This window comes from Primulina huaijiensis, chromosome 12, assembly GCF_012295235.1.
Source record: "Primulina huaijiensis isolate GDHJ02 chromosome 12, ASM1229523v2, whole genome shotgun sequence".
In the NCBI taxonomy this organism is placed as follows: domain Eukaryota; kingdom Viridiplantae; phylum Streptophyta; class Magnoliopsida; order Lamiales; family Gesneriaceae; genus Primulina; species Primulina huaijiensis.
Genome location: NC_133317.1, coordinates 9,060,890 through 9,132,978, shown reverse-complemented (window position 1 = coordinate 9,132,978; position 72,089 = coordinate 9,060,890). Strand labels below are relative to the sequence as shown.

At 36.7% G+C, this 72,089-nt stretch overlaps 4 protein-coding genes across 10 annotated transcripts; 2 read left to right on the top strand and 2 right to left on the bottom strand.

The window, feature by feature from the left end:
* Window positions 1-9,390: 9,390 nt before the first annotated feature.
* On the bottom strand, window positions 9,391-10,827 carry LOC140989389 (uncharacterized). The gene has a single exon (XM_073458595.1). The coding sequence runs from the start codon at window positions 10,825-10,827 to the stop codon at window positions 9,391-9,393; it is 1,437 nt and encodes a 478-aa protein (XP_073314696.1).
* A 2,681-nt stretch (window positions 10,828-13,508) lies between these two features.
* Window positions 13,509-20,289, top strand: LOC140990598 (cyclin-J18). Of its 7 annotated transcripts, none has more exons than XM_073460362.1 (9): window positions 13,509-13,651; window positions 13,755-13,831; window positions 14,188-14,287; window positions 14,358-14,456; window positions 14,533-14,550; window positions 14,651-14,721; window positions 14,815-14,941; window positions 15,033-15,093; window positions 19,687-20,286. In XM_073460362.1, the coding sequence occupies exons 1-9, from the start codon at window positions 13,607-13,609 to the stop codon at window positions 19,794-19,796; spliced, it is 708 nt and encodes a 235-aa protein (XP_073316463.1). In that variant the 5' UTR covers window positions 13,509-13,606; the 3' UTR covers window positions 19,797-20,286. The 7 variants fall into 7 exon arrangements, 6 of the variants coding, with proteins under 6 accessions (XP_073316463.1, XP_073316461.1, XP_073316462.1 ...); XM_073460360.1 differs by having other exon boundaries at window positions 13,510-13,831; window positions 19,687-19,805; window positions 19,886-20,289; XM_073460361.1 differs by having other exon boundaries at window positions 13,510-13,831; window positions 19,687-19,797; window positions 19,886-20,288.
* A 14,311-nt stretch (window positions 20,290-34,600) lies between these two features.
* Window positions 34,601-42,120, top strand: LOC140990059 (IAA-alanine resistance protein 1). The gene is made up of 11 exons (XM_073459644.1): window positions 34,601-35,245; window positions 36,338-36,421; window positions 36,521-36,570; window positions 37,384-37,435; window positions 38,725-38,835; window positions 39,258-39,529; window positions 40,470-40,622; window positions 40,786-40,893; window positions 41,419-41,520; window positions 41,618-41,662; window positions 41,770-42,120. Exons 1-11 carry the CDS (start codon window positions 34,930-34,932, stop codon window positions 41,923-41,925), a joined length of 1,449 nt encoding a protein of 482 aa, XP_073315745.1. The 5' UTR covers window positions 34,601-34,929; the 3' UTR covers window positions 41,926-42,120.
* Window positions 42,121-43,408: 1,288 nt separating this feature from the next.
* Window positions 43,409-50,077, bottom strand: LOC140990531 (uncharacterized). Its single transcript, XM_073460257.1, has 11 exons — window positions 49,899-50,077; window positions 48,624-48,757; window positions 47,592-47,673; window positions 46,587-46,657; window positions 45,991-46,092; window positions 45,789-45,878; window positions 44,935-45,009; window positions 44,814-44,846; window positions 44,644-44,724; window positions 43,849-43,908; window positions 43,409-43,771 (listed from the first exon to the last, which is right to left on the bottom strand). Exons 1-11 carry the CDS (start codon window positions 49,951-49,953, stop codon window positions 43,601-43,603), a joined length of 954 nt encoding a protein of 317 aa, XP_073316358.1. The 5' UTR covers window positions 49,954-50,077; the 3' UTR covers window positions 43,409-43,600.
* Window positions 50,078-72,089: the final 22,012 nt, after the last annotated feature.

The window sequence follows — 72,089 nt, the reverse complement described above, 5'->3', positions numbered from 1 at the left end:
ATGTTTTTAAAATGAATTGTTTTAAAAATAGGATAAACGAAGCATGATACAAAAATAATAATATATATTATATATAAAGTAAGAGCATCATACAATAATTATATTTTTTCTCACACACACGCACACTCCCACGTTACCATTATTTTTTGAATAAAATAGAATATAATTCAATAAAATAAAACCTCAAATATTAACTTTAAAAATTTCTTTATCCATATTATATTTCACACAAAAATTTATATTATATAAAAATCAAATTTAATTTTGTGCACGGATTGTATGCAGAAGTTTGCTAGTAATCGTTATAGTTTAGTTAGTGTTGAGCCCAAATTCAACAAAGCTCACTAGCAATGGAAGTCCATTAAATGTGAAAACCCTATTTCACAAGTCCGTAAAGAAGCTAATTGGTGAAGACGATGGGAGAAGTTGATCAATGACCCATTATGGATGATCGTGGAAGGTGACTGGAACTGATATGTTGAGTTTAACAAAAACAGAAGGAAAAAAAAATCAGAAGGAGACTCTTGAAAAAATTCATCAAAAAACTACATCAAATTTTCTGCAAAATATTTTAATATTTCGTTCGCTTATTTTTAATTTCTAGCACTCTATTTTCTTTAATTTTTGACATATTCTTTTATCTTTCTTATAAAAATTTTGCTCGGGTTCATAACGTCATAATTAAATTTGATATGGTTCAAGGATTTCTTCTGTAATTTTCATTATATTTCTCAATCAAATTCTTAGTTTTGAAGTCATAACGAGATAATTATAACAAACGGTCGAATCAGGACACATATCGTTGATAATAAAAGTAAGATTATTTCATATTTGGCACGATTACGTGTCGTGGTAAACAAATTGGCATGCCTAGTGGGAAAACAATGCCTCCAAATCGCACTGAGAAACATGAAGGAATTCCTCCTTCACAAGGGAAAGACCATCGTTCACAAAAAAAAAAAAGAAACTGATGTTGATTGAATATCAGTCGAACAACCGGTACACAAGTTCGAAGAAGAGACTATAAACGAAGGAATTGCATTTTTTGGTGCCGATGGAGTTTTAACAAAGATTATGTTTTCCATGGAGAAAAATATCCGTGGTGATCTCAAATAAATGACCGAAGCTTTTACTATTGTCATGATGGACTTTATAACAGAAATAAGATAGTGGAGGAAATCTTCGAATGAGGAGAATAAGTCACGAGAAGATGGTAAACCTAAAAAGACTAAAACAAAGATGTGTGAGGACCAAGGCTAGGGTCAGGAAGTTCTCAAGAGGTGAAACCCGTCGTTGGAGGAATCACCGATTTTGTAGTCTGTTAGGGAAATAAAATATACTCCTCCGCACAGGAGAGGTGATGAATTGGGACTGAGGCACCAAAACTACAATAATCGTAAACAAGTGGTCAGTAATATGTTTGATGAGACTTCTCCTAACATGAATCCATGATGCATGGTAATGAGGAAGTACATGGATATTCAATGTCAAATTCATGGAATAACACTCGGGGGCAATTTACTCCCCACACCCATTACGATTTACGACATGCTCCAGTCTTAGACTTTGAGACTGTACGTAATGTTATTCAAGAGTTGTATGGCCCAGGGATGAGGCCAATCAACCGACCATAGTTTCACAAGCCATACTCTGATGTTGTTGATCGTTATAATCCTTATCCACGAGGATACTGCATTCCATAATTCACTTTATACTCAGGGGAAGATGGTCAGTCTAGCGTGGAACTTGTAGCAACGTTTACAATACAATGCTATGAATTAGCAATTTTGGATATTTTTTTCTAACTAGAACCTACGGTTGTTCTCCAATTTATTGACTAGCACTGCTTTCACTTGGTACGCAACACTGCCTCAAAATTATATATGATTTGGCATGACATGGAACACAAGTTTCATACACAATTTTTTAGAAACAGTACCTGAGATTAGTATAGTAGAATTATCAAGCGTGGTCCAAAATCCAGGAAAATCTGTTAATGATTTCATATGTAAAATCAAGAGAGTGAGAAGCAAGTGCATAGTGTTCTTTCTAAATAAGAATATGTGAAGATGACTCAATGAGGACTTGATTTTTACCTTAGAAAAAATTCCAAGGGATGGAATTCCACGATTTTTATGAGCTTGCTGCCAAAGTATCATAGTATGAAGAATTATTGCCTGAAGAAAGTCATAAAAAAAAAAATCCATTGTAGGCACTTACTTCCAAGAAGTTGAGAAAATCACCTTGGCAGAAGTGATGAATTCCGGATCACGCACAGTCCTGTTATTAAAGTGCAAGATTGAAGAATTTTCTAGGAAGAACTTTTTTCCAGTTCAAACGCCATATAATTTTGATGCGTCAAAGATGGAAGAAATTTTTAATCACTTGATAAAGGAAAAGTTTATAACTTTCCCCCCAAATAATAAGTTACCAACCAGAGAGTAGATGAAAGAAATGGACTGATGTATGTATCATAATTCCTTCAACCATAATACTTAAGCTTGTTGGGCTTTTAAAAATATCCTACAAGAAAGAATCAATAAGGGAATCATGAAGTTTCTCGAGGAAAAAAAAGAAGCAATGATAGTGAATGAAGACTTTTTCCCCCCTGGTAGCCAACGTGAAAATGTGAATAATTCTGACTTGCGGTCTCTAATCAATGAGAGGAGGAGAGGTGTAGCTGAAAGTAGATCTATCACGCCGAGAGTTATTATAAGTAAATGCTTGATACCTAGTAAGATGATATTTGATGTTAAGGACAAAAAGACTAACAATTTTCCTGAAAAAGATCATCATTACAGTAGGAGGAATGTGTCTTACAGAAGGAAGGATGTTAGGTATGATGAGGGATCTATGATCAAAAAGCCGGTGAACCAATACCTCGAAAGAAGCTCATTTATTAAGGTCGTGAACGATGAAAGAAGAGATGACCAACAATAATTCCAAAAGATACTTCAGAGGTCACCATTCCTGGATAGTCATCAAAAATATGAAAAGAAGCCATATTTTGTTGTTCCTCTCATGGCAACCCCAGAGGGCAATGGAGATGTGTGGAACATCCAATGTTTTCAAAACCCCTTTATCGAACCCAAAAACGATGGTTGCTAAGGGAAAGGCTGCGGATCGCAGGTTGAAGGTGGAAGAGTCATTGAAAATAAGAAGAAGTTTGAGAGGATGGCTACTAATGATAATAAGGAAGAAGGTGATGACTTGTTATCAGAAAAAGACTATAATGTAGTCAAGAAAGCTACCTTCAATGTGGGGCAGATTCTTGTTTCATTTGAGTGCATCAATGCCTGTTGATGTTACCAGATGAGTTCAAACGCAAAAAGAAGTTTGAATATGATGTCTCCATGGGAAATAAAATTATTATAGATTCCAGTAAAAATAGTATTTTGAAAGATTGTGCTGGAGTTCTTGTTGATGAAGAGAAAAGAGTGGTTATGAAGAAAGCTAGCAATGAGATGACTAAACATATCAAATTACTTTATATCACAACACTTGATAATGGAAAGCGGGTGTCTAAATTATTGATAGATAATAGATTTGCTGTCAATATTCTAATCTACAAAGTTCTTCGGAAGTTGGGGAAGAGTGTGGAAGACTTGATTCCTTTGGAACTCTCTGTGACAACTTTTACTGGAGAATCTACAAAACTTTGGGAGTTTTACCAGCAAATATCATTGTAGGGTCTCAATCCTCTCTATCAGCTTTCTTCGTGGTCAATTCCAGTGTTGGCTTCCATGTTTTGTTAAGGAGGGATTGGATTCATACCAATCCTTGTGTTTCGTCATCCATGCACCGGTTACTGTTAATGTGGAAAGATGGTGATATAGAGTTGGTACATGCTGATTCGCAGTCGTATCAATCTAATTTTAATGTTGTATAAGCTAGATATTATGATGGATCTTTTATCCTATTAAGTTTTGTAACTACAAGGTGAATGGACAACAGGAGGCAGCATACATGGATAATCAAAAAGTTAAAAAAGCAGTTGAGAATATTCTCAAACCCACACCATTGTCTCTCCTAGACTCATGGTCCGACCTATTATTGAGGAGGTCGATGATTAAGTTCATTAAAAAAAAGATGGAAGTGGTTGCAACTTCCGAGTGAAAGCCACATTGCAACATTTGGTGAATGAAGTGCAATATCAAGAGTTGTGGGATATTGATGGAACTAAAATAATATTTGAGGAGGAATGTGGAGGTAATGAAAAAATAGAGTTACAACTCAAAGATCCAATCTTCGCTCCGGCTCAGATGGAAGATCGACAGCCGGAGACCCAAGATCCCTTGGAAGAAGTGAACTTGGGGACTACAGAATGCCCTAAAACCACTTATATCAGTATGTTGTTAGAGGAGGATGTGATGAAAGAAGTAGTAGAACTTTTGGAAGAGTTCAAAGATTGTTTCAATTATTAAGAGAAAATGAGATGTTTTATGTTTGGTCAATATTGTATGAAATAGGTTGTACAACCACTTTAATTAGTTTTGTTCTCTTTTATTTTTAAAGTTGATGGTATATGAAAAAAGTTTGTAAGGATGTTGAGAATAAGCTTGTAAGACATTTTATACAAAACTTACTTGTAAATAATGGTGGAGAACTTGTGGATAAATAAAATTGTTGCTCATAGAGTTTTTGGTGTTGTTGTGGTTTTAAGGAAGGTCATTGGTGGATTTATCTCGTTTTAGTAGCAAAGTTAAATGTGAAATACCAATAAATATTGTCATTTAATTTTAGGTGGTTGATGGTGGACAATGAAATTACGCGATTTGTTTCATAACGGTGTTATGTTTATGTCAATGATTACGATAGATGTGCTAAAATTTAATGATCCATTCAAAAGTCAACCAAAACAGGCCAACTCTCTCGTCAATTATTTAAAAAAAAATTCTTCTAATTTTTTTATTATTTTTTTGTATCAAAACACTTACTTTAACTTCATACATTTTGGGAATTTTTAGATTAGCGTTTGATGTGTTTTGAAGGGTTTTTTTTTAAAAATAATTTAAATTTAAAAAATTATTTCAAAATTAATTTTAAAAAAAAAGTTGGACGGAAATACCTCAATCCGTGCTTTGTAAATGCGGATGATGCTAACGTGGAACAGCGTCCGTGCTTACAGAGCACGGCGCGGACGCTCCTACGTGGACCAGCGTCCGCGCTTGCAAAGCGCGGACGCTGGTCCATGTATGCAGAGCACGGACCCTGTATATTGTAATTTTTTTTGAGATTATCACCTTCCACATGGCGCTGCTCCATTCGACCGCCTCTTATCTGTTGGATTCCTTCTTCTTTCCTTCTCTTTTCTTTCCCGTCTCATTTTTGCATTTTCAGATTCTCCTTTACGCTCTAAAAAATTTTTGAGAAGAAGTTGAGAAAATCTACAACATATTTCATAATGGCAGATAATCGAAATCCAGAAGATCCCAGTGTCCTCTATTTACAAGCGACACATATGTCATCAAAAGTTTCTTCGTTGACCGTCGATGATATTGTGAAAGTGAAGAGGTCAGACAATTTGATTTGGAAGTTATATACTGATAATTACTTACACAATCGTGTACTGGTATATTTAAATCATATGGGTTTTTATGGAGTTTTAGAACGTGGCTCTCAAGTGTATGATAATCATTTGATTACTGCTCTTGTTGAACGTTGGCGACGCGAAACACACACGTTTCATTTTACATGTGGTGAAGCAACAATCACGTTACAAGATGTTTCAATAATTTGGGGGCTAACAATTGATGGAGAAGCAGTAATTGGAGTAGATGTGTCACATAAAGTTGAGGAATGACAACACATATGTTTGGATATGTTGGGATTTTTGCCAGCATCAAAACATTTGAAAGGTGGTCCTCTTTCCATGACTGCACTATACGATTATTGTATGTCTAACCTTGTTAATGATGATACTTCAGAAGTAGATGTTGTGAAATTTACTCGTTGTGTAGCGCTAATGATTATTGGAGGAATAATGTTCTCTGACTGTCAAGGAGGGTCTGCTAGGCTAATATTTTTTCAACTGCTACGAGATTTTGATAACGTGAAGTCTTATAGTTGGGGTAGTGTGGTTTTAGCATTTCAATACCGTTAATTGTGTAACGCGTCACTTATAGAGAAGACTACAATTGCCGGACCTTTATATATCCTGCAGGTATCTTTAATGTGATGTGATTAACACAATTTTTTTGTTAAATTTGTTGAACTATTTTTATTATTATAAGCAGCTATGGGCATGGAGCAGGATTAAATGTGTTAACCCCGATCGAGATGGGTTAACATTAGTTATACCTCCTGTTGATTCGGATGCTATTATTCCAGTTTTTCCATATGGTGCACGGTAATTTTTAATAATTATTGTGATAATATCATAAATATCTTGTATATTATATTGATATGTAATTTTTTTTATAAATGTAGGTGGAATGTTGGATTTAATTACACACATGCGCCAACACATTTTGTAAGAATTATAAGAGATTCTCTAGATCGTATGAAAAATAATGAGGTATTATAGAATTTCAATATTTTATAGTGATTAAATTCATACTATTTTGATTTGAATAAATGAATAATTATTTTTAACTTTTTTTACAGTTTAATTGGATCGTTTAAAAGAAGAATGACATAGATGTGAAGACTATTATTGATTCATACGACAACAAAATATGGCGATGTGTTTGTCCCCTTATATGCTTTGACATCGTGGAGATGCATCGTCCTAATCGGGTCATGCGACAATTTCGAAGACGACAATCAATTCCAGGGTCTGCTGTCGACAATGACGATATGCATAATATCACGAGAATAGGACATCGAAACACCGATTGGAGAGATTATCATAGAAATTCAATTGAGCTGTGGAATAAAAGGCTGAGATATGTTTCTAAAGGGGTGCGACACGGGCGATCGATGCAAACTGACGAAGACTACTTCCAATGGTATAATCAAATCACTGTGCGCACCATATCACCTGAAGTTACTGTCGTTGATTTTCAACCACATCCGTACAATAATTTTGTTGGACAAATTAATGTTGAACAAAATTTCAGTACGCCTTCTCCTTTTTCGCATCAGTCATCATTCGGTTGGAGAAGTGACATGGTTAGACAACCAAGTGGGTTTGCAGGAGCCTCTACTATTAATACGTCAGCTGAATTGAATATTGCTGGAACCTCTACCACTCAACCTGGTTTTTTCAGTGATTCAAGTTTTGCTGACTTTCGTTCGGTTGGTCAGCCAGATTTTCAGACTCCTTATTGGTCTAACACACAAAGTTTTACGAATTTGCTTAATGTTGGTCCACAGCATATTGTGCATGACACTCAACCACAGAGGAATGTTGTTTCACCTATCATTTATCCAGGTTACTCTCATGAGGAAAATCCAGAACATGTACGATTGCGTAGAGGGACGAGACGACGCAATCCACCTGATTGTGGTACTGGGAGCCATTTGTATCATTTTAATTATGACGATGATTCTTCTACTTAATTGTTTGTACAGATTGCATTGTTGTATAGTCTACATTCTATTATCAATACAAGTTGTTTCCGTTGATTGAGATATAGCACAACAAAGAAACATAGTTAAACCACACCGAAATGCAATTCATAAAAACATACACATCAACTCATTGTTAAACCATATCGAAATACAATAATAAAAACATATACATAAACGAAAGAGAATGATGCCAAGTCAGAAGCCATCAGGACTAGCTGTACTGAAAGTCATCCTCGACGTGTCGATGTGAAAATGCTGGGAGAGGTGGAAATGGCTCGTCGGAGGCGCTAGTGGCAGGGAAGCGCTGCGCAAGCACACGATTAAAATCATGCACGTAATCAAACTGCTCGCGTGTCATCTGCCATTGTCTCCTCATCATACGCTCTAGGTCATCAAGACGCTGGTGTGCGGTCTGTCCTCTCTCTGCACGTCTCTGTCCTGCGTGTCGTGGCTGTCTGATGGGCTGTGGATGTGCTCCACTCCCTGAACCCTCGCTCGGACCACTCTCAATCTGCCTACGTCTTTTATCTCTCGGGAGCTTGCCATAAATTAAAATATCGCCTTTCTTGTCCAATACTGGCTCACTATCATCCCATATAACCCCAGCTAGGCGGCACAGCTCCGTGATGGTCGACGAATGGGGCATGCTAACTGTGGATGTCCCCCGTGCAACCTGCAGAATCGAATTCATAATCACCCGACCTGCATCCACTTTCTTCCCGGTGATGATGCAATACACCAATGCTGCTTTCATCTTTGTGACATCAGAGACATGCCCAGATGGCATCAACCGCGATGCGACAAAATGGTACCAGTTATATGTCTCCCTAATCATGCATGTCGCAGGAAACGTGACCGGAGCTCGCTGATTATTTAGCTTCCAAACCGTGCCCGGGTCACAAAGTGTGTTGATAATCGTCTCATACGGATAGGGCTGTCTCATAAATCTCGTATAATCATCGTTTTCATAGTCAGGCATCGAGTACAATGAGTTAATAGTCTTGCTGTCAAAGGCAACCATCTGCCCCCTTATTCTCAAGTAGTAGTTCTCATGCCTAACCATCAAGTTAGCGTAGAATTCCCGGACAAGTGACATCACAGCATCTAGTGGTGGCTTCACAAACTCAGCCCAACGCAAATGCTGAGCCAGAATTAAAGTATCACAACCCTCGACGCTCTGATCCATCCCTCTTTCTCGCTGCATGTTTTTCTCTTGTAATTTAGAATAATTTTCAGCTGCAACTGCATCCCAAAAACGTCGTCTATCAAAACCAGCATGCGACGACTGACCATTCCCGGACTGAACTTGCTTGCCTTTCTTCCTTGGCGGCATGGTTGAAATCGCGCTAATAACCTAGAACTTGTCAAAAAACCACTTTTTATTAACAACTTTCTAATTGAAGCATTACATCGAACATGTTATATGCACAAACTCTATAACATTGTTAATTCACATTTTAAAATGAAATTGATGAATGATTAACAACACAAATAATGTTACCTGATATATGAACTGAAAATGTATTGCAACTCGACCGTGAGCGATTTGTTGAAATCGATTGATTTTAGTGGGAGGAGAAATTGGGTGAGGATATTGGAGTTTGAATGAGGAGGTGAGGGAAAGTTTTTTTTTAAAGTTAGTGGTGTAGCGCCGCGGCGCTAACAAATTAACGCCTCGGCGCCACTTTTGCGTAAATATGGCGCCGAGACGCTTACACACGAGCGCCTCGGCGCCATATTTGCGCAAATAAGGCTCCGCGGCGCTACAATTTAAAAAAAAATGGAATGAGATGAGAGGAAAGTTTTGTCAACTACATTTTTCTAACACTTAAATTGATTACAAATCATACGTTAATACAGATTAAAAAAAAGACTTCAGCGTTGTTGAATGTCTCTTAAACCCGGTGTATCCATCTCATTTCTAATTTGAGTTGTTCTGTCTCTACCAACTCTTCTTATTTCACGTCTAACAGGGTTGTGGCGCAATTCGAAAGTTGGAGGATCCCAGTATCGCTCATCTGCAAGAGGTTGGAATCTGTCCTCGTACGTTGCTAAGTACTCAGATAGGTTATACCAGGGCTGCACAAGTGTCGTGGGATCCAAGGAGTGCCACTTAGCTGTGCAAATAGCATGGGAACATGGGATGCCGACAATCGTCCATTTACCACATGAACAATCACTCGTTGATAACTTGACGACATACATATGTTGACCACGACTTGGTCTTCCTACGGTTGCAACAGAAGCAGTTTGATCACGTACATCGTATTTGAAAACACGATGTTCACTAGATTTTCTCGCCCATTTCTCATACTTCCGACATGCATAATCTGACCACAGTTGATTTTCCTGAACCATACGACCACTTCTTGTCACACGTTCAATGAAATATTGTATGCACCTCAAAAGTGTCAAGTGTACTATGGCAGATATAGGAAGTCTACGAGCACCTTTCAACACAATGTTTAAACACTCCGACATGTTGGTTGTCATCACACCACGACGCCAACCACCGTCATGAGCCAAACTCAATTTTTCTTTTGCAATTCCGGCCAAATATCGGTGCGCCATAATGTTTTTTTGTTTGATTGCCTCCATTATTGAATCAAACTTACAGATTTGATTCTGTGTGCCTGCCGCCCAGCATAAATCTTTCAAATGCACGTCTTTGAATTTAGCATTAAAGTTTGAACACACATGTCTCAAACAAAAACGATGCACACCGTAAGGAGGTTGAAAATATGGTAGATCTTCCGTTGCTCGCACTCCCTTATGCCTGTCAGAAATAAGACACACACCATGTTCACCACGAACAACATGTCTTCCTAGGTTCTCCAAGAACCATTTCCAAGAATCTGTTGTTTCTTCATCAACAATAGCAAATGCTAGCGGTAGAACCTGATTGTTCGCATCCAGAGTCACACCAATCAACATTTTGTGCTTGTATTTGGTATACAAGTGTGTACCATCGACACTAATTATTTTCCGACAATGTCGAAACCCATCAACACACGGCCTGAATGCCCAGAAAACATAGTTCAGTGTCTTACAAATATCAGTGTTGGCTCTGAGATGCTTCCACTCCACAACTGTTCCCGGATTATATTGGGACAAAGCACACATATATTTCTGAAGCAATTGAACGGAGCTCTCCCATGTACCATAAGCAATTTCCATAGCACGTTTCAAACTTCGCCATGCCTTCTTGTACGAGATTTGATATCCATATTTATCTTTCACATTTTCGATGATATAATTAATCTCGTAAGCAGGATCACAACGAACAACTCCCAATAGCGTATGTGCCACCATCTCACTGTTCAAATTCTTATGGCCTATACCGACAGAGGTAGATATACATGTGTGAGGCCCGACGTATTTTGTTATTTTCCAATAACCAGTCTTGGCCTTGAAAGAAGCGCGAAGTCCCCATCGACAAATGACCGTAGAAGAATTATTTTTGCAACGTCACTGCCACAAACTGCGTGTGCTATCCTCGACACGGTACTCACGCCTGACAACTCTGACTGAATAATCCTTCACAGATGCAATAAGATCATTCTTATCTTTAAATAACATATTAACGCATAGTTCACCCTTATCCGGATTGTAATAGCTTGATTGCACTTCAGAAGGTACATCGACAGAATCAGAAGGTTCTTCCCCAAAAAATTTGTTGAAAAAAGATGGCATTTCAGAAGTGTTTGAAAGAAATGGTACGGTCTGCCTCTGTAATGTGTCACGCGGTGGTTGTCGAGATGATGTCCCCTCATAAGGATTTGTAAAAGTATTCACTTCATCATCAACATTCACATCTTCTTCTTCAGACTCGCTGTATGACATATCGGGTTCAGAGTCAGTCCTACAGATATCATCATTATTGGCCTGATCCGGACAACGAGCACTCGTATGTAATGTTGGATTCGGCCAATATGGAGCATTAATTTGTTCCGACGAGACATTGATATATTGATCCCAAGACCCACTTACATCATCGAAACTCATATTACCGAGTCCTTCAGTAACCTATGGAACATAAGATTCTTGCTCCTGGAAACCACCATATGTAGACGTACCGGGTTGGTTATAGAAACCTGAATCGGATACATGTGGAACATATGATTCAGGATCACCAAATCCAACATCATGCTCAATTGAATTTGCTTCCACGTACAGATGCAAAATATGCATATTGTCACAATGCATTACAAACTGTAAAACATCATCATCAACGAGATTGGCTTGAATTTCATGCCAAGATGCTCTCTCCATGAATGAATACTTTGTTGACATCTTTAGAGAAAAATTCGCTGGATCGATTGCTAACATTTTATGCACAACTTCAGCTAACTCCATCAAATTAATAGATCGTAACACTCGTATCGTTCTAACAAATGGAATGCTATATTCAACTGATCCATGATCGCTAACTATATGACCACCAAAATATAAGAGTACGTCGATGTTAGACATTGCTAACCAAATTTGAAAGAAAATTTACGAGAAAATTGATAACTCATTCGTTGCGTTTCTTATCAATTATATAGGAGAAAAAAAGCGAAAATTATTCAGATTTACAATATTGTAGTTCACGTGCAAATTCATATCTTTAGCTTTCACGTGAAATGTCGGAGATAAGATAAACAGCTGAAATGGTCAGAGATAAGAGGCGGTCGAATGGAGGAGCGCTATGTGGAAGGTGATAATCTCAACAACCAATAAAAATCGATAAAGATTAAAAAAAAATTTACAATATACGGGGTCCGTGCTTACGAAGCACGGACCATGCATACATTGCAAGCGCGGACGCTGGTCCACGTAAGCGCGGACGCTCCACCGTGGCGCGCCTTCCGTGCTATGTAAGCACGGACGCTGTTCCACGTTGGCAGCATCCGCGCTTACAAAGCACGGATTGAGGTATTTCCGTCCAACCTTTTTTTTAAATTACTTTTGAAATAATTTTTTAAATTTAAATTATTTTTAAAAAAAACCTGTGTTTTGAATGTTTTACTTTTTTAATAATTTTCTTTTTATGTTATTCATGTTGCTTGAATATGTAGTTTTTTCACTAAAATTATAATCGATGTATCATATGATTTATTTGATTGTGATATCGATTACTTATTATGTGATTAAGAACTAGTTAAGATATTTATTAAAAAATATGTTATACGATTACAAAAAAATTGTGTAACAACAGTTCACATAGAATATTATAATCTCAAAGTTTTTATATTTATGTAAATGCATGTGTAGATATAAAAGATGCCAAATAAAATAATCATTAACTAAATAAAGAATGTTTTGTACATAAATACATGTGTAGATATAAAAGATGCCAAATAAAATACTCATTAACTAAATAAAGAATGTTTTGTAGAATAATAATAATATAATAAAAAAGCTAATATTAACAGTTGGATTATTGAACACGCACTCTAATAATAACATCTCAAAACACAACATCTATCATAAACTGCAAAACTTTTGTGCAAGAACATGCACTAAATTGTTTGTATCTCGAAAATAAGATTGAACCATTGTACTCTTTTTATGAGCTAAACTATTTTCGATTTTTTTAAAAAAAAAAACCTGCGTACATCGCTCGTTCGTGTATGTTTTTTCATAGCATTCATGAAAATTAGAACATTTGTTTTTATAATGCACTGATCGTGAAAAGATCTTCTTCAAGGGACGTCAAAATTTCTTCAAGGAGCATACATCGGAATATTGTTAATCATATTATTAATAAATATTATTTATATGTTATTAATAATCATAATTTAATTGATTTATTTACTATTTGTATGAATCTATAATATAATCTTTAAAAAATTAAAGTTTCGTATATTTTACTAATAATTAAAGAAATATAATTTAAGAATTTTTTTAAAAAAATAGTTTTCATTTTTGATATTTTGTTAATTAATTCTTTATTATTTATATTCTTTATTTTATTTTATTTTTTAAAAAAAACCCCAACTTGTGCAGTCTGCTTCCCAAATGCGAAATTCACAACCAAAAAGTTCTCACATTACACACATTTATTTGTGAATTGTGAGAAATCACTGCTTCACTCACACACAGGGCGATGCTGCGATTCGGAGTGATAGAATTCCTCATCCAATCTGCTCAGGTGAGATTACGAATCACAATGTAGAGATTACGAATCAATCAGAATTATGTTCTCCATTCCAGTTTTGATCAAGCGTTTTTGCAAATTATTGGGGGAAAAAAAGCTGCTGGAAGTCTCCCCGATTGTGAAGTACTCTGCATTATCGCTATTCGTCGAGCGTTTTTATCCAGCTCTCTCCAGGTAAATTTTATTGATTTTTATGTTCGAAGCTCTCGTAGGTATTATTTTGTTGGAATGCTGTGAAATCACGACTAGAAGTTGTAATTTATAATATATCATATTTGATATAGTACTGGAAAAGTATGAATAATATTTGCGGTCTGAATGGTGGAAATATTATAATTATGTCAGAGATTATCGAGGTAAGAACCGGAAGTACCTCGGATGTGTTGGGTTTTCATGCTTTATGGTGATTTTAGTTAACTTCAAATCAATCACCTCCAAACCTGTGCTAGAACATATTTCATACAAGGATTTTTTGAATGCTGCATATCTTAGGAAATATCTTTACATGCTTTACTTTCCATCTTTCAAAGATTTGAAGATGACAAGGGCACCAAAAACTGGCTTCTGCATCCGATTAGAGAAAGTAATTTGCAGCTATTTGCCCTTGTTTCAATATGGCTCTCAAGCAAAGTACGTGGTGTTTAATATTATTGCCTTAGCAACATCCATCTTTTGTTCAAATTTTATTATCAATATGCAGATACACGATATGACTCCCCTATCCGTCGAGGTGTTAAAGTCATTTGGGGATGACTTTATAAAGGAGCAGCATTACACGAAGAGGGATCTGTTGGATGCAGTAAGCTCTTTATCTCAGTAATTTAGATTCTGCTTCCTTTTCGTCTTAAGCATGCTGGTTGATGAAGAATCTGCAGGAGATGATCTTAATGCAGGTAATTTGATGAGATGGATATGCACCTTATGACATTGAACTTTCTGTCGTTTCTTGATTTTACTCTTTCATCTGTCTGAGCCGAACAAGTCTCCTTTCAGGTACTGAAATTTGAGATTGGCACATCACATATTGCCTTCATAATGGTAGACGAGCTTCTCAGTCAATTAAAGTAAGCTTCAACGCTATCATTCTATAATTTTTCCAAGTTTGAGTTTCTCGAGTCACTATTAATACCTTTTTTGCTCTTCTTTCTATGAATTAGAGTTATTGCCCGAGTTGGGGAACATGTGAATTTTGAAGTTTGTATGGATGTTCTGGACCTGCTTTATGAAAAAGAAGCTACATCACTTCTCTACAACTCTCCCTGTTTTCTTGCTGCATCAATATTGGCATGTCTTTACAATTCTTCAGCTTCAGTCAGCCTCATGTTCTGTTACCATTTGAGGATAAATGTTTTCAGGAGTTTTCCGTTCTTTGCAGGTTGTCGCATATGTTATTTCAGTACCTGCACAAAAGTGGGAATTCCCCATTCTTCCTTGGGGTAAGATTCGTAAGAATGTGCACATTATTATATAACTAGTATTAATCAAAACATGTGATTTGGTGAATTATTTAAAACTAATATATGTTTAAGTCAACACAATCCTATTCTTGTCAAGAATCACCATCGACACAAGATCTAAATACTCACGTAAAATCCCGTAAGAGAATCTGTTGTTAGGTGAGATGAGCCACATTTATTTCATGGTGATTGGAAGATTGCAAATGTGAATGAATTCAGCTGCATTTCATTTGTCAATTATGGTCGGTGAAATCAAATATGGCAGCACAAATTGACCAAGGAAAATAGGAATGCAGCAAGTGTTTTCACATTTTGGATGAGCTCTATAAATAGAGTTCTCGCTGCCTCAGTTTATGCATCCCAAACTGAGAGAGCACAATCAAGAGAGATAGAAAAGAAAAAGGTTTCTGGGTTTCTTGAGTGTTGGAGAGGTTCTCTTGTGATGAAAATTATTTACTCGATTATACTCTGGGTTGAGATTGTGGGAGATTGAATATTTTGTATACACTTGTAATACTTTTCCTATAATAAAGATTTGCAATAGTTTCGTGGACGTAGCCTATATTGGGTTAATCACTTAAATCTTTGTGTTCTTGTTGATTATTTTATTCCTTAACTTTGGTATTATATTACCGTCATGACAATTGCTTCGGTGTATTTCACAACAACTGATTTCAGAGTCTTGTTGTAAAATTTCTTAGAATTATGGGTATGCTTTGGGATTGTAGCTTTTTATGATCTTCCACATCAGAACTTTTTTTCGAGCTTTTTTGCTGAGGCTAAAGAAGCGATGACCAGAGATGATGGATTGGGACCTGAAAACAACAAGTTCGACGGAACAAATTTTTCGTTTTGCCGGTTACAGATTAAAGATTATATGTATAGCAACAAGCTACATCAACCTCTATTAGGAAAAAACTCGGAAAAGATGGAGACGGATAAATGAGAGCTCCTTGACCGACACGTGTTAGGTGTAATACGATTGACCTTAACGAATAACGTGACACAAAACGTGGCGGACGCACAAACCACGGAAGGGATGATATTCATTTTGTTGGACATGTATGAGAAGCCATCAGCAAACAACAAACTACATCTCATAAAAAAGTTATTCAACTTTAAGATTAGAGAAGGTGTTTCAGTGGCTTCACACATCAATGAGTTCAACACAATTGTTTCTCAGTGAACATAAGGTGAAATTAATTTTGATAATGATATTCATGCACTTATTTTTTTTGGCTCATTTACCAAATGTTTGGGAACTGATCCAGGTAGCGGTTAGCAATTTTGTTGGCAAAAGAAAGCTACAATTCAATGATGTCAGAGATCAAATTGTTGCTGAAGAAGTTCGGAGGATGGATTCGGTTGAAGGAACATCATTGAGATCTGCTCTAAATATCGAGAACAGAGGCCGTGACAAGAGGGACAAAAAGAGTTCTAACTGATGGCGCGGTAGATTGAAGTCAAGAAATGGAAAGACAAAAACACATTTGAAAGAATTTGAAGTGCTGGAGTTGTGGTAAGACTGGTTACTTAAAATGAACTACAAATCAACAAAGAAAAATGTTAATGCTGTTATTGAGGAGGCCCATGATGCTTTATTACTATCCATGGAAAATGTGGTTGATTCTATGGTTATGGACTCAGGAATTTCGTTTCATATCACTGGTAATCGTGATGTATTCTATAATTACATTGTTGGCGATTATAGAAAAGTTTTCCTTGCAGATGAAAAGCCTTTGGAAATAGCTGGTATGGATGATGTTCGTATGGTGATGTCAAATGGATCTTTCTAGAAATCAACAAAGTAAGACATGTACCAAAATTTATGCGCAATCTAATTTCAGTGGGACAGCTTGATGACGAAGGCCATAATGTGACATTTGGTGATGGTCCTTGGAAAGTGAACAAATTAGCCACGATTGTTGCTCGAGGAAAGAAAACTAGAACACTTTATATGACTTTCAGTTGTAGAGATACATTAGCGGCCGTGGATGCTAGAGCTAGTTCAAGCTTATGACATTATGGACACGGGCAAATGAGTGAGAAGTGAATGAAGATGCTGATATCAAATGGGAAGCTAATTAAATTAAAGACCGTTGAACACAAGCTATGTGAAAGTTATATATTTGGAAAGTAGAAAAATGCAAGCTTTTCAAAAGACGGTAGATAACCGAAAACAACAATGTTGGAGCAGGTTGATACTGATGTACTCTTGTGACATCCCTTGGAGGCTTAAGATATTATGTCATATTTATCAACGATTAGAGCAGGAAAGTTAGGATTTATTTTTTGAAAAATAAATATGATCTTTATGAGACCTTTAAAAGGTGGAAAATCATGGTTGAGAATGAGACCATCTTGAAGGTGAAGTGCTTACGGTCTGATAATGGCGGTGAATATGAAGAATGTGAGTTCGAGAAATATTGCACACAAAACGAGATCAAGATAGAGAAAACCATTCCTAGTACACCTGAACAGAATGGTGTAGCTGAAATGATGAATAAAACCCTGAATGAACGCGATATGTGCATGAGATTGCACTCTGAATTACCGAAATCATTTTGGGCTTATGTTGTTAACACCGCAGTATATCTGATCAACAGAGAACCTTCGGTACCGCTTGACTGCATAATACCCGAGGAGGTATGGAGCGACAAAGAAGTAAATTTTTCTTTCTTAAAAGTGCTTGGATGTCTATCCTATGTTTATATTGATTCAGCTATATAACAAAACTTGATCCAAAATCCAAAAATTGTTTCTTTATCTGTTTTGGAGATAATGAGTTTGCTTATTTTTATGGGATGACCAAAACCGGAAGATCATTTGGAGCAGAGATGTAATCTTCAGTGCGTTATTATTATACAAAGACATGTCAAGCATTGGAGCTGGACATGAATGTCTTGAAGTTAAGAAGACAGATGAAGTGTCATTGATAGATATTCCCGTGAATGAGTCAAAAAGCAATAATCAAGAAGATGAAGAATCAACTGCACAAGATGATGACTCATAAACTCCAGTGGTTGAACTCAAGATATCTTCTAGAACAATTAGACTCCCTCAGAGACTCCTATGCACTTCATTATACTTTGTTGATAGATAAAGGTGAATTAGAGATCTATGAAGTGGCAATGTGAAATGATCATTCAACTAAGTGAGAGCTAGCCATGGAATATGGGATGAATTCATTGTCATCCAATCAGACGCGAAAGTTGACGCATGACAAAAATTGTATTACATAACTAGTGGGTGTACAAGTTAAAATGACTTTTCATGTACTTGAAAGGTTCTGCTAGCTTATCCTTGTGCTTTCAGAAAGTCAAATTTGGGCTCACTAGGTTTTGTCGATGCCGACACAGGTGGTGACCTGGATGACAAAAATAGTACTACTGGGTATGTATTTGCATTAGGTGGTACGGCAATAAAAGCTGGGTGTCTAAACTTCAAAGTATAGTTGCACTTTCGACCACTGAATCTGAATACATTGCAGTGACAGAAGCTAGCAAATAAATGATTTGGTTGTAATCCTTTCTTGAGGAATTGGGTCAAAAGCCTCAGGATAGCATGTTACACTATGACAGTCAGAATGCTATTCATTTAGCAAACAATCATGTTTATCATACTAGAACGAAGTGTACACACGTTCAATATCATTTCATCATATCAGTTTTGGAATATGGAATCTTAATGCTTGAAAAGATTCATGGGAGTAAAAATATGGTTGATATGCTCACGAAGACAGTAACTATTGACAAACTGAACTCTATCTATAAATGGGGAGATATGAGCTGCTGCATTGATGGTGTGAAGACATGATTGGAATCAAGTCTTCAAGTGAGGGAAATGTTAGGTGAGATGAGCTACCTTTATTTAATGGTGATTGAAATATTGCAATTATGAATGAATTCAGTTGCATATCTTTTGTCTATTATGGTTGGTGGAATCAAATATGGCAGCACAAATTGACCGAAGAAAAGATGAATGCGACAACTATTTTCACATTGATGATGAGCTCTATAAATAAAGTTCTCACCGCCTCTGTTTATGCATCCCAAATTGAGAGAGTGCAATCAAGTGAGATAGAAAAGAAAAGAATTTCTGCTTTATTGAGTATTGAAGAAATTCTCTAGTGCAAGTTAGAGAATTTCTCGATTATAATCTGGATTGAGATTGCGAGAGATTGACTGTTTTGTATACCTTATAATATTTCTTCCAATAAATAAATATTTGTAATAGTTTCGTGGACATAACTTATATTGGGTGAACCACACAAATCTTTGCGTTCTTGTCGATTATTTTATTCTTTTTTTTGGTAGTATATTATCGTCATGACAGTTGCTTCGGTGTATTCCATGATATATTATGGTCATTTCAATTGCTTCGGTGTATTCCACAACATTTGTTATAGGCAGTTTGAAGTTCCAAACCGATGTAATATTAGTGTATGTGAAACTGGAAATTTGATTTGATATGGACTAAATTGGTGGAGTCGTTCAGTATCCATAACTTTTTTTTAAACATGGCCTTTCGTGTGAATGTATACACTTATCTTATATTTGTTAATTTTCGTAGTCAAATTTGTTACCTCGTACAAAGAAGAGGAAATCATGTGTTGTGTCAGGGACATCCTAAAGCATATCTTTGAACCTCAAGCAGATTACGGAGATCCAAAGTTAAATTGAGGTATCCCTGTATATCCTAGTCTTTTAGGTTAAACTACTCTGTCCCTACGTTAATTTTTTGAAAGTATTTTTCACAACTTGTGTTTTAGAAACTTCATCTTCGTTGAGTTTTTGGCTGTCATTCTTCCAAGTTCCAGCAAAGCATCAACAAATCAAAATACTAATGCCCTTATGCGTGTAATTCCTTGGCTATTCAACTTTTCTTTGGCCTCGGATGGCTCTATTTTGACACATTTTCTTGCTTGTGTGCTCTTATTGGATATATTCTTCCCAAACATCGCGCGTTGTGATTCAGCCGGCTTTGTGTTTGTTGAAAGATCTTGCTTCTTATCTATCTTGATTTTTTTTAGCAAATTATCTATCTCGATTTTAAGTGCTTAGTAAATGTTTTTTTTTAATTTTTTTTAAAAAAGAATAAAAGAATCGAGGTGTATTATTTATGTCAAGAAAATATAATTTCGGAAAATTAGTTACATGTATTCAGTTTTTTGTCAAAAACTCTTGTGAGACGGTCTCACAGGTCAATTTTGCGAGACATATATTCTGTTTGTGTCATCAATGAAAAAATACTACTTTTATTATAAATATGAGCAGGGTTGATGAAATGTCGACTACTCGTTTCTCTTAAAAAATATTAGAATTTTTTTTCCCACTAAGGCATTCGGCCGAAATTACACTATACCTGCATATATATTTTTAAAATAATTTTTTCACTATTTAAAATAAATCAACCAACTATTATTTGAAAATCCAAAAGAACTCAATTCAAACATAAAATCGCAAACGTAAACCAACCTAGATTAATATTATTTCAAAATAAATTTAACTCTAACATCATCTCAAAAACCTCTCAAAAGCATCATTAGTCATAAAAATCTTAAATACTCATAAATAATAAACTTAGTTTTATTTGCGGAAAACTAGCGACGGTCTTCGGGTTGTGTGCACCTTTAGTCCAGCAAGATCAACCATCAATACCTCCATTAACATCAATCTCATGGTCACCTGCATCGATCACACCTAGTGAGTCTATTGACTCATAATACCTTAACCATGATAGCAAGTAATATATATACATTCACATGCAATAGTGAAAATACTTTTAATAAAATATTTTGCATGAAAATAAATTTTAACATTTTCCTTTCAACATATCATATCATATTTCCTTTCATCATATACATATACGTTTCCATTTTTATTGAATTCAGATCCTCAATTGTGACTTTCATATTAACTATAGGTCGACGGATCCATCTACATATTACCACGGTACCGGGTGGCGGGGACATCAGCGATACTCTCACCCGTCAACTGAGCATTGGCCTTACATATCATCATATCATTGTATTAGTCACAATCAACTCACCTCCTTCAACTTTTCATATTTCCATCACTTATAAAAATTCGTGCATATATAAATCATTTTTCTTTTAAACCAAACATGCAACATGTCTTTTAGCATTAACGTTTCATCATAAAATTCCATCAACATTTAAAATACATATTTTAACATATATTACAGCATTCAGTGCATTGCTAGGACGTCTAACATTTTTCAGGTGTAAAATGATCGTTTTGTCCCTGAAATCTTAACTTTCCCAATTTATCCTTAGACCTTAAAACGACGATTCAAATCATTCCAAATTTAACATAACACCTTACAATGTCCATAAATATTTCTTAGCCGTAAAATTAAGTTTCTCGACTAATTTCTCAAATTATATTTAAAACTTAAACGTACATCTCGGTTTTAACCCGAATTATTTCAAAACTTCACCAAACTTGAACCATAACTTAACAAAACTTAATTATATCATATACAACCCAAAACAAGCCAATTACAACCCTTGAATAAGCCTAGAACCTTGATGGAATTTTCTGCACTTAATATCCTAAACCCTAGCTTGCTCGACCCTTATGCCCTTTCGTTCCTAGCCTTTGGGCGACCCAACCAGCCCTTATGTCACCTTCCTAAGACCATGACCGAGCCCCATAGACCTACCTAGACTAGCCCTAGCGAGCCACGCACGAGGACGTGCATGGTTCTCCCTATTCCTTAACCAGCCATCCCCTAGTCCATCTAGGACCATAACTAGACCCTATTAGGCCCCCTTAAAGATTTCTCTACAGCAGCTGGTTGCTGCGCCCTCCTAGGAAGCAAAATCGAAACCCTAGGACTCTAGAATCCCATATTTTCGTTCTTCCTCTTGCCCTCTCCTTTCCAGCCTTTAAACATGCACCTAAGGATCCTTAAACATGTTTAAAAACATCCATTCCTATAGTCTTACCATGGCAGACCCTTCAGCATCAATAGCAAGAGTTTTAAATCATAAAAACTTGAGTTTTGGGCATAACATGGCATAAAAACAAAAATAATACAAGGGTTCATATTTTTTCATGCAAACATGCATCAAACATATAATATGGTGTGATAAATGAGAAAAAAGAGATTAAGGCGTGTCTATGCGTATATTACACACGAGAACGACTTGGCGATGCGAGGATGTCGACGAAGAGAAGAACCTATGCCGATTTTCCCATGCTGATTTTTCCTCAAAACCGTGACCTTCCCCTTCAATTTTTCTCGTGTGTGCGTGTGTCTTGCTGCTAGGAAGAGTCCTAGTGTGTTTGAGGGTGAGAGGGCATGTGATTGTGAGGTTTTAGGAGGGTTTGTAGGTTTTTTATTTTAATTAAAATACATGGTGCAAGGTTAGGCCCACTAACCTAGTATAATAGGCTCATTAAGCCCACTAGTTTATATTTAAAATATTTTGCTTAGTAAAGTTTGTGAAAATATTAGCTGAGTTCTCAAAAAGTTTATATTTTCTTCGAAAATCGAATACCGTTTAAAAATACGGCTCGGCGTGTAAAAACACATCATTTTCGAAAATTTTATTTTAAATACACCGTACATTAAACAATCAGAAATAATTATTTAATAAAAATTATTTTCTCTCCTATGGTCTTCGGTCTCCGTTCCTCGATCGCGTTTCAAATAACCTTTTAAAACACAGTTTTATGTATTCATGTAGAAATGTACATTTTAAACATGTAATCATGCATATCATAATTAATTCATGCAACTAAAACCATTTAATTGGTCATTTCCATTTTCCTTAGATTTGCATGCAGTTGGATTACGTCATCATATTTTGGACATTACAATTCCTCCCTCTCTTAAATGAAATTTCGTCCTCGAATTAAAACTCACCGAATAACTCCGGGTAGCGACTTCTCATGTCCATCTGTGACGTACCGTACTTTTTCTACTTAAAATTTGCGGAAAAATTAAAATTTTTCTTAAATTTACACATCCATACGGTCGTCAACTCATCATTCATAAAATATCTTTGGAGTCACCCATCACCAATAAAAATGTTGTTAAAAGAAAAGCTTGTTCAACCCATCTCGCATCAAAACATAAATCAGAGTGAATTTAAACTTGCATAAAAATATTAAAAATGACGTGGGCGGTCCTCGGGTTTAGCCTCCCGCTCAGTCCAAGCCTGCTCCTTGGTCGCCACCTCCTGTCTCCTTATAGACATCCTCACCTGCATCGATCAAGTCTAGTGAGTCTAAAGACTCAACACGTATAAACTAGAATAGCAAGTAATACATAATAAAACCACATGCAACTTTAAAATAGGACATACATACTTGAAACTTGAACTTGCAAAATGAACTTGAACATACGTACGTACATAATTAGACGTGCCGTCAACATAAACTTTCTTAACATGATTACATACTTGAACATACATAATTTCATCATTTTTCGTAGAGATATGTTTCAAAGCAAGTGACCCATAACATAACCGCCTGATCAGACTAACCACAGAACTGGATGACAGAGACGTATCCACTGCCACATACATGAGATCCCCGTTCATAATTTAACGGGCTGATTGGTCCACGTTCATAATTTAACGCTTTCCAATCTCGATCTAAACCCGTTCATAATTTAACGGGCGGATTGGTCCCCGTTCATAATTTAACGCCTTCCAATCCTAAACATAATTTGGTCACAAGACATTTAGCATACCTCAAAAACTTTAAAATATTTTCTTGCACGTCATACATACTTACTTGGCGTTGAGGGATTCGTTGGACTTCGATCGGGGTCGTTGCTGCAACATACTAACGTAAATTCATATCTTAACGGGTGTAACTCAAACGTGACAATCAAACTTACCCACGAGTTCATACATTTCCTTAGGACGTTCTAAAATTCCCGTGACTCGGCATTGTTACACATTGCACTAAACCAAGACATCAAACCTCAAAGCATACCATAATATTTCTCAAAACTCAAGTACACGGACCCCGTGCCCAGGTCCGGCTCCGGGTCTGTGTAGGTGCGGTGGAATGACTCGTGAAGAAAGGGAAAGCACGGACCCCGTGCTGCGGTCCGGGTGGGGTCCGTGTACCTGCGCATGTTTGACATCAAAAGAAAACAAAGGCACGGACCCCGTGCCTTGGTCCATGTGGGGGTCCGTGTCATCTCGCAAAATGGTTACTCGAAGGAAACAAAGGCACGGACCCCGTGCCAGGGTCCGTCCATGGGTCCGTGTACCTGCGGGACAAGCCAACATACGAAAATTCTGAACAGGTTTTGCTTAACAGTCTAGACTCGATCGAACGGACCATGAATCGACACCACGAGGACATCTTAGGATACTACATCAATGACTCGAACCTATACGATTGCCCCCAACGCAACCATATGTCCCAAATAACTCAATACTCCATAAACAAAACCGTTGACAGAAAATGGTTTACACGACTACTCGTTCTCCCAAGAGCCTAACGACGTGAAACGACACCCCAATATATATCCCAACGTCATGCTAAATATACCTAGACGCAGCAACGATCATCCGTCGATCCCCAACGAAGCCTGCAACCATTAAACTTCAAGAACGCATCAACATCATAATTTTCTGAAAACGCAGTTTGAGCAGTCCCACGAAAAACACCATAACTCGCTCAATTTTTGTCCAAAAATTTCGAATCATATATCAAATCGAAGATATCAAAAAGTTCTACATTTTTCGTGTTAAACTTTTTCTCAAAATCTCGATCGAAAATTCGCAGTTTTAAGAAGAACAGTAAAAACGTGATTTAGATCTAAAAATTTTTCTTCAAAATCGATCTAATCAATTATCTGCTCAAACTATGAACATCACACATGAATTTTACGCATAAAATAACGCAACGCATAATATGACATGATCGACGCAACAAAAGAGAGGTTATACGTGCCTTTGATGATAAACTTTACCGAAACGGCGATACCGAAGCGGAGAGGCGCGAGGGTTGATCCGGGACGACTTGGCTCGATTTTTCTTTGAAGGAAACCAGCGAAAGTTGCTGGAATTGCAATGGAGAAGTGGGGCGGCTGCTAGGGTTCTTAGGAACCTAGGTTTTCTTTCTCAAATTGAATAAAAATCTGAATGTGTAGTGAGTGTGTGAGTTTAGTTGTTATTTAGTGTGTGTAAAAGTGTGTAAGTGTGTGTGAGTGTAGAAAACGTGTGTGTGTATGATAATTAGAAGAAAGTCTAGCTAAATTAACTATTTAAAATACTAATTAAAGGTTAACACACACTAATTTAATCAAACTCTTCAATTAACATAATCACACACCAATTTTAAAAGTTTTAAAATTCTAAAATTCACCTAATAATTAAATTTGGCTTTAAAATACTAACAACATAATAAATTAGTAAAAAAATGCCCTCTCCTTAACTTAAAATAAAATACCGCATTAAAATCGTCACCGGGTCTTTTCCTCCATCCCGCCTTGAATAATCGCCTGAAACATGAAACTCGAAAAACATTTTTAACGTGCATCACATAAACATAAATATTTTAAACTAATGCATTTTCATAAATCATGCATGGCTAAAACTCATTTAAAATTAATTAAATGATTTAATAATTAAATAAATGCATGGGTTATACGCTTACTGAATTTGGGCTTTACAGTTCCGCCCCCACTTATATAAATTTCGTCCTCGAAATTAAGTCTTACCAAACAACTCCGGGTAGAGAAGTCTCATATCTGCGTCTGACTCCCAAGTGGCCTCTTCCACTAATTGTTTTAGCCACCGGACTTTGACTAGCTTAGTCACCTTGTTCCGAAGTCTGCGCTCCTGTTTGTCTAGGATTTGGACGGGTCTTTCCTCATAAGACAGGTCTGGAGTCAACTGTAACAGCTCGTAGCTCAGAACATGCGAAGGATTGGCTAGATAATTACTCAGCATAGAAACATGGAACACATTGTGTACCCCAGCCAGATTCGGCGGGAGGGCTACACGGTAAGCTAATGTCCCAACTCTGTCCAAAATCTCGAACGGTCCAATAAACCTCGGACTCAGCTTGCCTCTCTTCCCAAATCTCATAACGCCCTTCATGGGTGCTATCTTTACAAAAACGTGATCACCAACGGCAAACTTGAGATCTCTCCTTCTCTTATCAGCATAACTCTTTTGGCGACTCTGGGCGGTCTTCATTCTATCTCTAATTTTGACCACCACATCTGTAGTCTGCTGAACTATCTCTGGGCCAAGATCTGCTCTCTCACCAATTTCATCCCAATGAACCGGTGATCTGCACTTTCTTCCATACAAAGCCTCGTAAGGAGCCATACCTATAGATGATTGGAAGCTGTTGTTGTAGGTTAACTCCACTAGAGGTATCTTAGACTCTCATGTCCCCTGAAAATCAATCATACATGCTCTCAGCAAATCCTCTAAAATCTGAATCACTCGCTCAGTCTAGCCATCTGTCTGCGGGTGAAAAGCTGTGCTGAACAGCAACTTTGTCCCCATGGCTGCATGTAAGCTCTTCCAGAAGGACGACGTAAACCTCGGGTCCCTGTCGGACACAATCGAAACTGGGAACCCATGTAAACGGACTATCTCCCTGATATAAAGATCTGCATACTGCATCATGGAGAAAGTCGTATTTACTGGCAAAAAGTGTGCTGACTTAGTGAGTCGATCCACTATGACCCAAATAGCATTAATACCTCTGACTGATCTAGGCAATCCAACGACAAAGTCCATACTGATATTCTCCCATTTCCACTCTGTAATAGGGAGCGGCTTAAGCATTCCTGCTGGCCTCTGATGTTCAGCTTTCACTTGCTGATAAGTAAGACATTCTGATACGAATCTGCGGATGTCCCTCTTCATCCCCGGCCACCAATACAAGATCTGCAGGTCCTTGTACATCTTGGTACCTCCTGGGTGGATTGAATACGGAGCTGCATGTGCCTCTGTCAGAATATCCTGTCTGATCGAATTAACACTAGGCACCCACATTCTACCTCTGTATTTCACAATGCCATCTGCAACTGTGTAAAGTACACTGCCCTTAGCTTCATCCTTCAGCCTCCACTTCTGTAACTGTTCATCTGAAGATTGTCCTTGACGGATACGGTCTAGCAAATCAGACTTTACTGTCAGATTAGATAGTCTAGGAGCTCTGCCCTTACGATAAATCTCTAGACCAAATTTCTGAATCTCGGACTGAAGAGGTCTCTGCACTGACAACTGTGCTATGACTGCGACTTTTCTGCTCAGGGCGTCTGCCACAACGTTAGCCTTTCCCGGATGGTAGCTAATTTCGCTGTCGTAGTCTTTTACCAGCTCTAACCACCGCCTCTGTCTCATATTCAGTTCTTTCTGCGTGAAGAAATACTTGAGACTTTTGTGATCAGTGAAAATCTGACATTTCTCGCCGTACAGGTAGTGTCTCCAAATCTTCAACGCAAACACACTGGCGGCTAATTCTAGGTCATGCGTCGGATAGTTCCTCTTATGCACTTTCAACTGCCTAGAAGCATAGGGTATAACCCGACCCTGCTGCATCAACACTGAGCCTAACCCGAGCTTAGATGCATCGGTGTATAGCACAAAATCCCCTTGCCCTGTCGGCATGGCTAACACAGGTGCTGAAATAAGAGCTTGCTTCAAAGTTTCAAAGCTCTTCTGGCATTCGTCACTCCACGCGAATTTAGCATTCTTCTTGGTCAGTGAAGTGAGTGGCACTGCGATCGACGAAAATCCCTGGATAAACTTACGGTAGTAACCGGCTAAACCCAAAAAGCTGCGGATTTCTGATGCATTCTTTGGCTCAACCCATTCCTTAACGGCTGTTACCTTTGCTGGATCCACTTCAATACCGCTGCTAGACACTATATGCCCCAAAAACGCTACCTTCTCCAACCAAAACTCACACTTACTGAACTTCGCAAATAACTTGCGACTCTTCAAGGTCTGTAAAACCGTCCTCAAATGTTGACTGTGCTCCTCATGGCTCTTCGAGTAAATAAGGATATCGTCAATAAACACTATGACGAATTGATCAAGATAAGGCTGGAATACTCGGTGCATGAGGTCCATGAAAATTGCTGGAGCATTCGTCAGTCCAAATGGCATTACCAAGTACTCGTAATGCCCATACCGGGTTCTGAAGGCTGTTTTGTGAACATCTGCATCTTTAACCTTCAGCTGATTATACCCTGATCGAAGATCTATCTTAGAGAATACTGTAGCTCCCTGCAACTGGTCGAACAAGTCTTCGATTCTAGGAAGTGGGTATTTGTTCTTGATCGTTACCTTGTTCAATTCTCGGTAATCGATGCGCAGCCTCATACTCCCATTCTTCTTCTTTACAAAAAGCACTGGTGCGCCCCAAGGCGAGCAACTAGGGCGGATAAATTCCTTGTCGAGAAGCTCCTAAATCTGCTGCTTGAGTTCTAACATCTCAGCTGGAGCTAATCGGTACGGTGCCTTAGAGATTGGCACTGTGCCTGGCATGAGCTCAATTGCAAACTCCACCTCTCTCTCTGGTGGAAGACCTGTGACGTCATCAGGAAAGACGTCTGGGAAGTCTCTGACTACTGTCACCTCTGATAAAGACGGAGTGGGTATGTCAGGTGCAGAAATAATGCTGGCCAAGAAGGCCTGACACCCCTTGGAAATGAGTCTCCGTGCCTGCATGCAAGAGATCATGCGTGGAAAACTCCTCCATCTGGCAGGTTCAAACAGAAACTGCTCCATGCCCAATGGTCTAACCAAAACTGATCTCTTCTGAAAGTCGATCAAGACTCTGTTCTTTGTCAACAAGTCCATTCCCAAAATAATGTCGAATTCCGGCATCGGCAAGACGATCAAGTCGGCATATACTAGGTGGCCGTGCAATTCCAGATCAATGTCTATGACCACACTAGTAGCTGACAGCTCTTCCCCTGATGGGACTGTTACTGAATAATTCACATCGAGTCCTATGGACTTGATGTCCAAGTGACTAGCGAATGTCTCTGATATGAATGAGTGGGTGGCTCCTGAATCCATCAAGGCGTGAGTGGCTATTCTCTTAATGAAAATATTTCCTGAAAGACGTTAGCACGCAAAACTTACATTCCCAAAAATTCTAACATTAACCTCAAACATAGCAGAAAATTACTATCCCAAATCACTCAAAATATTACTAGCACCTTAACAGTTCCAAATAAAATCCACATGCAAGGCAAAATAATACTGAACTTGGGTAGAAAAGTTTACCGGTCAGCAAAGTCATGTCTGGATTCGCCTCTTGTGCATGCATGGCGAATACTCTGCCCTGAGTCGGCTGCTTCCACTGTGGGCACTCCTTTAGCATGTGGTCACTGGCTCCACACTCGAAGCACTTCCCTGATCCATATAAGCATTGCCCTGGATGCTGGCGGTTGCACTTAGGACACACAGGGAAATTTCCGGGCTTCTGAGGTGCTCCCTGCTGCTGAATTGGACCCTTGCCCTTCGGCGGTCCCTGATAAGGTTTCTTCCCTGGTGGCCCTTGGTACGGCCTCTTGTGCTGGGGTCGCTGATGCTGATGCTGCGGCTGTTGGTGCGGTGGTGCCTGGTAGGGCCTCTTGCCCAACCTGTCAGCATCAATATCCCGCTGGTCTTGTTCTGCCGCCAAAGCCCTAGATACGGCGACTGCATAAGAAGTGGGGCCAGCTACCCTCACATCACGGCGCAAGATTGGCCGCAATCCATCCAAGAAATGTCTCAGCTTTGCCTGGACATCATTCGAAATGAGGGGTACGAAGTAACACCCCCTCTCAAACCTCCTAACGAACTCTGCAACACTGCTGTCTCCTTGTCGCAGCGTCATAAATTCCCTAGTCAGTTTGGATCGTACTTCCTCAGTGAAGTACTTGGCGAAGAACACTTCCTTGAATCCAGCCCAAGACAAGGTCTGCAAGTTAACTGCCACCGACGCACTCTCCCACCATAGTCTAGCGTCCCCTGACAGAAGGAACGTGGCACACCTGACCCTATCAGCATCGGTCAGTTCCATAAAATCAAAGATTACCTCGATGGACTTAATCCATCCTTCCGCTATCATCGGGTCAGTGGTACCCGAGAACTCCTTTGGACTCATCCTTCTGAACCTCTCGTAGACAGCCTCAGGTCTGGGCCTCTCCCCTGCACCCACTGCTGCAGCCTGGTTCCCCGCAAACTGCGCGAAGAACTGCGTCATACCTGCAAGCATCTGCGCCTGCATATCCGGAGGTGGACGAGGAGGAGTGACCCTCTCCTCATCGCGAGGCTTTCTGTTCTCATCCCTAACTTCCCGGTTAACCAGACGTCTGGGAGGCATACTGTTCCAACAATTTACCCAACACGTAAACCCAATATGCATGAATATAATAACAATATCCTAAGATGCACGAAATTTAACTTAAAACATGGACATGCTGAAATCATGATTCAATGCTAACTACATACATAATGCAACAATTTTAAAACTCACAGACTTGAGGTGTGACTTCGAGAGCTTCTTGCGACTGGCAGTAGGCATAACCCTTTACAAGAACACCGCTCTGATACCAACTGTGACGTACCGTATTTTTTCTACTTAAAATTTGCGGAAAAATTAAAATTTTTCTTACATTTACACATCCATACGGTCGTCAACTCATCATTCATAAAATATCTTTGGAGTCACCCATCACCAATAAAAATGTTGTTAAAAGAAAAGCTTGTTCAACCCATCTCGCATCAAAACATAAATCAGAGTGAATTTAAACTTGCATAAAAATATTAAAAATGACGTGAGCGGTCCTTGGGTTTAGCTTCCCGCTCAGTCCAAGCCTGCTCCTTGGTCGCCACCTCCTGTCTCCTCATAGACATCCTCACCTGCATCGATCAAGTCTAGTGAGTCTAAAGACTCAACACGTATAAACTAGAATAGCAAGTAATACATAATAAAACCACATGCAACTTTAAAATAGGACATACATACTTGAAACTTGAACTTGCAAAATGAACTTGAACATACGTACGTACATAATTAGACGTGCCGTCAACATAAACTTTCTTAACATGCTTACATACTTGAACATACATAACTTCATCATTTTTCGTAGAGATATGTTTCAAAGCAAGTGACCCATAACATAACCGCCTGATCAGACTAACCACAGTACTGGGATGACAGGGACGTATCCACTGCCACATACATGAGATCCCCGTTCATAATTTAACGGGCTGATTGGTCCACGTTCATAATTTAACGCTTTCCAATCTCGATCTAAACCCGTTCATAATTTAACGGGCGGATTGGTCCCCGTTCATAATTTAACGCTTTCCAATCCTAAACATAATTTGGTCACAAGACATTTAGCATACCTCAAAAACTTAAAAATATTTTCTTTGCACGTCGAACATACTTACTTGGCGTTGAGGGATTCGTTGGACTTCGATCGGGGTCGTTGCTGCAACATACTAACGTGAATTCATAACTTAACGGGTGTAACTCAAACGTAACAATCAAGCTTACCCACGAGTTCATACATTTCCTTAGGACGTTCTAAAATTCCTGTGACTCGACATTGTTACACATTGCACTAAACCAAGACATCAAACCTCAAAGCATACCATAATATTTCCCAAAACTCAAGTACACGGACCCCGTGCCCAGGTCCGGCTCCGGGTCCGTGTAGGTGCGGTGGAATGACTCGTGAAGAAAGGGAAAGCACGGACCCCGTGCTGCGGTCCGGGTGGGGGTCCGTGTACCTGCGCAAATTTGACATCAAAAGAAAACAAAGGCACGGACCCCGTGCCTTGGTCCGTGTGGGGGTCCGTGTCATCTCGCAAAATGGTTACTCGAAGGAAACAAAGGCACGGACCCCGTGCCAGGGTCCGTCCATGGGTCCGTGTACCTGCGGGACAAGCCAACATACGAAAATTCTGAACAGGTTTTGCTTAACAGTCTAGACTCGATCGAACAGACCATGAATCGACACCACGAGGACATCTTAGGATACTACATCAATGACTCGAACCTATACGATTGCCCCCAACGCAACCATATGTCCCAAATAACTCAATACTCCATAAACAAAACCGTTGACAGAAAATGGTTTACACGACTACTCGTTCTCCCAAGAGCCTAACGACGTGAAACGACACCCCAATATATATCCCAACGTCATGCTAAATATACCTAGACGCAGCAACGATCATCCGTCGATCCCCAACGAAGCCTGCAACCATTAAACTTCAAGAACGCATCAACATCATAATTTTCTGAAAACGCAGTTTGAGCAGTCCCACGAAAAACACCATAACTCGCTCAATTTTTGTCCAAAAATTTCGAATCATATATCAAATCGAAGATATCAAAAAGTTCTACATTTTTCGTGTTAAACTTTTTCTCAAAATCTCGATCGAAAATTCGCAGTTTTAAGAAGAACAGTAAAAACGTGATTTAGATCTAAAAATTTTTCTTCAAAATCGATCTAATCAATTATCTGCTCAAACTATGAACATCACACATGAATTTTACGCATAAAATAACGCAACGCATAATATGACATGATCGACGCAACAAAAGAGAGGTTATACGTGCCTTTGATGATAAACTTTACCGAAACGGCGATACCGAAGCGGAGAGGCGCGAGGGTTGATCCGGGACGACTTGGCTCGATTTTTCTTTGAAGGAAACCAGCGAAAGTTGCTGGAATTGCAATGGAGAAGTGGGGCGGCTGCTAGGGTTCTTAGGAACCTAGGTTTTCTTTCTCAAATTGAATAAAAATCTGAATGTGTAGTGAGTGTGTGAGTTTAGTTGTTATTTAGTGTGTGTAAAAGTGTGTAAGTGTAGAAAACGTGTGTGTGTATGATAATTAGGAGAAAGTCTAGCTAAATTAACTATTTAAAATACTAATTAAAGGTTAACACACGCTAATTTAATCAAACTCTTCAATTAACATAATCACACACCAATTTTAAAAGTTTTAAAATTCTAAAATTCACCTAATAATTAAATTTGGCTTTAAAATACTAACAACATAATAAATTAGTAAAAAAATGCCTCCTCCTTAACTTAAAATAAAATACCGCATTTTAAATTGCCAAAAATCGTCACCGGGTCTTTTCCTCCATCCCGCCTCGAATAATCGCCTGAAACATGAAACTCGAAAAATATTTTTAACGTGCATCACATAAACATAAATATTTTAAACTAATGCATTTTCATAAATCATGCATGGCTAAAACTCATTTAAAATTAATTAAATGATTTAATAATTAAATAAATGCATGGATATACGCGTACTGAATTTGGGCTTTACACCCTCTCGGTTTCCCAAGTAGCTTCTTCTTCGAGTGATTTAGCCACTTGACTTTGACCATTTGGATAACTTTTTTGTGGAGTCTCCTTTCTTATCTACATAAGATTTGGATATATCTTTCCTCGAATGACATATTTGGAGTCAATTGTAGAGGCTCATAATTTAGTACATGTGAAGGGTTCGACATGTACTTTCGCAGTATCGAGATACGGAACACATTGTGTACTCCAGCTAGCATCGGTGGCAACGCCACTCTATAGGCTAATGTTCCAATCTTCTCCAAAATCTCAAATGATCCTATGAACCTCGGACTAAGTTTCTCTCCCATGTTTTCCGGTCTCCGTTCTTCGATTGCGTCTCGAATAACCTTTTAAAACACAGTTTTATGCATTCATGTAGAAAGGTACATTTTAAACATGTAATCATGCATATCATAATTAATTCATGCAACTAAAACAATTTAATTAGTCATTTTCTAAAATTTGCATGCAGTTGGATTACGTCATCGTATTTTTGACCTTACAGTTGACTCGTCTCGAGAACCCGCAACCATTGCTTTTCGATGCACACCGGATAAATCACGGGTTAACACAATTGTCTGTCACTCACGTTAATCAAGTAAATCACATTGAACTTAAACGTTGTTACAATAAATCCAACTACTAAATCGAACCTATAACAAAGTTTTAAAATTTATATTAACAAAGTTTACACTATTATCAACTTATTTTAATTAACAAATACCATTTTTTTAATCAAACACCTAATGCAATCCATTATGTTTGTATAAAATAAACATAATGTTTACATATTTGTATTTGCATGTGGATCAATGTATTGGATTAGACTCGTAAATCGTATAAAATAGATGGATTAGATCGATAATTTTTTAATCAACTCGTCAAATTAAAGAAAGAAATCGACTAAGCATAAAAAATAATTTAAAATGAAGTTTGATAGATGTTATTTATATTTATAGCGTTTTCATCAACTCAAAACATGATACTACGTTGAGTGATGAATCATTATCGTTCATTTATATATTATATGATTAAATGATTGACTATATTTATCAACTCGATATGATTTATTGAGGGGATAAAGAATATTATCTATAGATATAACATGAACAAAATCCTAAAATATTAAGTTCCACCGATCTAATCACATTTCCTATCTTGAGCCCGCTTTTTGAGGCGAAATAAAGTCGCAAGAATCTCGAACAGTGATAAGACGACGTACAGTGGACTTCCAAGTATTATATCAGTGACTAAATTATATGTGAATTCCCTTTCTTTAAATTATTACATGCTTTCGGAATAATATATGTATATATATAATATATATCATTTCAATCGATGGATGTGGTAACGTTCGGCGTCATCATCGGAATCATAGTTCTCTTTTTCTGCGCTGTTTGCTTTATTACAATCGAGGGCACCTGTAAGAAAAACCGTGCTACTTAATTCTTGATTTTCACCATTTCAATCCTCCTAAATAATGCGGGAAATTTCGAATAAGAGGCGCCAGATCTGTCTCTTTTTCTGCGGCGTTTTGCTGGTGGCTGGATTTGGATTCTCCGTGACGGCGGCCCACCAGTGTAGCCACGACCACCACCACCATCATGATGCTCGTGATGAGAATGTAGGCGCAGTGAGGAATGATAAGCAGCAACATCCGCAGAGGCTACTGCTTCCCGAGGAAATTGCTGAGGAGGAAGATCTGAAGATTATGTGGGCTGCCCATGACCACAATCATGGCGATGGACATGGATATGGGCATAAACACGATGGTCATCCGAAGCCTTCTGGGCTTGGTAACTATTCTTTTTCTTTTTTTGAGAACTTTTTTAGGTTCACGGCTTTTATCGTGCTCGTTTTTGTCGTGGTTTCTCTTTTTCACTATTTTTCATATTCTAACTTGTTTTCGGCAATGTTCTTGTGAGATGTCATGTTATCCCACACTGTAAAAGGTTTTCTTTTCTGTTGATTCCTTTTTGTTTGTTTGCTTTTTTCTTGCATGTTTATTTATTATGTTAAAATGGTTTTTTTATAAAGATGATTTAAGCTCCTATGATTCAACTTTGGTAAATGTTTGAGATTCTTGGTGTCACCAAATTTTTATCTCGTAATTGCTTGTGCCATCTGTAGGGCTGCGGTGTTGTATGGGCTTGAAATGAGAAATCCCATGTGGTGTTTATAGAAAGTCTTAAATACGTGGAATTTCTCTTGAAAACAGTATCTTTTATTTCTTGTTATTTGCATCTTAATCAGTGGAATGTTACAACAATTAATTCTTTTATTTATGTGGAGTCATCTTTGCAATTTAATTCTTATACATTTCTTCCATACCTGCCAAGATCTTCATTTTGGTGGTTGTTTAAATGTCTTTAAAATTTATGAATTTTTTTCACTTATTTATGAGGTTTTAGAGTCTCAGGGAAAAATTTCTCAGTATCAGACTTCAACTATTTAAATCTTGTATAAATAGTACTTGGTTTGCGCTCAGAAAACTTGACGGGTTTCATGTTTGTAGGATGGATAATTCCAGTGTTCTTCCCTTCTAATCTACTTGATTGTTATGTGTTTGTTCTCAGAACTACCTTTTCTTATTTTGTAATTTTTCACCTTATTTTAAATTTTGATAATTGGCTCACAGCTGCATTCTCTATATTACATGTAGTATGCCTTTCTTTTTTGGTGGTCTTTGATCAAAGTTTATTGAGTGGATTGGGGCGCGGCATTTTAGACTAAATAAGTTTTCAAAAGTCCAAATCCTCCGTTACCCGCAGAAAAAAGAATTTCTAATAATATATTTTGTGCGAAGAGTTTGTCATCTTGCATTTATATTAATTAATTAATGTTCTAGCTATTTTATGCAGACACTAATTTTCTGTGTTGTTTGGCAGGCCTCTGGATCCATGCCATGGGATGCTCGCTATTGGTTAGCTTAGCATCCCTTATTTGCCTGATCTTATTGCCTTTAATATTTAGTAAGTTCTCCAAATGCCATCATTAGCATTGGATCCTGTTCACAAAAAGGTTTCTTATGCCATTGCTAACTAACCATGTTGAACTCTTGATATGTGCAGTAAAAGGGAAGCCATCAAAGGCGGTAGTTGATTCTTTAGCATTATTTGGGGTTGGATTTCTTTTCTTGTTCTTGTCTTCTTCCTTGTGCTCATAACTATATATAACTTTTTAGTTGTTTTCCTTAGTATTAGATTGTAGGACCTTACTGTATGTTTGACATCAGCTGATTTTACCTCACCTATAGTTCTCCTTCAACACCTTTGTTAAACCTTATGTTTTGGTATCATTCTTCAATAAAAATTTGGACTGAGCAGATAATGATTTCTGTTGGGGTTCCCATTTTAACTTTGATCAAATAATGATACACAACACTTCAATATTATTGTAGGATGAACTGGATATAGATGAAATCACTTGCGTGGATCTTTCAGTCACAAATACCATTCATTACCTTCATCAAAATGTCCGATCAGGCCTAGGATTTCGATAAGTTGAAATCTAAATGACCCCATGTTGTAATCCATTTATGACTCTTTGATGCAACCTTAAGATGCTATTCTAATCGGCATCCACCTATGGTAATGATTCCTTAAGTCATGAGCTGCAGGAACGTGTAAGATATGCTTCCTTTCAATGAAAGGATTTAGGAATTATTTGGGACAAAATAAGTTTCTTTGTACATTACAACTATATATAAAATGAACCTCTAGCCATCCTCTTGAAACCAGAGGTTTAATCCAAGAGTGGTCATTTTCAAATAAAATATTATGGCATTTGTGGTGAATTCTGTTACTGTGCTATTGTAATTACAAAATTTCCTACTAACCACAAATTATAATGGTGGATTCTATTTCACACCTGCTTAAACATAGAATCACTTCTTAAGTTAGAAATTTGTTTAATATGTACTATACTTGTGCAGGCAGGGGCTATGCTAGGTGATGCCTTTCTACACCAATTGCCACATGCTTTCGGTATGAATACATAACAGAATGTTATTCTTCCTTGGTGACATGTTGATCTTTATATCACTTTTTTTCCCTTGTTTTATTTCAAATTGTTATCAAGACATGACGTGCAAAATGATCAATCTTCACCTCCTTGATGAGAAATTTTATGATTTTTTGGCTTCGATTTTATATTTTCATGAGTGATCTCTTCCATTCACATGATCTTGAGAGATCAATTGAAGAATGACACAGAGGGATGTTCTTTGTTACTTGCATCCTTTTTAGGTTGTGGTTTGTAAGCAGAGCTGGTTAGTAGCATTCATCCTCTCTTAAGCGTACTTACCATGTATCTTTTAATGTATGATGTTACTTCAAAAAGACCGAGAGTAAGATGTTGCAGATGACTGGCTCATGCTTTCAAATATCTGCTTTCTGTTCTGGTCCTATTTTCTACTGAAAATTGATAAAATTTCATATGTTCCGTATTAATTGGCTTGATGTGGAAATATTATTTTATTGATAACTGTGACTTTGCAATACCATGAGCATATGTATTGCCTGTGGAGCCAGGTCCAATACCTAATTCAGACGTTTGGAAGAATCTTCCTTTCATCATTGTTCTAATTCTGTGTTGGTTGATAGAAGGTATCTGATGAAAGTCATAAGCAAAGTGTCGTGTCTTCCTTTCACATGCTAACCTTGTTTTGGTGCTTTTGAGTTTGAGTGCACGCATGGATTAGTTTGTGTATCATATGATCATTATGTGAGTGACAGAACTCGTTTAGATTTTCCATAATATGTTGCTTGGTGTTTTGTTTATGGTTTTTAAGGGAAGTTGGTACCTGGTGGGAGTTATCTTCTCATACCCTATTTTCATATCATTGATAAGATAAATAGGTGCACTCGTTTTCGTCAATTCATGGTATCATTGAAAATAGACCAAATTATCAAGCAAGTGTCAATTTGATATTATGACAATTCTCGCAAAATGCACAATTCTTACTTGGTGAGAACCACCATACGTGTTACATGTCTGGGGGACGAGGTTGCTAATTATTTCAGATGTTCATATTCTATTTTCTCCTTTGGAGATTTTTACTTTAGTTCTGTCTATGTAGCTTGAGAGGAAGGTATCTGGTAAACGTAATTAGCTTTATGCCTTGCTTCATAAGGAAAGGGTATAACCTCCTTTCTCATCCTGGTGCTGTTTTGAGCTTGTTTAACTTCTTGTAGAATTCACCAATTTAATGGGTTATGATTCACTTATATAGTACTTGTATCTTAGCTGCTGGAGCTTTGATTTATTTTTTCAGGTGGTGATCACTCCCATTCACATGATCACCATGATGGCCAGGCTGAGCATCATGTGCATTCCGGACACTCACATTCATTACAGGATCTTTCCATCGGTTTGTCAATTTTGGGTATGTATAAATATTTGTTGACATATACTTCCAAGTGTAATCCATGTTTTGTTCGATGTTCTGGCATCCTTGCCTGCACAACTCTTGGAAACTTGATTCTCACTTTAGCTATTTCAAAATAAATGTTTTTGAATTGTGTCCATTCACGCAAAGTTATGGTAATTGGTATTTTGGTATCATGCTGCATGACAAGAGTGGAACTCATGTGTTATTATTGAATAAACTGGAAGACATTTCTATTCAAGGAGTCTTCTTGGTGCTTAGTAATTTACCTAAGAATTTTTTTCTCAATTATTGTCTTTTCTTCTGCATCTCGTCTTCCTACATGATGCAACCTAGTCTTTCTTTACTTCTGTGCCTTTTATTCATAAATTATTATGATCGGATATTCAGAATTGTTTTTATGATATTTTCTGGCACAGCTGGAATCGTGGTATTTCTTATTGTTGAGAAACTGGTAAGGTATGTTGATACTTTTTCTGGAGGAGTAAATGCGTGGAGTCACCATCACCATCACAAACACACTAACAAGTTGAAGGATGACAAAGATACTCACAAAAATCTCGAGGGATCGGTGGCTGAAGGGAAAAATGAAAGAGTTGGAAAAGAGGCATTTGAGGAAAATGGATTGGACAAAATACCCCCGGACACCCCTTGTGGTGATAAGTCACGTGAAAAAGATGTTTTGCGAAAGGTATAAAACAGCATTTTTTTAAACTTTTGCTTGATTGATGTGATAGGCTAATAAAGTAATTGATAAATATTTGATTTTATAGGATTAAGAATAATATATGAAAAATATCAAAGTGTACGGTTGACTATATTCTATCTCACATGACAATTTCATACCAATCGATAAATATTTCTTTTCCTTTTCTTAATGACCCATGTTCATCCCTTCTCCTATCTCTTTGCTCTTTAGTGCATGTCGTCCATTTCTTTTCTGTTAATCTTCATTTTGCATTTTATCCACACTTCAAGCTTCCTTATATTTCTTTTCCTCTGTCCATGATCTTTGCCTAATTAAAGTTTTGGAGATAGAATTCATTGCCAACAACTTAAAATCTACCACCATAATTCCATTTGTGCAGCCACTGTCACCGTCGGCTCACCGTCGGTCCTCGCCAATTTCATTCCCCAAATCATACTCACCACAGTCGGTGCTAGTCTCCGCCATTCTCTCCATAGCTTCAGTTTGGTGGAGCTGCTTCTTGCATGTCTTTTTCAATTAGTTCTACAGAATTGGGTTTCAGTTTGCTTTATTGTTATTATCGCAATTTCAGAAAAAATAAATGCTACAGATAACTCATACCTTGCAGGTGTTATGAGTTATTGTCTAGAACATCTAGAAATTGAAATTACAACCGGGCCCAAGTATTTGTGCCTGAAAAAAAATGAACAGGAGATAGGATATCTTAGTATTAATAACATATCATACCCTTATCCTGCAAACCATATGTAACTTTCTTCTGTATGATCCATCAGTCAATATAATATGGGTTCCTAATAAAATGTCTTTGATGTATCAAACATGGAAATTAAGAACCAAAGGGTAAAATATTTTCATGCATGATATAATTCATGTGCATCTAGTGTGAAATTCAGAAATCTTGTCCTAATTATTGTTGATGCAGAGAACCACTGGCGATAGAGCTCATGAAAATGGAACCGATGTATGTACTGAAAGCATCTCTGATGTTAACGCTGAGTCACTTAATAGAAAAGAGCCTATCAAGTCACAGCCAAATCTGGTGTTTGGTTATCTGAACCTCTTCTCTGATGGAGTGGTATGTTTTGTCGATTTCTCTGAATTTCTGTATTTCTCTCTTTGTGGCTATTAAGAAAGCCACCGAAGTGTTATGTTATTGTTTTCATATATAAAATTTTAAATTTTATTCAATTTGGATTTGATGATGTTATCTTCATTAAATGTGTTAACTACTGGCTCAGCATAATTTTACCGATGGAATGGCTTTGGGAAGTGCTTTCCTCCATTATGGATCAGTTGGTGGGTGGTCCAGAACTTTGTTTCTACTTGCTCACGAGCTACCTCAAGAGGTTTGGTTCCACATTTATCACCATCTTCATCGTGTTTATATGCAGTCTGCAATTCCTGATATCTTTTTTTCCTTTATTTTCCTAAATAATAGAACAGGAAGTTTTATTCTTGTCATAGAGGACATAACCTCTTGGTGATTATCCAATCATTTACCATATGGGTTTAGGTTAGATTTTGATTGTACAATTTACTCTTGAAAGAAGAATCTGATTGAATTTGGCAGAAATGAGCCTGGGTCGACAAACTGGTTTACTCCATAACTGATCAGTTCGAGATGAGACAAAGTAAATATGCTTTTGTGAAATAAATATGAAGCAATGTTCAAGTATTACAAAAGCAGGTCAAAATATGTGGTGCATCACTAATTATGCAATAGATGGGGTAATGAGGGCTGGTTTTCTCTGTATGATGTTTTGTTTCCTTGAATTGTTCACGCAGTTATACGCCACTGAATTGGAATATTTCTGCTCTTTTAATGGGAAGATTAAATAACATCAATAACCGAGATTGGCGCTGTTTTGCAGATTGGTGATTTTGGAATTTTAGTGAGGTCGGGCTTTAGTGTCTCCAAAGCCTTATTCTTTAACTTTCTGTCTGCATTGGTCGCCCTTGCAGGAACTGCTCTGGTTTGTAGTCTCTTCTCTAACTTATCTACCTTAATATATCTGTTTGATTTATTTACTGGAATATTAAGAACTGCTGCTATACATTATCATACCGCAGGCTTTGATGTGGGGAGGAGATCCCGGGCAATCGTCTTTGATTGAGGTGACATATGGTCTTTTTGAATATTAGTTATTTTGAATGTGGCATTTTTATAGAATTTTTTTGTGAATGTGACGTTTTCTTATGGTGTTTTGGTTGTAATATTGCAGGGGTTTACTGCGGGAGGCTTTATCTACATAGCCCTCGCTGGCGTGCTAGCTGAGATGAATGGTGGAGGCATGCCAGGTTTGAGAAGTACAACAATACAGTTACTATCTTTGTTGCTTGGTATTGGTGTCGCCCTTTGTATATCCATTCTAGAATGAATATTTATTTACCAATTTTCCAGGAATTTTTTTTTTTTTTTTTGTCGAATATATGCTTGTAGTTTAATGCATGTCAAAATTATAAATTATCTTTGCTTTCTTACTACCTATATTTAACCATTTAAAATTTTAAAAGTATAAAAAACTTTTGCATCTTCATTCACTTGTATTGTCATGAAGCCAGGATTCTGATAAGCTTGATTGATAGTAAAAATTGTGGATTTCAGATAAAGCGTTTTCAATACATATTTCATGCACAAGGACAAATGCCGAGACCATTTTCGGCATAATTGCATTAGTGGGACATAATTAATGATTTGGTTTTTATCACATTGAAATGTAAATCTTACATGCAGCATCCGTGATATATTAAAATATACATGAGTTTTATGCAAATTCACATGGGGTTTTTATATATGTTATTTAATTAGTATTTTCAGGTGTGGCATAATCAGCCTCAAATTGTCAAACATCAAGCTATCACACAATATTGGACATTAAAAAAAACTAGTAATTGAGGAGTTAGCTGGTGTAGATTACCAGCTAGCTGCGTCCGGTACGGTTTGCGCATAGAATGTATGCTAAGCATATAGATCAAATGAGAAATCAAGAAAGAAATGAAAGTGTTAAAGTTTTTTTCCTCTTTTGCCAGTATGCCAAGCTAACGACACAAAAAATGCATATAATTCTGTAAAATAATAATAAAAAAAAGAGGTGTGTACATTGGGGAAAATGGTTGCGATGAGAGGATAATTTTGTTTTTTGTTTTTACATCAAAATGAGAGGATATTTGGGTGCTTATAAAGGTGGGTGAATGGTTTCGGGACGACTAAGACTTGTTTCCCCATATTCACTTCAGGTAGATCTTAAGTTCCAAAACATTACATATGTTGATTTGAATACAAGGGTTCTATCATAAATTTTAGCTCGACTGGCACACACACAGAAGGTAGACCTGGAAGCTGGATAAAGCCAAGCAAATGGTTCGATATGTTTCAGAAGGAAAATTTGTGTTTATTAATGATTCCTTCTTATTTAGGTGCAAACATCCATGGAGTTGGACTGGCAACGGTTCTAGAACCGATAATTTTGATTTCCAAACCGGCATTTTTGATTCCATTGAAAAGTAAAATCGAAATCAAATAGATATGATTTTGGCTTAAGATTGCTCGAGTATTTCTCTACGGTGTATAACGAATTAAATTCGTTTCTGTTTTCATATTTATGATTGAAAAAATTTTTGTTCCCAAAAAAAAGTGTGTTGGAGTTTTCAATGATGAATTCTGTGTATTTCAAGATTTCCCAAAACAAATATTCAATGTAAATAAGAAATGTTCACAAGTTCATTTACAAGCACCCCAAGGCCTCAGGCAAAGACTTGCAAGTTCATAATCATCTACCAGGTGTGTCGCGAGCATAAGATTAGTTATGCAATGATCATATATATAACCATGTGGTATTTCAACAACATTTATGAACAAAATTGGCAATGATTTCTTCCATATATTTGCTTCAAGCTGACGCAAATGTTTCGAAAAATTCTTCATGAATTCGATGAATATATCTTAAACCAAATATCCACATGTATGTATATTTTATACATATACGCATGACAAGGTCTGTCAAACAGTGTGTTATTACCTTTCAACAAGAAAAAAATGTGAAATCATGGGTTTCAACCCAAAATATCTCTAGCAACAGAGAGGCCAACGGGATACGAACGATGAATTCTCATATTTGTAGAATGCATCTTTTTATAAGGAAAATTAGCGTCTTTCCCATCCATACCTGGGGAAGTTTTCTGTACTGTATTTGGTTCGTCGTCACCGATGATGAACTGAAGCCCCTGGACAAAAATTGGTGGACATTGTCATCAAGATGGTTCTTTTCCTGCTTTGAGGAAAGGTGTTTCAGTTAACTAACCTTTGCTCTCTCTGCCTCCTGCAAGACAGTCGAATTGTCTATCAGCTTCGCCCCGACATCCTGTCAAAAGACGGTACATTCTAAGAAAAATGTAGCTGAATGAAACAATAAAGCACAGTGATGGATTTATTGAAGTAACAAATCACACAAAACCAGCCTAAACTTTGATAGAAGCTCCAATATAAACACATTCAAAAGGAAAATTTTCTTATTGGGTTGATGTGAATTTGATAACAAAAAATATAAGAGCATATGATCCACAATCCCTGTTTCATAATCCACTTGTCTGAGTAGATCACGATCTGGATGTGTGCGTATAAGTGCAATGGCTTGGGCTCGTCTAGAACCCACATGCAAGAGAGCAAAGTAACACTTGCTACCACTTTACAGTTAACCTTACTCGAGGAAAATGGTTTATATAGATTTTTATGGAAGCTGATTGCATTATTTCTAAACCACCCAGATCTTCCACCCTTTCCACAAAACTGGGAGCCAAAAGTATTTTTAATCACTGTGCACGAGCGAACAGGAACGGTGCAGACACTTTCTTTCTTTTTTATACAATATATTACGAATTCATTTCCAAGTCAAAGGCTTATACTAGGTAGAATATTATGTATATGCAGGATAAAGTCTCTTTCGATTTTATTCTCCACACTGATTATTAAAGATTTCCTCCCTTGTTTGATGCTTCACTCGCATATCTTTGTAACATGTCAAATTTTTGCACATGAAAGGGCAGAAAGATTATTTCAATCAAAACATAAAATGGAAGATGTTAAAGAGGCCGCTGACCTGCATAATTTTCGAACTCCGCCCATCTTCAATGTTTCCAGCCACGTGACAGAGATACCACAGACCAGAATTTGTCATATCCTGCAGCCAATGAAGGGGGAATAATACATATACTGGCTGATACTTGTGACAAAGCAAAATAACAACTCTGAAAAGATTGGGAACTTTACCTGCTTGCTTTCAAGAAGCTCAATCTTTCCTTCCTGCAAATTAATAAACAAAAAAGAATGCGTAAAGATAACGTTATGTATGGCTAAGTAAATTTGAATTAATGAAACAGGTATTGCAGACCAGGCCAGATAATGTCTCCTGAATCAAACCAATATCATAACCAATCTGATTGAGATTTGATTTCACATCACCAACCTGCATCATTAAATCATCATTAGAAATGAGACATGTTCACGTGTAATTTCAGAATAAGGCTATTTTCATTTGGGGAAGTCCGTCAGGGCAAAACATTAAGTCGGCAATTGCCGAGTTCTCCATTACTTTCAACTCAAAAGTTTTGATATTAGTTTTTGGCAATGTTTGGTAAGGAATTTATGGAAGCTGATTTCATATTTATTATCTGAAATGCATTTCGGCTTTTGAATGTGAGATATTTTCTATTTATATACAGTTTGCTTATAAAACTTATACCTCTCGAATTTAATTATCGATCGTGAGAGAAAATTAGTCTGAAAGAGATGAAACTTGATGAAAACAATCATTTTCCCAGCTTTCAAGTGAAGAAAATAATACTCCAAAAGCCAAGCAAACAGACCTAAATCAATTTAGGTTAATCATTATGTAATATTCGACATCAATAGTTAGAGCACTCAATTAAAAAAAGAAACACTCGCACTCGTTTTTCTTCTTACACATAAAAGTTGATGAATATTAATTCCATCAATCCCTCTTGTTTAATAAAGCTGACCTAGGTAATGCAATCTCTTATACTGCAGAAGATAAACATATGATCACAAGGATGCCAGAAAATAACTAAGCTTCTTTTCATTTCATGACAGAGATGATACACAACTATTTTTTCATTAAATGAGAATTTTCTAAAGAAAGACAAAAGATGTAACCACGATCCAAAAAGCAACTATTTAATTGCACAAAATAAACATTCAGTCACAAGGAAATACAAGTCTACATACATCATTGGAAATAAGTTTTGATATCTCCCTCTGCTCATCAAGTTTCCAATCCAAGTTTTCCAGTCTCCTTGATAGGTGTCTCCTTGTTGACTGCAATTTGAAATGAATTGATGTTGAGTAAATAAAAGAAATTAAAGAAGGAAATGGAAAAACAGAAAGGTGACTTAAAATGCTTGGCTTGAGTTGACAGTAAGTCACATACAGCCAATGCTTCAGAAACATGCTCCAACTGCTTAGACACAGATTCAACAGCATTTGCCATGTTTTGCTTTGTAACAAACATAATATCAGAGAATGACCAGCCCTACAGGGAAAGAGAGGAAAGAAGTTTAGTGAAGAAAAAAAAGTAGAACGACTGAAGAACTAAAAAAGGAGGCAAGGTCAAACACTTCAGCACCTCCACCAAGTCCTTGACCCCACTCAAAAATGACAAAATCTGCCCTAGGAAACTGAATGTTTCATAAAAATCTTTCTCCAAGATTAACAAATAATCACATTCAGACTTTTCCCATATGATTATTATTCACTCAAGGTATATGATATAAATATATAATTAATGATGGAGAAGAAATGTACAAGATTGATATTCTTTATACTCAACCCTGGATTTTAGTAACTTCTTTGACCTAAAACATCAAAATTATAGGCACAACTCAATTTGTGAAATAATGAACTTAAATTCAAAAGTTGAATTAGAAAATAAATCCTGACAAATGGCAGTTGCCAATAGCTTCCACAAAGTCAACAATCCAATAACAATGAAGATTCATGACTCAATTGCCAAAACTAAATTCTTGCCTTCCACCACACATAACAACATCCCATAGCACCAAGAGCTGCAGTAGGCAATAGGTATGAGGCATAACTCCCTGCAGAAACCATTTCCATCATGAAGCTCTTCAAATAAAGTATGAATCGAAGATTTAGGATCAAGCTAAAAGTGAATTGCGGGTTTTATTTTAAACATTAAAATTATCCAAATCTTAACAAACAATTCAACTAATGGTTCTGTTAAAGTTCTAAAAATCAGAAAGAAGCTGTTTCTTTGGCACACTAAGAACAATTAAGTTCAAGAAAGTATATCTTTGTAGCATTCAATCAACAGAGCATAATCAGATTTCTGCACATTTGTCCTATTAAAATTAAAATTGAATACTTATCTTCTTTCATACAACTAGAATCAACAGAAACTCTTTTTATTGTGCCATAGATCGTTTCCGATTCTTCATCAAGAGATTTATCTGCTCTTAGTTTTTAGAGGACTGACCTTCAAAAGCAGTCACAAGGTTGAAATCATGACTAAAGTTAAACCTCAAAACCAGACCATGAGACTTCCCGAAATACAATATGGTAGGTAACCTAATAGAAAACAACATTTGAAGTTTGAACTTTCCAGTGAGCATAAAATAGTTTTTGAATTTGCAAGCTAGTTAGTACACTGTCGGTTATAGCTATCTGCCTAGTTAGAACCGATCAATTTACCTTTCCTTAATTCCGCAATACGGGAAAATTAGTGCAGGATTTCATATTCGTTCATTTTTCATTCCAATGGAAATTACTTAAAAATTAAAATTTTGACAGTTATATTGCAAAATCGATAACTTAAGATTCCCAAATCTTACAGTTGCAAACAAAGCTTTAAGCAAGACTAACTCTATGAATGTGGAAGGATGAGTCCAAAACATATAAAATAAAAAAAGCTTACAATCAATATCAGGTAAACCGTAATGTTAGGAGCAATGCAAGCAGCTGACTCGAGAATTTTTTTTTTAGAAAAAAGAACTCATAGAAGCAATTGCATACCATTGGAGGATGAATTTCCATTAAATATCGTAACCGGATTCGATAAGCTCAACTCCTTGATCTCTTTAGCTAATAATCGAACCTGAAGCAAAAGGCCATATTAATAGAAAATGAAGAGATGATTTACTAAGCTTCTCACAAAACTCTTTAAATCTTAGTTCCATTCAAAGCAGCCGACTTGATCACATGTAGATGGTAAACCAAAGAAAGACCCTAGGTACCAGATTGAATATCCACATGCATGTAAGAAGTTAAAAGAAATAAAAGGAAAGACTCTTTTTCACCAGTGTTATGGCATATATGGAAAATTAAATCAAACTGACTTTTCCAATTCGTAGGGAGCAGCAGAACATACCTCCACTGCACCACACATATAGAAACTTACAAACTGATAAACATCTCTATTCCTGAGCTACAGCACATGCTTCTCCATATTTAATCATAGAGAAACTTACAAAGCTAATTAGTCCATCTGTAATCAAGATCTCTGTTTGGCTTGTAAAATCATATGGAACTCGGTATCTCACACAAAAATGGAGCGGGCTCATGACCCACAAGTGGGATCAATCATAGCGGGACTGTGACTAGGATTGCAGTATCCTACCAATCCACATAAATCAAAAGTTTCGTGTTTTACTACAACAGAAACAAATCAAACTGCACTTACTGCTGAAAGACCCACAACAGGAAAAAAATATACATATAGGGCGGGATCATGACCCCCAAGTGGGATCAATCATAGCGGGACTGTGACTAGGATCGCAATATCCTACCAATCCACATAAATGAAAAGTTTCATGTTTTACTACAACAGCAACAAAGCAAAACTACACTTACTGCTGAAGGAATTATGACATTTTTTTATCTGGATCAGCAGATGTTAATGACGAGTCAAACCCATCTGAACCTAGAATTTATGTATTTGAGACCGAAAGTAAATTTTCCAGACTATTAAGATTATATATCCAGGTACAGTAAGACTGCTAACAAGAAAATGATATTGATAAATCAAATAAAATATTTAATCCGTACTTGAGTGGCTAGGAGGGCTGCATCATACTTTCCAGGCAATTTTTCAGCTTCATTTAATCTTTGTATCAACTCTTGAATCTGCGAAATTATATCAGACAAATGCCCACTTCTCAAGATGATAGATCCAGTTAAACCTGTTAAAACCCAAATATTTCAAGTAACTTGTTGGTTAATTTTCAGTGTCAAGAAGTTGATGTATACTATAATACATCCAATGCCAATCAAGTATCAGAGTAAATGGACTATGCTGCAGATCACTTCTTTCAGCTGGAAAATGCTAATTCTTCCGAGTTGTACACAAATTTTTAATTACTATAAATTAAATATAATACTTCCACACATATAATAGCCATGATAGCATTGACAAGGTGAAGTTTAGGATTATTAAAATGAAACAAAGATCAGAGGCATATGAAAGGTCCAAATTAACAGCCACCAATGAGGTATATAGTTTTTAACTTGAAATAAAAAATCAATAATCACTAGGGCTAAGTGATAACACAAAGTATGAAAATGAAAATTTTCCACATGTGGAAACAATGTGATTGTTTGAAATCTTACTTCACTAAGGTCATACTCTTTTCAATAATATTCCCAGTTTCCACGAAATAAAATAGGACTACACATCACCCATTGACCCACCCAACCCCTTCGTAAATCAGAATAGACAGCTATATGCTGCAAAAGGCACTGAAATGAAAAGCACACCCATAGACTTGGCATAGGCATATTTCATGTAAACCATAGACATAGTCTACGGAAGCTTGCGCGACAATAAAGAAATGAAAAACACCATCATTTGAGCATTTGGGTTGCGGAAGTGAACACCAACCTTTTATTGAATTGTGAACAAACACCTTTTATTGAATTGTGAATAGACCGTTGGGAGTATTTAAGGCAGGAGGAAAGAAGAAAGGTTAGCGATTGAGTTATTGACCCTTACAAAATCCTCTGCCAGAAGTTGCTTTTACTTCGAAAATCAGGAAACAATGATTAATAAGTTCCCTGTCGATTATTTAGGTCCAAAATAAAAGCAGTAGAAATGACTTCAGATCCATATACCCCCAAACTTCAGCACAAGGAAAGAAATAAGCACCAAACCAAAATTTAAACTTCAGGAACCAATCATTTCAATGCGTAGAAAAATAACTTAATCTACTTCAAGTTTCCGTAAAACTCAACTAAATCTGGCGACTTAATACAAAAAACAATACGAACAAGGGCGATCCATCGTTAATCAAGCAAAAAGCTAGACGTAAATGGATTAAGAGTAACCTGCGCCGACGATGACGAGGACTTTGGAGGCGGCAACGCCCGTTTGCATCGCCATGGCTGAGTTTAGACCTTTCAACCTTTCTGTTTTCCTTTTTCTACTTTACCGATTTTCAAAAGAGGGTACCGAATCCCTAATTTTGTTGTTCTTCCATTAATTTTTTGATTCAAAGTCAAAATCTCTCACATGTTACTCCTCGATACATATCGACTGTAAATGGCTAACAGTAAATTTTTTTTTTTAAAAAAAAATTATATATCACTTCAAACGACCACCGATTTTTAGTTGTTTATGAAACGTCCAAAAACATTGCATTTCTAAAAATCGAAGTCATGGACGACCGTCCAAAGCCACATAAACGAACATAGACGTTGTCTTTTAGAACACGGTTAAAAAAAAACACAAAAATTCTTGTGACGGATCAATTTTGTTGGTCGAATCTCTTATTTGAGTCATCCATGAAACAGTATTACTTTTTATGCTAAGAGTATTATTTTTTATTGTGAATATTGGTAGGTTTACCCATGATAAAGATTTGTGATAGCCACATAAACGAGCATAGACGTTGTCTTTTAGAACACAGTTAAAAAAAACACAAAAACTCTTGTGAGACGGTCTCACAGATCAATTTCGTGGGTCGAATCTCTTATTCGAGTCATCCATGAAAAAGTATTACTTTTTATGCTAAGAATATTAGTTTTTATTGTGAATATCGGTAGGGTTACCCATGATAAAGATTTGTGAGACCGTCTCACAAGAAACTTATCCTTAGAAAAAATACAGATGATTCTGTATTACCAAGTTAGTCCCTCAATTTTGGATATATATATATATATATATATATTTGGTTTAGATTTTTAATTTTATTTAATTATAAAATCTTTATTTTTGTAGATATTTTAAAATAATATTGGAAATTTCAATAACAATCATTAGTAAGAGTAGGTATCTTGTGAGATGGTTTCACGAATTTTTATCTGTGAGACGAGTCAATCGTACCATTCACAATAAAAAGTAATACTCTTAGCATAAAAAGTAATATTTTTTCAGGGATTACCCAAATAAAAGATATGTCTCACAAAATACGACCTGTGAGACCGTCTCACACAAGTTTTTGCTCATTAGTAAAACATGCGACTTAATTTATTACTCCAATCGTATAAACCGAACCAAATTAACTAATTTGTAATATTAAAAAAAAAAAACCAAATTGAACCAAAATAAATGGTTTGATTTTCATATTAAGCATTTTAAAAACCAAACCGAAATTAATCAAAATTGAATCGAACCGATCATTGCTCACCCTTCCACCACTTCATAGAATCATATATTTCCTTACTGTCTTAATTTTCAAATATATATTTATTAAAAATAGGTTTTAAGTAAATAGATTTTTAAGAATTTGATTATCCAATATGGGTTGTACTTATCATATCCTCCTCGTTTATAATCAAATTTCAATCTCTTTTTCACCAAATATGTTTATAATCAAATTTCAATCTCTTTTTCACCAAATATATCTGATTTGATGGAATGGATGAACGTTTGATCATTGGTCATAAGTTATTCTATCTACGAACATATTTTCGGATGAGCTTGTTGTACATGACTTGTCCAATAGAATTACTGACTAACGTGGTTTCCATGCTACTGTGTTAGCCGGAAGTATATCAAATGATAAGGTAACGATTGCAAGTTCTCATACCATAAAAAAATAAAAATCTCGTTCAATTTTCTCATATTCTATTTAACAGGTCAGTAAAGTTTTTTGGTGAATTGGGATGATGTTGTTTTCAATGGGATTTAATTTTATTTGGATTTAAACCTTGTTTGAAATTCAGATCGTAAAAATATATATTTTGTTTTTAATTGGAAATTTATGAAGAATTTTTTTGGGTTTGTATTGCGTTTCTGATTGGGGTAGTGAATTTCTGAACTAATTGTGTATGTGCAATGTAATTATGTTGTTTCTTATTCTTTCGTCATTTATTTTTTTTGCATATAATCAATACCATTTTTATGATATTATTTTTGATATAGAACATAATCATTTTAGTGAAGATTCCTTGCCTTGTCTTCATTTGTTTGATATGGTTTATTTTTGTTTTTAGTTAAAATATTATTTATTATGATATATTAGATTTATTACATATCTGGACACAATAAATTTTTAATCAAACAATTGTCATATTTATTTTACCTCACCCAAACATGAAATATTGGTTTCACCCCTAAATTTAAGTCCTCCAAATTCAATAATACAATGTATGTTAGGTTGAGAAACACATGAAATTTTGATTTTGATGATAACAAAATATTTTATTGTGTTTCTAATATATTTACTCAAGTGTGAAGTTGTTGTCTCAAGTTGGAAGGTGAAACTCAAAATCAACAAACTTGAAAATCTGGCAAGTTGCAATGTTTCAATAATATTCCACAGCTCGGTGATGCAAATAACAAGCAACCAAAACGAGTGAATAGAAAAGTAATTTTAGACAAGTCGTATTTCACAACAGCTTAGTTGGTTTGAAAGTTATCTAGGTGAAATATAAGTCGCAAGGTTGAGCTGATGGAAACGGAAACAATAATCAGCTTGAATGGAGTAGTTCTGGTATTTTGGTAATATCACTCGGCTCATTTATTCAAATGAAATGATTCAACATGCATTAAAAAGCTAAGAGAATGATCTAAAAATCATCTTCATAAGTCAAAGTCTGAATCGGAACAGAAAAAGCTGATAATCTATGATGCAATTGCTGGTTTTTTACAAAACGGAGAACAAGTTCCAGATTGCTAACAACCTGGTTTGTAAAGCATATCTTTATCATACGAACTTCGAATTGAGTGATTCATGATTCCGTGGAAAGCTAAGAGAAATGGATACAAATTTTATGTTCATCACTTTGCCCAAAAATTCGAAGAATCAAGAACTATAACAAAGAAAAACCAACAGCTCAACTTGTACTATTTTGGCACATATACTTTAAGAAAATTATAGGCGTTAGAACTTGGTATCAGAGAAAGATTCTGAAGGATAAGTGTGCACATCCAGACCGTGAAATAACTCTCACAACTTCACCACAAAGTCTGTAAGTTTAAATTTATGTATTTTATGCAAAAAGTTTGATGTTCTAGCTGTCTTGATTTAAGAAATTTGAAAGTTATGTTATGACATATGAAATTATATGATTATCACGCATGTATGTCATGTGGTGGAATTGGTTGTACATTGAGAATAATGTCAGGAAAAGGACGTTTTAAGAGGAATCCCAATAACTGTAACAACGAGAAAAACAACATGAATAACAACGTTGTACATAATGTAGGAGAGTATGTTTTGGCAGGGATGACATAGATACTTCAACAGTTAGTGGTCCAGACAACACATGGAGGATGACAATAGGCTGGAAGAGGGTGTGGCTCCTGAGAACATGCAAGAGTTTTCCAAGGCAGGTACAACCAACCGAAGGACTTTGCCATCACCATTGACCACTTGAGGCTGAGGTCTGGATCAAATCTCTGGAGGTAATATTTGTGTACATGAGACTTGCTGACCCAAACATAGAACAATGTGTCATTTATATGCTGAGAGAAGAAGCCAGAATCTGGATGGAGAGGGCTAGGCTGATTCTGAACCTAGCCACTCTAACATGGGAGAATATCAAGAGGATTTTCTATTGCAAATATTTTACTAATGGCGCTTGCTCTAGATTGGCTTGGGATATATTTTCACTGAAACAAGAAAAGGTAATTGTAGCGGAGTATGTCTGCAAGTTTGAGAAAGGATGATATTTTGTTCCATTAATTGGGGAGAAACCAGCTGAGAAGCTAAGGCAGTTTGTTGATAACTTACGAACTACAGTGAAGCATGATGTTAGGTTGGCAAAGCCTTGAGATTATCGAGCAGCGGCTGATAAAGTCTTGAAGGTAGAGCAAGAGTGGGAAGAGATAGATGAAGAAAGACAGATGAAGCGACAAGCTTCACAACCCCGGGATCAGCAGAGGTTGTTTAAGAATATGACTCAGCTCCACAATGACCCCAAAGACAACGAACTCTAGCCAAAGATGCCCCTTATCCCAAGGACAAGCCTTTGTGTCCTAAGTGTAGAATAACCAAAATGATCAGTGCAATCTGAGTACTAATAGTTTCTTCAAGTTTGGGGACCTATACACTTTGCTAAATATTGCCCACAACTCAAGCAACCAGTTAAAGGGAAGGCTTGTGTATTGAATGATGAGTAGGATGATCCAAAATCCACTGTCATATCAGGTATGATTCTTTTAGACGACATACCTACTATTGCATTGATTGATTCAGGTGATATGCATTCTTTTGTTTATAAATATTTTATGATGAGATGGTTTTAATTTCATGGGAGATTATTGGGGGGTTGGGGGGGGGGTTATAGCATGACAGTGCTTTCTAGGGAAAAACTTTTGTCGATGCAATTGCTTCAAAACATAGAACTTAGATTACAAGAAAATATTGTGCATGTTGATTTGATTGTGTTGCCTATGCATGGGTTTTATATCATATCGGGGATGTACTAGCTAATAGACATTGTTCATCCATTGATTTTAGACAGTGGACTGTGATATGCATACCAACTCCTGAAAATCAATTCACTTTTGAGGTACTTTTCTACCATCTAAGCCTCACCTTATGTTAAGGCGATTGCGGTGTTGGATTTGAAGATTTTCATAGATCCATCTGCGATGACATACCACATGTCATCATCTTGATAGAAAGATGTGTGTGCATGCGAATTTTTAAATCATCATAATCTTCGTTAGAAAATATTAGAATCTTGTTAAAGGAAACCATTAATATATTTATATCAAGGTGGAGAAAAATCATCTTTGATACAACTTATTAGGATCGAGTTGTTAGCCAAGTTGCTAATAACACAAATATAAAAGCGGTGAACAAAAGCAATCTCGTAAAGACAAAGCACCAAACAAAAATGAGCATACTATTGAATGGTGAATATCATGTATAAAAGGACAACAAGAAAATAATAAATCAAACTGAGGCATGTACGAAGTAACGAAGTACAGTTTCCTTAAAACATATTTGTCCCCTCCGACAGTGCTTCGAGAATTTGGACGAGCAACTGTTTCCTAGGATACAATAGCAAAACCTTGCAGAAACTTAGCATGAATTCACTATACTGGTGAACTGAAAACATATCTTCACTTTATCATCGAAATTTAAGGGAGGCCAAATGGAAAGCTAACAATATGAAATACAAGAGAATACTTGAAAGAGATCTTGAGTGTTTGTAGAAATCAATTTTTTATGTGTATGAAATAAGGAAATGAATACACTATTTATAAGCCTCAAAATGCACACCAAGAGTCATAAAAGATTAATTAACTCAATTAATCTTCCAACTAACTCAAGAATATGAAGAGCCAAAAGTCTTCAATTGACTCAAAAATGTAGAAAGTCAAAAGACACTTCAACAATCATGAGCCACAACTAACTCAAGAATGTGGATAGCCAAAAGACACTCTCAAATTCATGAGTCATAACTTTTATTCAAACTCTAAATTTGTTTCGAATTTCCAACAACCACCCACATGAATGAAAATTGATATAAATCTTGGTGATAAATTTTTACAGTTGAATCCTGCATAGGATAGGCAGGTGTTACCGTTTGAATCTTTCTTTATGAAATATATTTGCTTTACTAGCTGACCAGTAGACACGATGTCCTTGAACTGTTCTGCCGTTTATGTAAATTAAAATATACTTCACACAAGACTCTCCCTGATAATATTCAGTTTTCATGATCGTGTTTGTTTTGGCCATGAACACACGTCTGGTTCTGCAGGAGGGTCTAGAATTGAGCCTAACAATTCTTTTGAAGCGGCCTCACTTCTCTCTCACATAGGTGATTCTTTATTGATTTTATCATAATCATTAAAAGTCGTATGCTTATCCTCTACTCATTGTTTCATAATAGGAATGAGCTAGGTATAACCCCCACAGTGTTCCACCAAATCTGTGCGATTAGGTTGTCCCATTGAACTTGGTTGAAACGTCCACTACTAGTTTTCTTAAAAAGTACCAGAAATTTTTTTTTTTTTAAAAAAACTTCCATCATTCGGCCGAACACATGCAAAATAATTAAAGTATTTTTGACACCATTTTTAAAATAAAACAACCAACTAATATTTGAAAGTCAAAGGAAATATTTAAAATCGTAAAAATCGTCAAACGTTTTCAATTCCTAAAATTGCAAAACTGCTATAAACTAACAACCTCTCAAAAACCACTCAAGCATAAATAAATAGTCGTAAAAATATCTTTAACATAAATCATAATCATAAGTGCGGAAAAATAGAAATGTTGGTCCTCGGATTATGTGCACCTTCAGTCCAGCAAAGTCAACCATCAAGATCTACACTAACATTATTATCATAATCACCTGCATCAATCACACCTAGTGAGTCTAAAGATTCAATACACCATAATCTTGATAACAAGTAATACGTATACAGAACACATGCAACAGTGAAAATACTTGTACTTAAAATATAATTTTCATAATCGTGCATAACATAAACATAAACATTTTTCATAAACATCTTCATAAACATTTTCATAAACTTATTCATATCATCATAAACACATTCATATTCGTATCCATATCCATATTCATATTCATATTCATATCAACATATTCATATTCGTTTTCGTTGAATTCAGATCGTTAATTGTGACTCGTATTCGTATTCATATTTGTATTAGTCGATGGATCCATCTACATGTAACCACAGTACTGGGCGGCGGGGACATCAGCGACACTCTCACCCGTCAACTGAGCCTTGGACTACATATTAACATATCATGTCATTGGAAATACGATCGTCGGGTTCCCTCTAGGGCCTTTTCCCTCACGACATCTCCAATCGTATTAGTCACAATTACTTCACTTCCTTCAACGTTTCGCATTTTCATCACTTAATAAAAATTAAACATGCATATAACGTTTTTTTTAAACCAAGCATGCAACATATCTTTTAACTTTTTCGTTTCATCATAAAAAATCATAAACAATTAAAATAAACCTTTTAACATATAAAAATTCATAAAAATTTAAAATAAACGTTTTGACATTTAAAAATTCAGAAACATTTAAAATAAACATTTTAACATATAAAAATCCATAAACATTTAAAATAAAATTTTTGACATATAAAAATCTATAAACATTTAAAATAATCATATAAGCATATAAAACAGCATTCAGAGCGCTGCCATGACGTTTACTAATTTTCGGGTTTAAAACTACCGTTTTATCCCTAAACGTAAAATTCACGTTTTTGACATTTTCTTAATTTCGTCTACTCTAGACCATCCCAAATAATTATTTAAGCTTACCTTAATTTTCTCGTTTTTTTATTTAGCTTAAATCAGTGATTTTTAAATTAATCTTTAAATATAACATATTAGTGCGTTTTAATCCCGAATTAAACCAAACTTGAATTTAAAATTCTCATATTAAAAACTTAGACTTTTTATAAATATTTGGCCCTCGTGAACTATGACTAGACCCCTGTGAGCCATGTTTCGAATTTAAAACAAAGGAGCAAAACCCTATTTTCGAACCATAGTGCTAACCTCGAGCCATCCTTAATTTTAATTGAGCCATGCTCGAGCCGGCCTAAGCCAACATCGAACCAGCTCTCCCCTGGACCCTCATGAACCCTTAGCTACCCTAGGACCTAACCCCAAGCTCGAGCCAAAGCCATAACATCAGCACATGCCATGGCCGAGACTCCTTAATGGGATGGACTCTACGTTTTCCTGCCTAGCCACTTAACCATCGAGCCAGCCCTTGAACCAGCCCCTCATGCACCCTCCTAGGACCCTAAAGACCTAACCTATCCAAGCCCAAAGCCCCTGGCCGAGCTCCTTGAACCCCGTGCGTTGCTGTACCAAGCCCGACATCCATGAGGCTTCACGAGTTGGAGTCCTAGCTTGCTAGCACTCCTTCCCAGCCCTGGTGCTCGAGTCTTAGCATGGCTAGGACTCTCTCCCAGACTCATACCTAACCCTAGCTCAACCCTGGTCCAGCCAAAGCCAAGCTATGCACCATAACCTTCAACCCGATCACCCTTCGACACAACAATCATATTTCGGTTCCAGCAAGTTCCGTTCGTGTTTGCAGCATGTTGTGTGGTCCTAGGACTCTAAAACTCGTGTAAATCATGCCCCTTATCATCCTAATACATAGCATCCCCTTTAACAACATAATAAACATGTTTTGGGATCAAAAATCAAGAGTTTAGAACATGTATATGCATAGTTGCGAAAATATTATGGTGTGTGACTTGTTTTCACTCAAAACATGATCAAATAAATACTATGGTGTGAGGGTTTTTTTTAAAAATAATTTAAATTTAAAAAATTATTTCAAAAATAATTTTTTTAAAAAAATTTGGACGGAAATACCTCAATCCGTTCTCTGTAAGCGCGGACGCTGCTAACGTGGAACAGCATCCGTGCTTACAGAGCACGGAGCCGCGCCACGATGGAGCGTCCGCGCTTGCTGGTCCATGTATGCAGGGTCCGTGCTTCGTAAGCACGAACCCAGTATATTATAATTTTTTTTATGTTGAGATTATCACCTTCCACATGCCGCTGCTCCATTCGACCGCCTCTTATCTGTTGGATTCCTTCTTCTTTCCTTCTCTTTTCTTTCCCGTCTCATTTTTGCATTTTCAGATTCTCCTTTACGCTCTGAAAAATTTTTGAGACGAAGTTGAAAAGATCTACAACATATTTCAGAATGGCAGATAATCGAAATCCAGAAGATCCCAGTGTCCTCTATTTACAAGCGACACATATGTCATCAAAAGTTTCTTCGTTGACCGTCGATGATATTGTAAAAGTGAAGAGGTCAAACAATTTGATTTGGAAGTTATATACTGATAATTACTTACACAATCATGTACTGGTATATTTAAACCATATGGGTTTTTATGGAGTTTTAGAATGTGGCTCTCAAGTGTATGATAATCATTTGATTACTGCTCTTGTTGAATGTTGGCGACGCGAAACACACATGTTTCATTTTACATGTGGTGAAACAACAGTCACGTTACAAGATGTTTCAATAATTTGGGGGCTAACAATTGATGGAGAAGCAGTAACTGGAGTAGATGTGTCACATAAAGTTGAGGAATGACAACACATATGTTTGGATAAGTTGGGATTTTTGCCAGCATCAAAACATTTGAAAGGTGGTCATCTTTCTATGACTGCACTATACGATTATTGTATGTCTAACCTTGTTAATGATGATACTTCAGAAGTAGATGTTGTGAAATTTACTCGTTGTGTTGCGCTAATGATTATTGTTGGAATAATGTTCCCTGACTATCAAGGAGGGTCTGCTAGGCTAATATTTTTGCAACTGCCACGAGATTTTGATAACGTGAAGTCTTATAGTTGGGGTAGTTCAGTTTTAGCATTTCTTTACCGTGAATTGTGTAACGCGTCACTTATAGAGAAGACTACAATTGCCGGACCTTTATATATCCTGCAGGTATCTTTAATGTGATGTGATTATGTAACACAATTTTTTTGTTAAATTTGTTGAACTATTTTTATTATTATAAGCAGCTATGAGCATGGAGCATGATTAAATGTGTTAACCCCGATCGAGATGGGTTAACATTAGTTGTACCTCCCGTTGATCTGGATGCTATTATTCCAGTTTCTCCATATGGTGCACGGTAATATTTAATAATTATTGTGATAATATCATATATATCTTGTATATTATATTGATATGTAATTTTTTTTATAAATGTAGGTGGAATGTTGGATTTAATTACACACATTCGCCAACATATTCTGTAAGAATTATAAGAGATTCTATAGATCATATGAATAATAATGAGGTATTATAGAATTTCAATATTTAATAGTGATTAAATTCAGACTATTTTGATTTGAATAAATGAATAATTATTTTTAACTTTTTTTTACAGTTTAATTGGATCGTTTATCAGAAGAATGACATAGATTTGAAGACTATTATTGATTCATACGACAACAAAATATGGCGTGCGTTTGTCCCCTTATATGCTTTGACATCGTGGAGATGCATCGTCCTAATCGGGTCATGCGACAATTTCGAAGACGGCAATCAATTCCAGGGTCTGCCGTCGACAATGATAATATGCATAATATCACGAGAATAGGACATCGAAACACCGATTGGAGAGATTATCATAGAAATTCAATTGAGCTGTGGAATAATAGGCTGAGAAATGTTTCTAAAAGGGTGCGACACGGGCGATCGATGAAAACTGACGAAGACTACGTCCAATGGTATAATCGAATCACTGTGCGCACCACATCACCTGAAGTTACTGTCGTTGGTTTTCAATCACATCCGTACAATACTTTTGTTGGACAAAATAATGTTGAACAAAATTTCAGTACGCCTTCTCCTTTTTCGCATCAGTCATCATTCGGTTGGAGAAGTGACATGGTTAGACAACCAAGTGGGTTTGCAGGAGCCTCTACTATTAATACGTCAGCTAAATTGAATATTGCTGGAACCTCTACCACTCAACCTGGTTTTTTCAGTGATTCAAGGTTTGCTGACTTTTGTTCGTTTGGTCAGCCAGATTTTCAGACTCCTTATTGGTCGAACACACAAAGTGTTACGAATTTGCTTAATGTTGGTCCACAGCATATTGTGCATGACACTCGACCACAGAGGAATGTTGTTTCACCTATCACTTATCCAGGTTACTCACAAGAGGAAAATCCAGAACATGTACAATTGCGTAGAGGGACGAGACGACGCAATCCACCTGATTGTGGTACTGGGAGCCATTTGTATCATTTTAATTATGACGATGATTCTTCTACTTAATTGTTTGTACAGATTTCATTGTTGTATAGTCTGCATTCTATTATCTATACAAGTTGTTTCCGTTGATTGAGATATAGCACAACAAAGAAACATATTTAAACCACACCGAAATGCAATAATAAAAACATACACATCAACTCATAGTTAAACCATATCGAAATACAATAATAAAAACATACACATAAACGAAAGAGAATGATGCCAAATCAGAAGGCATCAGGACTCGCTGTCCTCGTCTGACAGCTCAACCTCGTCATCCTCATCATACTCAAAGTCATCCTTGACGGGTCGATGTGAAAATGCTGGGGGAGGTGGAAATGGCTCGTCGGAGGCGCTAGTGGCAGGGAAGCGCTGCGCGAGCACACGATTAAAATCATGCACGTAATCAAACTGCTCGCGTGTCATCTTCCATTGTCTCCTCATCATGCGCTCTAGGTCATCGAGACGCTGGTGTGCGGTCTGTCCTCTTTTTGCACGTCCCTGTCCTGCGTGTCGTGCCTGTCTGACGGGCTGTGGATGTGCTCCACTCCCTGAACCGTCGCCCGGACCACTCTCAATCTGCCTACGTCTTTTATCTCTCGGGAACTTGCCATAAATTAAAATATCGCCTTTCTTGTGCAATACTGGCTCACTATCATCCCATATAACCCCAGCTAGGCGGCAGAGCTCCGTGATGGTCGACGAATGGGGCATGCTGTTGCGTGTTTTCTTAATTGCTCGCAAGTGCACGACGTCAAGTTATAATAAAATGTATTTTCGAGTACAAGTGTCGATCCCACGAGGAATATGTATTTAAATGTATATTAATGCTTGTAATTAAAATAGACTCAATTTTATTTAGAAAAATCACTTAAAAGATTTGTTTGCAAGAATAACTAAATTGAAAATGGATTTAAGTAAAATATAACACCAAAATTTTTATAGCAAATAACAATGGAATAAAAGATCTAGATGTTTGATTTCACGCAACTATCCACCATGTGTAATTCCTATTAGCTATGTTATAAAAATTCTAAATTCTTCTTATTCATTAGCCAAGAATCCTAATATTATCTACTCCCTTTTCCAAGTAATAAGTATATATTGGTTATCTAAAAATGAATTGTGACATTCCCATCAACAATCTATAAATAAATAACATTTCAAGCACTAAATTCTTTATAGGCTTCAATAGCATTATAGGCCTCCCGAACTCTATAAATACTAATGATGTATTTGTTCTTTTTCTTGTTTATAATTTCCTCTTCCGAGTGATAAATTGTAAACATATAAATCATTCAACTTATGGCCAATAAATTGAAAGCATTAAGATTGGAATAATACAAATGAACAAGATGAAAAGCTTAAATAACTTATGTCATAGATTCCAACACATGGTTTCTAGTTTTGTTCCATCATTCCTCTAGAAATAAAATTCAGTTCATAATAACACAATCAAAACAATAAAACATAGTTACAAAACAAGAAATATCAAATGAAAAATAAAAAAAGAAGAACTTAGAACAAGAGTTTGAAATGCAGTTTCCGTCATCGGATTTGTGCAAAAGATTTCTCAAGAACTTGATGAACTTGATCTTCAATCCTTTTTCAGCAGCCTCCACTCCTTCCTTGGCTCCCCCATGACCTAGATAGTGAATAATAGAAGCCTTTTATAGTCCTAGACAAGTCTTTGCACGCAAAACACAAAAGTCATCAACTCCCATGCGCAGCACACCAAATTTCAGAATTTCCGGACTTTGTCTGTCAACCACCGCGGGTGTGGTAAAGATGGCACCGCGGGTGCGCTGCTGTTTCGGGGAAAACTCTCATTTTTGAACTTCAGTGACCGTGGGTGCGGTAGAACAAGGACCGCGGGTGCAGTACAGCTTCGGCAGAACTTCTGAAATTTGATTTTCAATTACCGCGGGTGCGCTGCCAGTGTTAGCGCGGGTGCGCTGGAGCTTCTGAAATTTTTATCTTTTGCACTTTTCAATTCAACATTTTACTACTCCAAACTCTTATTCTAAACTTCCAAACTACAACAACAAATCACATAAAACCTGCTCAATAATCACAAAATTCTAAGTTAAAAACAAGTAATAAAAGTACAATAAATTGCACTTATCACGTGCTAACTGTGGATGTCCCCCGTGCAGCCTGCAGAATCGAATTCATAATCACCCGACCTGCATCCACTTTCTTCCCGGTGATGATGCAATACACCAATGCTGCTTTCGTCTTTGTGACATCAGAAACATGCCCAGATGGCATCAACCGCGATGCGACAAAATGGTACCAGATATATGTCTCCCTAATCATGCATGTCGCAGGAAATGTGACCGGAGCTCGCTGAGTATTTAGCTTCCAAACCGTGATCGGGTCACAAAGTGTGTTGATAATCGTCTCATACGGATAGGGTTGTCTCATAAATCTTGTATAATCGTCGTTTTCATAGTCGGGCATCGAGTACAACGAGTTAATAGTCTTGCTGTCAAAGGCAACCATCTGCCCCCTTACTCTCACGTAGTAGTCCTCATGCCTAACCATCAAGTTAGCGTAGAATTCTCGGACAAGTGACATCACAGCATCTTGTGGTGGCTTCACAAACTCAGCCCAACGCAAATGCTGTGCCAGAATTAAAGTATCACAACCCTGGACGCTCTGATCCATCCCTTTTTCTCGCTGCATGTTTTTCTCTTGTAATTTAGAATAATTTTCAGCTGCAACTACATCCCAAAAACGCCGTCTATCAAAACCAGCATGCGACGACTGACCATCCCCAGACTGAACTTGCTTGCCTTTCTTCCTTGGCGGCATGGTTGAAATCGCGCTAATAACCTTGAACTTGTCAAAAAACCACTTTTTATTAACAACTTCCTAATTGAAGCATTACACCGAACACGTTATATGCACAAACTCTACAACATTGTTGATTCACATTTTAAAATGAAATTGATGAATGATTAACAACACAAATAATGTTACCTGATATATGAACTGAAAATGTATTGCAACTCGACCGTGAGCGATTTGTTGAAATCGTTAGATTTTTAGTGTGAGGAGAAATTGGGAGAGGATATTGGAGTTTGAAGGAGGAGGTGAGGGAAATCTTTTTTTTTTAAAGTAAGTGGTGTAGCGCCGCGGCGCTACGTACACAGCGCCGCGGCACTATCTTTTTTAAGCAAATCTGGCGCCGCGGCGTTTGCGCAAATATGGCGCCGAGGCGCTAACACACAAGCGCCTCGGCGCCCCATTTGCGCAAATATGGCGCCGAGGCGCTTGTGCGTTAGCACCGCGGTGCCATATTTGCGCAAATGGGGCGCCGAGGCGCTAATTTGTTAGCGCCGCGGCGCTACCATTTACAAAAAAAAAAAAACATTGAATGAGATGAGAGGAAAGTTTTGTCAACTACATTTTTCTAACTCTTAAATTGATTACAAATCATACGTTAATACAGATTAAAAAAAGACTTCAGCGTTGTTGTCTGTCTCTTAAACCCGGTGTATCCATCTCATTTCTTATTCGAGTTGTTCTGTCTCTACCAACTCTTCTTCTTTCACGTCTAACCGGGTTGTGACGCAATTCGAAAGTTGGAGGATCCCAGTATCGCTCATCTGCAAGAGGTTGAAATCTGCCCTCGTACGTTGCTAAGTACTCAGATAGGTTATACTAGAGCTGCACAAGTGTCGTGGGATCCAAGGAGTGCCACTTAGCTGTGCAAATAGCATGGGAACATGGGATGCCAAAAATCGTCCATTTACCACATGAACAATCACTCGTTGATAACTTGACGACATGCATATGTTGACCACGACTTGGTCTTCCTACCGTTGCAACAGAAGCAGTTTGATCATGTACATCGTATTTGGAAACACGATGATCACTAGATTTTCTCGCCCATTTCTCATACTTCCGACATGCATAATCTGACCACAGTTGATTTTCCTAAACCATACGACCACTTCTTGTCACACGTTCAATGAAATATTGTATGCACCTCAAAAGTGTCAAGTGTACTATGGCAGATATAGGAAGTCTACGAGCATCTTTCAACACACTGTTTAAACACTCCGACATATTGGTTGTCATCTCACCACGACGCCAACCACCGTCATGAGCCAAACTCCATTTTTCTTTAGCAATTCAGGCCAAATATCGGTGCTCCAAAATGTTTTTTGGTTTGATCGCCTCCATTATTGAATCAAACTTACAGATTTGATTCTGTGTGCCTGCCGCCCAGCATAAATCTTTCAAATGCACGTATTTGAATTTAGCGTTAAAGTTTGAACACACATGTCTCAAACAAAAACGATGCACACCGTAAGGAGGTTGAAAATATGGTAGATCTTCCGTTGCTCGCACGATTCCCTTATGCCTGTCAGAAATAAGACACACACCATGTTCACCACGAACAACATGTCTTCCTAGGTTCTCCAAGAACCATTTCCAAGAATCTGTTGTTTCTTCATCAACAATAGCAAATGCTAGCGGTAGAACCTGATTGTTCGCATCCAAAGTCACACCAATCAACATTTTGTGCTTGTATTTGGTATACAAGTGTGTACCATCGACACTAATTATTTTCCGACAATGTCGAAACCCATCAACACACGGCCTGAATGCCCAGAAAACATAGTTCAGTGTCTTACAAATATCAGTGTTGGCTCTGAGATGCTTCCACTCCACAACTGTTCCCGGATTATATTGGGATAAAGCACACATATATTTCGGAAGCAATTGAACGGAGCTCTCCCATGTACCATAAGCAATTTCCATAGCACGTTTCAAACTTCGCCATGCCTTCTTATACGAGATTTGATATCCATATTTATCTTTCACATTTTCGATGATATACTTAATCTCGTAAGCAGGATCACAACGAACAACTCTCAATAGCGTGTGTGCCACCATCTCACTGTTCAAATTCTTATGGTCTATACCGACAGAGGTAGATATACATGTGTGAGGCCCGACGTATTTTGTTATTTTCCAATAACCAGTCTTGGCCTTGAAAAAAGCGCGAAGTCCCCATCGACAAATGACCGTAGAAGAATTATTTTTGCAACTTAACTTCCACAAACTACGTGTGCTATCCTCGACACGGTACTCACGCCTGACAACTCTGACTGAATAATCCTTCACAAATGCAATAAGATCATTCTTATCTTTAAATAACATATTAACACATAATTCACCCTTATCCGGATTGTAATAGCTTGATTGCACTTCAGAAGGTACATCGACAGAATCAGCAGGTTCTTCCCCAAAAAATTTGTTGAAAAAAGATGGCATTTCAGAAGTGTTTGAAAGAAATGGTACGGTCTGCCTCTGTAATGTGTCACGCGGTGGTTGTCGAGATGATTTCCCCTCATCAGGATTTGTAAAAGTATTCACTTCATCATCAACATTCACATCTTCTTCTTCAGACTCGCTGTATGACATATCGGGTTCAGAGTCAGTCCTACAAATATCATCATTATTGGCCTGATCCGGACAACGAGCACTCGTATGTAATGTTGGATTCGGCCAATATGGAGCATTAATTTGTTCCGACGAGACATTGATATATTGATCCCAAGACCCACTTACATCATCGAAACTCATATTACCGAGTCCTTCAGTAACCTGTGGAACATAAGATTCTTGCTCCTGGAAACCACCATATGTAGACGTACCGGGTTGGTTATAGAAACCTGAATCGGATACATGTGGAACATATGATTCAGGATCACCAAATCCAACATCATGCTCAATTGAATTTGCTTCCACGTACAGATGCAAAATATGCATATTGTCACAATGCATTACAAACTGTAAAGCATCGTCATCAACGAGATTGACTTGAATTTCATGCCAAGATGCTCTCTCCATGAATGAATACTTTGTTGACATCTTTAGAGAAAATTTGCTGGATCGATTGCTAACATTTTATGCACAACTTCAGCTAACTCCATCAAATTAATAGATCGTAACACTCGTATCGGTCTAACAAATGGAATGCTATATTCAACTGATCCATTATCGCTAACTATATGACCACCAACATATAAGAGTACGTCGATGTTAGACATTGCTAACAAAATTTGAAAGAAAATTTACGAGAAAATTGATAACTCATTCGTTGCATTTCTTATCAATTATATAGGAGAAAAAACGCGAAAATTATTCAGATTTACAATATTGTAGTTCACGTGCAAATTCATATCTTCAGCTTTCACGTGAAATGTCGGAGATAAGATAAAAGGCTGAAATGGTCAGAGATAAGAGGCGGTCGAATGGAGCAGCGCCATGTGGAAAGTGATAATCTCAACAGCCAATAAAAATCGATAAAGATTAAAAAAAAATTTGTAATATACAGGGTCCATGCTTCGTAAGCACAGACCCTGCATACATGGACCAGCGTCCGCGCTTTGTAAGCGCGGACGTTGTTCCACGTTAGCAGCGTCCGCGCTTACAGAGCACGGATTGAGGTATTTGCATCCAACTTTTTTTATAAAAATTATTTTTGAAATAATTTTTTAAATTTAAATTATTTTTAAAAAAAAACCCATGGTGTGATGGATGAGTAAAAGAAGAATATGGCGTGTCTTTGCGTTTTTAACGCATGATTAAACGTTGACGATTGCGAAGAACGACGATGAACGACCTTGGCTTGAAATCCTTGCTATTTTCGAAACTTTTCCCTTGAATATGATGTGTGTGCGTGTGTTGTATATTGAGAGAAAAGTGTTTGGGATTTGTTGGGGTGTGGGGCGTGTGAATAATATGGGGTTAGGGTAGGTTTTGTATATTAAATAGTTAATTAAAACACTAATCAAGCTTAGGCCCATTAGAAAGGTTAATTAGATCCATTAGTGTTTAATTAAAACCTTTGCTTAATAAAGTTTGTCAATTTATTAGCCGGGTTGCCAAAACGTTCGTGTTTTTATTGAAAAACCAACACCGATAAAAATTATGTCACGTCATATAAAATCACCTCAAAACTCCTTATTTTCAAAAATAATAAAAACATCAATCATATTTTAAATAATTAAAAACAATTATTTAATAAAAACGTTTTCCATTTTTCAGCCCTTGGTCTCCGTTCTTCTATCGTAACTCGAATAACATTTAAAAATATATTTTAATACAACCATATAGAAAAGTATATTTTAAACATGTCAACATGCATAACATAATTAATTTATACAATTAAACTAATTAATTGAAATACTCGAGGAATTTAATAACTTGCATGCATGTGGTTTACGTGGACATTCAAATTTTCGGGGCGTTACACTAGTTCTTGGGATCTCCCGTCAGCGTAGGTTGGGTTTTCCTTCGCACCAATTTATTCTATAGGCTTGAACCCCATTTCCCTTAACGATTTTGCAACTAACTCTCTGCTTAATCCCTTGGTTATCGGATCCTCTATATTATTCTTTGACTTTACATAGTCAATAGAGATAACTCCAGTTGAGAGTAGCTGTCTAATGGTATTGTGTCTACGATATATATGTCTATACTTACCATTATACATAGACATGTCAAAACGCCCTACCCGCCGCAACCCACCATTAGGCGGGGCGGGGCAGGTAAATGGCCAACCCAGTCCAACCCACCTTGGGCCTCGGGTTAGTTGGGTCAACCAGCTTATTTTTTTTAAGAAAAAAATGCTAATAAATTTAGCATATCATTACATTTAAAATATATAAAAGAAGTATTTTTTATGAGAAGAAACACGTAAGTTCTGTTGAAATATCCAGAACATCTTAATAAATTATTTTTTAAATCTAAATTAATAATTATTATTATTATTATAACAATTAAATTATATTTCATGAAACAACTGATTTATGTTTTAAAAAATTAATGTGCAATCGCAATTTGCAAAAATTACTTGAAAAATATATCATATTGATTTAGTTATTATTATTTTATTTTTTATAAAAAAATAAATCGTGTGTAAAGATGCACATATACACATGAAACTAATAAATTAAGCAATATGATTGATTATAAACATATTTAAATAACTTAATTCTTAAAAAAAAATCTAGAATATAGTACCAATGCATGTGTATATAAAGGGAACATGACTGGTACTTAACTAGCATATAAATAATTTCTAGACTGAATTAAATTGATATAAAAAAAACATAAAAAAAACTAGTATATAAATAGCAGAATTTTAATATTAAAACTTAAAACTTAAAAAATATAAAATTCTACCCTGGCCCGCCCCATTTAGGCCCGACCTGTCTTGGCCTGCAACTCAAACAGGCTCAGCCCATTTGGCCCGCTTCCAAGCAGACTGCTATTTTATCAACCCAACCCGCTCAATTTTTATAGCGGGGCGGACCGGCCCGAAGAGCCTGACCCAATTTGACAAGTCTAATTATACATGTTATTTTCTATCCTTCCAATCGCAGATTGGCTACCACTATGTATGCATATAGCCGGCACAAGTTTTTCCCATCCTGAAACATCTTCTAAGAATTTACGCAGCCATTCAGCCTCTTCAGCACGCTTGTCAAGAGCTATAAACTCATATTTCATCGTGGATTTGGCTATTACAGTCAGTTTAGAAGATTTCCATGCAATTGCTGCACCTCCTAAAGTGAAATACAAATCCACTTGTAGATTTTGTGTCTTTCATATCAGATATCCAGTTTGCGTCACTGTATCTTTCAATAACAACGGAATATCTGGTATAGTGCAGTCCAAGGTCACGAGTGTACCTTAAGTACCTTAGCAATCTTTCTCAGGACGTGCCTTTATCTTCACCGGCATACTTATTGTGAACTTTTGGAGGTCATAAGCGTCTATACCGTAAAATCGATTTTCGACGGAATGAAAAAGACATATATGGTAGAATCGTAAACATAGAATACGACCCTAATCGAATTCTTTCAATCAAGAAGTTAAAAAAGGGGGATCCTGATGCATATAGATACAAATGGTCCAATGGGAGCAAGAATTTCCAAGAAGATCTGTCGATTATGTTATGGTCGGAGTCCTACTCATGGTAGGAATTTGTCGAACGAACCGCACTCCTTCGTATACATTTTGGCTTCAAAAGGGACATGATAATTGCTTTCCATTGTTATGCTCCTAGTTTACTCGTGAATCTACTCAATTTGCTTATTGTATAAGCTAAGTCTGGTCTTGTACAATTCATTAAATACATCAAACTTCTAATGACTCGAGAATATTCTAACTGAGACATACTCACACATCGATTCTTTGATAGATGCTGACTTGTATCTATCGGGGTTCTATTCAATACAGAGTCATCCTCATTGAAATTTCTCAAGGATTTTGTCAACATAATATGACTGACTCAGAATTAACCCTTCTGATGTTCTATGAATTTTAATTTCAAGGATTACATCGGTTAAGCCCAAATATTTCATGTCTTAACTTTTTGGTGGATTTAATCTTCTTATCATTACTATCAATGATAAGTATGTCATCTACGTATATATATAAAATTACATATCTATTTTCAGTATTCTTTATGAATACACATTTGTTACATTCATTGAATTTAAATCCACTTTCTATCATGGCTTTATCAAATTTTTCGTGCCACTGATTTGGTGCTTGTTTTAAGCCATATAGAGACTTCACCAGTTTACAAACCTTATTTTCTTGTTCAGTAGCAGAAAATCTCTCAGGTTGTTCCATGTAAATTTTCTCTTCTAAACCTCTATTTAGAAAAGTTTTCTTTACGTCCATTTGATGTACTTCAAGATTTCGCAAGGCGGCAATCGCAAGTATCACACGAATAGAGGTTATTCTCGATACAAGAGAATATGTGTCGAAGTAATCAAGCCCTTCACGTTGATGGTAATCTTAATTACCAATCTGGCTTTATACTTATCTATGGTTCCATATGATTTCATTTTCCGTTTGAAAATCCATTCACAGCCTAGTGGTTTGCTTATCGGAGGAAGATCCACTAATTCTCATGTGTGGTTTTGAAACGTCTACTAATTTTTTTTTGTATGCTCATTTTCGAAAAGTATATCTTTATGCATGCATGCAATAGTATCTAAAACTTTCACATTTAACAAAAATAGTAATCAACTAACAGATGAAAATACTGCAGTTTAAAAAAAACAATTCATCAACCTTCGACATACGTTTTAAAAATAAAACCAATGGGAAACGTGTGAAACTCCTGATAACCATCGACATAATAAAAGGAATGAGTATGAAAATATCCATCCATTCCTAACTCAAAACATGATGTGCAGAAAATACGGTCCTTGGGTTCGCGTGCGTACAACCAACTCTGCCTACTCATTATTTGGCACCTCCAATCTCCTGATCAATATGCTCACCTGCATCATTCACACCTAGTGAATCTAAAGACTCAAACACGCATGTAACGATTATAGCAAGTATATATGCATAACAGGCAACAGTGAAAAGTATCATAATAAAAATACATTTCATGATCTTAAAATTTTTTATGCATAATCATGACCTGTCGAAGCATAAACACGTTCATAACATAACCCATCATATCAACATATACGTGTTCGTTTTCTTAATTTGAATTTTGTTCATTAGTTGTGACTTTCGTATCATTGTATTAGGTGATGGATCCATCTACGTGTAACCGCGGTACCCGACGGCGGGGACATCAACGACAGTATTACTCATCCACTGAGCTTTGGCCTTACATATCATTGTATTGTCGTGTCATCGTAGTCACAACCAACTTCCTTTCTTCAAAAACATGTCATTGTATTAACCACTTATAAATCATGCATATACATAACTTTTTCTTAAAATCAAGCATGCAACGTATTTTTTCATATTTACATAAAAATTCATATATGTGATAACATAAATGTTTAATACATATCAAATGTTGATTAGGGCGCGGCCAGAACTACTAACTCGACCCAGGTGCAAAATGATCATTTTGACGCTAGAAACCCTAATTGACCATTTTACCCCTGGACCTCAAAATTTCGACCCGAAGCCAACCAAACTCCTTAAAACACCTCAAAACATAATTAAACATTTCCTAGAGGTAACCTCGAGCCCGTTCCGTAACTTATACGATTCGTTTTAAAACTTGCACCGGAGTCCCGGTTTTAACCCGAAACTTAACCGAATTTTTCCAAACTTAAATCGTGACTTAATAATACTCAACCATACCCATTACCACCCATTTCACTCCATTTAGAACCCTCGAAATCCCTCTGACCCTTGCTGATAATTTCTGCACCAAGAAGAACGAAATCCCAGTGCACCTTGGGCTCTAAATAATCGACGCTAGCTCAAGACCAAGTGGACCAGCACCTAACCAAC

What these genes read in the sequence shown, in the direction of transcription:
- LOC140989389 (XM_073458595.1), bottom strand. Translation starts at nt 10,827, where the DNA reads ATGGTGGCACATACGCTATTGGGAGTTGTTCGTTGTGATCCTGCTTAC.
- LOC140990598 (XM_073460360.1), top strand. Translation starts at nt 13,698, where the DNA reads ATGTTCTCCATTCCAGTTTTGATCAAGCGTTTTTGCAAATTATTGGGG. An exon ending in TTTTATCCAGCTCTCTCCAG is followed by an intron (nt 13,832 to 14,187) that starts GTAAATTTTATT and finishes CATCTTTCAAAG; the next exon opens with ATTTGAAGATGACAAGGGCA. An exon ending in GAGCTTCTCAGTCAATTAAA is followed by an intron (nt 14,722 to 14,814) that starts GTAAGCTTCAAC and finishes TCTATGAATTAG; the next exon opens with AGTTATTGCCCGAGTTGGGG.
- LOC140990059 (XM_073459644.1), top strand. Translation starts at nt 34,930, where the DNA reads ATGCGGGAAATTTCGAATAAGAGGCGCCAGATCTGTCTCTTTTTCTGC. An exon ending in CCAATTGCCACATGCTTTCG is followed by an intron (nt 37,436 to 38,724) that starts GTATGAATACAT and finishes TTATTTTTTCAG; the next exon opens with GTGGTGATCACTCCCATTCA. An exon ending in GGCAATCGTCTTTGATTGAG is followed by an intron (nt 41,663 to 41,769) that starts GTGACATATGGT and finishes GTAATATTGCAG; the next exon opens with GGGTTTACTGCGGGAGGCTT.
- LOC140990531 (XM_073460257.1), bottom strand. Translation starts at nt 49,953, where the DNA reads ATGGCGATGCAAACGGGCGTTGCCGCCTCCAAAGTCCTCGTCATCGTC. An exon ending in CCTCGTCATCGTCGGCGCAG is followed by an intron (nt 48,758 to 49,898) that starts GTTACTCTTAAT and finishes GGGTTTTAACAG; the next exon opens with GTTTAACTGGATCTATCATC. An exon ending in CAAAACTTATTTCCAATGAT is followed by an intron (nt 45,010 to 45,788) that starts GTATGTAGACTT and finishes TTAATGATGCAG; the next exon opens with GTTGGTGATGTGAAATCAAA.